This window comes from Apium graveolens, chromosome 4, assembly GCF_009905375.1.
Source record: "Apium graveolens cultivar Ventura chromosome 4, ASM990537v1, whole genome shotgun sequence".
NCBI lineage: Eukaryota > Viridiplantae > Streptophyta > Magnoliopsida > Apiales > Apiaceae > Apium > Apium graveolens.
In genome coordinates, this window is record NC_133650.1 from 104,368,067 (window position 1) to 104,440,155 (window position 72,089).

General features: G+C 33.4%; 4 protein-coding genes, 2 long non-coding RNA genes and 1 pseudogene across 10 annotated transcripts; 2 read left to right on the forward strand and 5 right to left on the reverse strand.

The window, feature by feature from the left end:
• Nucleotides 1-1,943: 1,943 nt before the first annotated feature.
• Nucleotides 1,944-4,753, reverse strand: LOC141718719 (uncharacterized). Its single transcript, XR_012573986.1, has 3 exons — nt 4,588-4,753; nt 4,296-4,365; nt 1,944-4,173 (listed from the first exon to the last, which is right to left on the reverse strand). It is a non-coding gene; the product is annotated as an uncharacterized LOC141718719 (long non-coding RNA).
• A 2,154-nt stretch (nt 4,754-6,907) lies between these two features.
• LOC141718717 (uncharacterized) lies at nt 6,908-9,891 on the reverse strand. 5 transcript variants are annotated; one of them, XM_074521102.1, is made up of 3 exons: nt 9,625-9,752; nt 7,824-9,484; nt 6,908-7,047 (listed from the first exon to the last, which is right to left on the reverse strand). In XM_074521102.1, exon 2 carries the CDS (start codon nt 9,439-9,441, stop codon nt 7,993-7,995), a length of 1,449 nt encoding a protein of 482 aa, XP_074377203.1. In that variant the 5' UTR covers nt 9,442-9,484; nt 9,625-9,752; the 3' UTR covers nt 6,908-7,047; nt 7,824-7,992. The 5 variants fall into 5 exon arrangements, with proteins under 5 accessions (XP_074377203.1, XP_074377201.1, XP_074377200.1 ...); XM_074521100.1 differs by having other exon boundaries at nt 6,908-7,024; nt 7,824-9,891; XM_074521099.1 differs by having other exon boundaries at nt 6,908-7,034; nt 7,824-9,891.
• Nucleotides 9,892-17,698: 7,807 nt separating this feature from the next.
• LOC141716844 (uncharacterized) lies at nt 17,699-26,672 on the forward strand. Its single transcript, XM_074519022.1, has 5 exons — nt 17,699-17,734; nt 17,820-17,873; nt 25,876-26,082; nt 26,274-26,339; nt 26,435-26,672. The coding sequence occupies exons 2-5, from the start codon at nt 17,855-17,857 to the stop codon at nt 26,602-26,604; spliced, it is 462 nt and encodes a 153-aa protein (XP_074375123.1). The 5' UTR covers nt 17,699-17,734; nt 17,820-17,854; the 3' UTR covers nt 26,605-26,672.
• On the reverse strand, nt 19,010-24,997 carry LOC141716808 (flotillin-like protein 4; annotated as a pseudogene).
• A 3,775-nt stretch (nt 26,673-30,447) lies between the features above and the next one.
• On the forward strand, nt 30,448-31,764 carry LOC141716845 (uncharacterized). Its single transcript, XR_012573387.1, has 5 exons — nt 30,448-30,617; nt 30,707-30,820; nt 30,914-31,051; nt 31,146-31,346; nt 31,448-31,764. It is a non-coding gene; the product is annotated as an uncharacterized LOC141716845 (long non-coding RNA).
• A 1,358-nt stretch (nt 31,765-33,122) lies between these two features.
• Nucleotides 33,123-33,917, reverse strand: LOC141718816 (protein FAR1-RELATED SEQUENCE 5-like). Its single transcript, XM_074521197.1, has 2 exons — nt 33,387-33,917; nt 33,123-33,242 (listed from the first exon to the last, which is right to left on the reverse strand). Exons 1-2 carry the CDS (start codon nt 33,915-33,917, stop codon nt 33,123-33,125), a joined length of 651 nt encoding a protein of 216 aa, XP_074377298.1.
• A 33,827-nt stretch (nt 33,918-67,744) lies between these two features.
• On the reverse strand, nt 67,745-70,461 carry LOC141718727 (proline dehydrogenase 2, mitochondrial-like). Its single transcript, XM_074521110.1, has 4 exons — nt 69,720-70,461; nt 68,438-69,083; nt 68,092-68,332; nt 67,745-67,989 (listed from the first exon to the last, which is right to left on the reverse strand). The coding sequence occupies exons 1-4, from the start codon at nt 70,323-70,325 to the stop codon at nt 67,950-67,952; spliced, it is 1,533 nt and encodes a 510-aa protein (XP_074377211.1). The 5' UTR covers nt 70,326-70,461; the 3' UTR covers nt 67,745-67,949.
• Between the last annotated feature and the right edge of the window lie 1,628 nt (nt 70,462-72,089).

Consider the following 72,089-nt stretch of genomic DNA (forward strand, 5'->3'; position numbering starts at 1 on the left):
TAAATAACATATATTTATAATTATTCAAAAATTAAAATTATGTAATATATAAATTGTAATAATTTATATATAACATTTACATTATCACTAACAAACAATTTATATATGTTTTTTATGCGACCGAGTATCAATCATGTAACATAAAAATAAATTATATATTGTAAGACTTATTATTGATGTTCATGATTTTTTTCAAGAATTTGAAGGAAAATTGTAATTATATTGTTATTTAAACTATTTTTAAGTTTCTTTCATTACAACTCTAATATTTCTTCATATAATAATTTGATAATATTGTATACTATTTTCCTAAAATTAAATATTTTTCAATTCGATAAAGGTTTATAAATATTAGTTGAACTGGTTAATTTCTTCAAATTATTGAACAATATATATATATATATATATATATTAAATAGTATAAAATGTATTGAATCAAATGCTACAATATAGTGTAGATATAGCTTTTATTTGAATAATTCAAAATATTAAAATAATTCAAAATATTAAAATAATTCAAAATATTTGTACAATATTATCTTGATCAATAAATATTGTTTATCTAAAAGAATTCTTTTCAAAATGCTAGTTTTTTAAAGTGAAAAATGAAAAATAAATCGATTTAATATATCATCGTAGTTTTAACAAATCTCGTGAGATCTCATGTCAAATTTCAAATATTTTTAAAATCGGGACAAGTCCCAAAACACTATTGCGCTATCAGTGAAGCTAGTAATTTTAATACAAATAATCAATTGACTTGATCCTATAAATACCTCAAACACATTAATTTATATTAAAATAAGATATCAAAAAATTTCACATTATTGGTAAAATATTCTCGTCAAACTTGTAATTTAAATTTACTAAACGTAAAATGTGACAGTGTTTTTCGGCTAGTCATGTAGTCAAATTTCGAGTATTTTTTGAACAATGGGCCAAATTCTGATTTCAAATTCAAAATAAACTAAAATTCATCTACTCATTATAATTCGAACTTATCTAAATATTTAATACCAATCTAGATTATTTATATATAGGCGATTTATTTTCAATATTTTCCTGACACATTACTAATTCTCCTGGCGTAGATCTACTTGTTGTTAATAAGTCGGTAAGAGTATTGTTCCGATAGATAACTCTTCTATAGAGTTCATTAATATCCGAGCTCATTAGTTTACCCCCGTCTATCTGAACGATCGGTCGTAACTCAGGAGGAAGGACAGGTAATAGACACAAAACCATCCATTCTGGGTCTATATTTGTTCGAAGAAAATGCTTCGCTAATTCCATACGTCTGACCAAAAAATCCTTTCGTCTTCCAACTTTTCGATCTTCCCACTCATTCCCTGTGGGACCGTCTTCCCCCAACTCTTTCCATTCTACCAATGAAGAATCTATAATAATCCGTAAATCTAGATCGGCTAATTGTTCTCGGATAGCACCTGCTCCAGTCGAGATCTCTCGATTTCGAAATGTATCGAAGCCTTGGGTAGTAAAAAAAAGTGGGATGCTGTATTTCCAGGATTGGATTTCATATTCGAACAAACCTCGTAATCGTAAGAAAGTGGGTTTTTTAGCTATGGGCCTAGCAAAAGAAAAATTGGGATAGGATCCTCTATAGGATATCCCCCCTTCAAAACCGGACGTGAAAGTTTTCTTTCATCCGGCTCAAGTAGGTACATCAAAAAAAGATAAGGAGTTCGAACTTTTAAATTCCAGAGCCCCCCCAAAAAGATCTAATTATATCTGGAATTCAGTTCTTTAAAATTAATTGCACAAATATTTAAGTAACTATTATTTTTTTTGCGGAATTCAAGTACTTATCTTTAAAGTTAAATAAAATATTTTTTAGCACACCTACATATTATGTGTATGATAAAAAACACATGTGACAATATGGTGTGGTGGTACGAGTTTATAGAAGAATGAAGTAACCCGAAAGCACAACTTTTATATAAATATTAAAACAGTGGTAGTTTAGTCTTTTCAACGAGACTTTTGAAGTAAACAGGTGGATTAAATATGTTGGTAAAAATGAATTCCATGGAAAGCCTAAGCATATGTCTAGCGCAACTTCAGAAATCAAGTGTGATGCTTCTCCCAAAAAGAAATCTGCTGCCACTTTCATCCAAGAACACATCATTAGCTCCAACTCTTCATCAGTATCACCCGCCTTATAATTAGCTTGAACCTGCAATATTCAATCAAGAAACCAAATGTATTTACTGATATCAATCCAAACTTGAACTCCAACATCTATTGCACCACTATCCACGAACACTGAGATCAGCACCTCAACTGCTGAGGAGCTTTAGGACAAACAACATATCCCGGTCCAACCATTCCACTTGCTACATTTCCAACTCATTTTGTAAATACTAAATAGTACGCAACCAAGTTACTGACTGGACGCGTGAAAATGCAACTGTCAATAATAAGCAACTAAGTAACCGCCTGAAAAATGCAAGTGTGATGGCCACAGGAATTTAAATCACGAAAAAAGTAGCTATGCATGGAAAATCTGGGATTAAAACATTCGTGTTTGAGTTTGATAATATATACAGGGATCGCCTTGGTACTCTTTTTGCAGATGGAGAGAGAAACTTCCCTCGAGGAAAAAGTAGTCACCACTCACCAGCCACCAAGTCCTCACCCTATATTCCACAACCCCATAAGAAGAAAAAATGTAAGCATTCAAGAGATAAAAGTACCGATCGAATCGAGTACATAAGAAAGGTTTGTTCGCACAATCCTATTGCACTTTATCTGATTATTGTAGTAATTTTTGTGAGCATTGATAACATCTGAGACCAATTCAACTTATTTCCGCATTATAAATCTAGCTGGTCCGCACTTAAAGGGTAGATTTTGCTATCCTGTTCCAATAGAAAACCTTTTAAAAAAAGACCGAATTTCTTCTGTACTATACGGAACTGCAAACAACTAAAAGCTATAAACACTAAAAAACCTGCAATCTCATGTAAAGGCGGAACTCAAGGGTCCTAAACAAGTAAAGATAACAACTTAAAAGTAGAACACGCCACAGGTTTATTAAATAAAAACATGAAGTTTGTTCACAAATTTCATTAATACTGATATCTGTAATAATTCATATAACCATTAGAAACATTCAAGGTAAACATAACATATTCAAAGCTCGCAACCCCAGCTGGTCCACCTTGAAAGAGTAGATTTTGCCACCCTTTAATCCTAAACCTAAAGTCTGGGAAAAAAATTAGAGCATAAACTGTAATATGTTTCTGTGAAACATATCTAAACACTGATTGTCCCAAGTGGGAGACCATGCCATATAAGTAAAAGGAATATTGTTGACTGGGAACACAAACATGGAATGAGCATTGGCACTAATGTGATCTACCCTTGGGATACTAATTTACCACACAGAATTTTCTGTGCTCCAGTTTGTTTACACCAGACATAATCTAAAAGTTACAACATGTGGCTCTAATAAAGTATGGTAGAAGTAACTAGGATCCTCAATATCATTGCTTGTAGACAACGCAAGTAAAAAAAAATTGAGCCAAATATTTAAACAATCTATAAAATAAACTACCCTCAACAATAAAATAAAATAAGACAACAAAATTCTCTAGAAAAACCCCAAAATGACTTCAAATAAATATATAATGGATCCAGAAAATTCTTCTGAACCCCAATATGCACATCTATTCGATAATTCTTCTGAACACAACTTAAGGATCCAGAAAATAACAGCTTATTTATAGAACATATGGAGATATATTAAAGACACAATCAAGTCCGTTCACACAATCTCTTCATACATCATTTCTGCAATAATTTATGCAACCAAAAAAAAAACCGAGGTAAGCTTAATGCATTAAGAGTTGGTGATTCCGGCTGGTCTACCCTTAAAGCTGCAGATTTTGCTACCTCTAATAGCCTTACAAAGCCTAAACCTAAAGTTTGGGAACAGAGAACAAATTGTAACATGTTTCCGTGAGTATATATTAAACCAAAATCAGCAAAAAGCATTGGGAATTCTTCAAAATTCCAGATACCATTGCGTTCTTCTGGCAACTGTTCTCAGCAACCTACAGACTACAGTTACTTCTTCTGCAAAGACCAGCCGATTAATTTGCTTTTAATGATCTACTCATATTTCCAGACCTTGTTAATTGAAGTACTCAGCTGCAACCAGAATATTTTAGAAAATAAGACTGGGCTTAAATAAAGCTAGAGTACTACTTATTAATTAGATAATGACAGAATATGCTGCTTCAAACCCAGAACAGTTAATAAGAAAGACCCACATTTTTCCTAGTCTTCCTCACCTCTGCCGAGGAATGAAATCTACTGTCCACTTTCATTCTCTTGATCAACCTGATACAAGATATAATAATAAGAAAGCTTTATATTTCTAACCCCAAGGCAGTAAAATTTATGCATAATATAACACCCAAATAAGACAAGCATCATAATGGCTTATAATACTAATCCAAAGACATAAAAAATTGTCTGAAGGAACTTTCAAATCAACTTCCAATCACCCTATTCTAGAAGAGGACATCAAATAAAGATGGTGCAATCTACATAACACCATACCTTATTATACAAACCTCGAGATTATTCAGGACTCTCTTAGTTTATCAATATTCTTCTGCAGCTTTCTTGATTTTGGAGGCAGTCGGTGATTAATCAAAAATTGTAATACACTGAACATGTGATTTAAGAAAAGGCATCTTGCCTTTTCAGTTTTACACTATGACAATTGTCTCCAAACCTACGAAACATAAACGAAGATCAATGGGACCTATTCTTTTAAGATTTCAAATTAACGGAGAATAAATACGCTGAACCTTTAAATTTGCGGGTTTCGAAAAATTCCCTAATTTTTTAAGGTGAGAGCATAACAAAAGAGTAACTTCTACAAAAGGCTTAGAAAACGCCACATCTACTGCCTGAGATCTTTCTTTATATAGGTATATACATTAGATCATAACATCTCAAACAAAATCACAATAGTTTTAACATTATATACACAGTTTATGCTTGTCAAGTTTCAAAAACATTTCTTTGAAACATTTGTGGAGTCATTTATGTGAAATCCATATGTAGTTGGCCTAGTCCCAACATTAAATATTCTGGAGCAGCTCATTCTATGTCTTCCTAGATCCACCATGTCTTGAGGCAGGTTCATCAGGTACTAGGAAACCTGTGAAATGTTCGAAATCTATACTTGCAAAAACTTCTGCCATGCAATGTGATTCACATATGTGCGGCCGCCTGGTCACCACCATTGCATTCTCATCTAAGTTGTCCTTTAGATCAAAATCTAGATGACCAGCACCTATAGTCTACTGCCTGAGACTGAGAGCTCTCCAGCATGATAGTGTCTCAGGCTGTTCTAATTTCTCACTCCACCTACAGTCCATGATGGACAGCCCAAAACACTGCTTCAGACTCGGGTTTTCGGACATGAAAGATCAGCTCCGTTTTCCTCCTAAGTATCATCTCTTGTGATTGTTCATATTTTGATGCATCTACAGTGCACAGATTTTTGGTTTCTCCAAATTATGGTTTGTCTCAGTCAATTACAGTAAAACCTCTATACAATAATATCCCTGGGACCAAGAAAAAATATTATTATAGAGAGGTTATTCTAAAGTACACATATAAATTTTAAATTTCAAAATTTATCAAAAATATATATTAATCTTAAATTTATAAATTTAAAATATATCATAGGTATTTATAATAGATTAACATAACAGATTAACATAACTTGGAACCATAAAAAATATCTCTCCCGGATGGAATTACAAATGCAGTTTCTTCGTGGTCCTCGATGTATTATTAACCACGTACAGTTGCAAATTATTTTAAGCATAGATGAATTATTATGGACACTCAAGCTAAAGGATGCACCGAATGATCAAGTCACTGTCAGAAACAGCTTTAGAAAAATATTTTAAGTTGGCTATGTAGATATATTTAATATAATTTAAGCATTTTTATTCTTATATAGAGGAAAATTATTAAGGGATGGACTTTAAAAAAAAGCAAAAAATATTACAATATAGAGTTTATTCTTAATAATTACTTGCCCAAGTTGGGACCGTAATTTTTTGTTACAACACGGAGGTTATTACTATACAGAGTATTAATGTATGGAGGTTATACTGTACTTGCATCTCCTCCATGTGACCTTCGCAAACCAAATCCCAATCACCTCAGGACATGTTGAAGAACAACATCCTGATTGGCTTAAAAGATGTTTCTGCAGCATGGTGTTTCTCATTTTAACTGTAAATAGGAACATATGTTGCTTAATGAACGGCTCACGAACTTTTTCTGCAAAAGGTAAATTATCAGAAGTAACAAACACTACCATATCGAGCTATTGCTCTTGCTACCTGCTTATATATAATGAACACATGAGAACTGAAAAATTACATGAAGCACCTCAGATGAATAACTATTTTAGGTCCGCGTTTTCTTGAAAAAAAATAGTAGCAAATCTTATAAAGTCTTAAGAGATAATTTCAGAAAAACGAGTGTTTATGATAAAAGGAAGATGAACCTGGTTGAAGGTTTAGCCTAGTGGTAGGGAAACCCTGCCCCATGACATAAGCCATGAGTTTAGTTCCTCACTCCCCTTATACAGGTATTTATAGCTTATTATAAAAAAAGAAAGAAGAAGAAAAAATAAAACTCCTTCAGTACACATTCCTAGAGTAAAAGCAGGTTTTTATATGTTAAAAATCATAAGAGAATGTCCACAAATGGTCACAAAAACATACATGTGGGACATAATACATATGATAACATCTACATATCCAACTCTTTGCAAGAAGTAAAAATTATATGCAACACACATAACTCCATAGAGACTATAGTATACAGATGTATACCAAGAACTCACCTGCAAGCGGACAATATTGTTACAGGCATGTTGTTAAGCCTCTTTGCTGCACATAGCTTCAGTAATTTTTTGCATCTTCGAGAGAGTCACAATTTCTCCCAATAGGCCAATTTATACCTGAGACCAGCTACATGAAAGTTCTAGTCACAAAAGTAAAAGAAGTTTTGTGAGTTTTAAAATGTTAAAATATGGATATAGTCTTTGCACTAACAATTCTTTAACACCCCACAGCCACCCTCCCTTCCCGATCACCAGACACCTACCCTTGTACATACAGATCATAAACCAAGTTCAAAAACTGATAGAAGGCTTAAAGAAAGTAAAGGTATGAGGAGATCGTTTGAGTGCCTACTGAACCGTAGCTTCTATGTCCATCGCATCTCCCAAAACTTAAAGGTATTACTTATTAGCATCTATACGTCAATAAGTGCAAGGCTAATTTTATTTTGCAAGTAAAAGGAACAATTATATTTGAGATTTAGCTTCATTGCATGTGCATTACATGACATCAATTACAAATATAATAAACAAATGGAAATCATTTTTTAGCAACCAGAAAACCATTGATGAACATCTTATTCTTGTAGTGATGAAAATGATTAGAAAATGTAAAAAATATGAAATGAAAGTTTCAAAATTCTTGCTTACACTTGACCAGATATAAACAGCTAAATAAGTTGTGAAGGAACTAACAACTGATGGGTATCACTCCAGGACTGACAGTGTAATGTGTCTGATAAGGAACCCAACTGAAGATCACGTTGTGTAAAGAGAAAATCAGAATACACTATGCACTTGCAAGCAATTGAATAGAAAATCAACCCATGCAGCAAAACAGAACTAAGATGGTCCCAACACACTTCCAACAAAAGCTAAGGTTTAAAACAGTATGCTTGTCAAAATTTTACTAGAATACCTGCTACTTGTTTGAGTTCCAACTTGCTTGAAGGAGAGAATCACTTATTACAGTTAATTCTCAGTAGCAAATGTTGATAGCATACAAACCCAATTCCGGTTAACACGCAAGTGTCATCAAAAGTTCAGGTTAAAATTTCTAGCAGGCTAAGATGCCTGAAATTTTATGATTACATTTTCAACTGCTTTATATCCTTAATAAGAGCCTTGGACACTAGATTTTTACTGAAGACGAGATCCCAAAATATATCCAGAATGCCTTTATCACCGGCATAAGAGGCACTTAAACTTTTGTATATCTTTAGAGTCACCATTAACCTCCTCTTGTACATCTCGTCTAAGAAACTTAAAGCAGCAACTTGGTTTCCCACTTTTAAATAAGCATATGCCATACTAGTGAATACAACAGTATCTCCAAATATTCCCTCCCCCTGCATAACAGTGAATAATCTTTGAGCACAGTCAACCTTTTCTCTCTTACAAAATCTTCGTATGAGTGCCCTGTACAATGAAATGTCAGGAGAAAGACCCTTTTGAAGAAAATCCTTTGGCAAATTCAAGACTACCTCTTCATTACCTTGGTTGCAGTAACCATCAACAAGCCATGAATATGTGCAATAACTTGGAGAAAATCCTGCACTTTGCATGGAAAACAACAGCTCTTTCGCAGAATCCATCTCAAGTTTCCTGCAGAAACCATGAATTAATGCCTTGTATGTGTATGAGTCGAGTTTTAATCCAGCTTCCAACATATTATTTTTAACTTTTAATGCCGACTTCATATCTCCAATCTTGCAGTATGCATTAATCAATGTGTTACATGTAACATTGTCTGGTTCAATGTTTTTTTCATTCATCTCATTCAGGAGTCTATTAGCATCCTTTATCCTCCCTTCTTCACACAGTTTGCGGAGAATTGAGTTGTAAGTAACAACCCCGAGATAGAGTCCTTTAGCCTCCATAGCCTCACGCAAACTTAAAGCTTCATCAAGGTCATTCGATCTACAATACCCATCGATCAGAGTAGTGTACGTAACATGATTTGGATTTACCCCTTTAATTTCCTTAAATAACCGTAAAGCCTCTCTCATTCTACCTTCTTTGCAATAACCATATATTAAGGAATTATAAGTTACTATGTCAGGACTGACCCCTCCACTTTCCATTCTATTCTGAACACACAAAGCCTCATAATGCATACCTTTCTTGCAATACAACGAAATCAAAGTATTATAAGTAAAAAGATCAGCAACAATACCCTTAAGTTCCATCTCACTCAACACCTCTTCCACCTTCTTCACATCCCCCGACTTGCTACAAGCATGAACCAACACATTATAAACATGTAAATTCGGAACCACCCCTACATTCACCATCTTCTTAAAAACTTTCCATGCCATATCAGTCAACCTATCCTTAACTAAACTATTCAAAACTGCAGTACAAGCATGCAAATGTGGTTTAAACCCCTTATCCCTCATATGCTCAAACACCCGAATCGAATCTTGAATCATCTTAGCATTCGCATAAAATATCATCAACCAGCTCAAAACATGAGAATTCACATCAGGGTCATCAAGGTCACTCATAATTGCATTCAAAACCGCAGGCGACGACATAAAATCCTTAAGTGCAATTTTTTCTAGCAAGTTCTGAGCATCCCTAAAGTACTTTATTTTAGTAAGAATGTGAATCATAGTCCAAGAACATTGTAAAGAATGCTTGTAATTAGGAATTGATTCAGCCCATTTAAAAAAAGACCAAGAAATATTAGAGTTGTACAATGAAACATCAAGAAGTACCTGATTGATGGTGCTTGAATTAACTAAAGATTGAATCTTTGAGTTTAAAAGATTGTGCCAGTGGCCTTTGACAACAATTGCACAAACAAATTTAACCAATTGGGTGTCAGCAGATGGTCTCACTACACTACCCATTTGAATAAAAGATGAAATTTTGAAGAGTGTGTGTATAGGTTATATACACAGAAACAGTGAAGCATTTGCAAGATTTAAAAGGTTTTTGTTAAGACTGATTATTGCCCAGCAAACAAGTTCATTTGGGGTTTTGTTTAGCCGGCTTGGATTTGCTGGCGTCAGCCAAATTTAGCCTATTTTTATATAAAATTAATAAAAATGATCGATTTCTAAAAAATTGGTCAATTTTAGCAGATGAGATACCAACTGTCATATTTACCTCGCATATATGAAATATTCAATTATCAGTGAATTATTTTATACAAATTGGGATACTCCTGACAGTGGAGTATTCCATCGCCTAAAATTGACCACTTTTTTCAGAAGGACTATTTTTATTAATTTTTAAAAAAAACAGGCTATTTTTGTCATTTTTTCGGACTTTTTCGGCCTTCCAGGGAAACCAAAATTATTTCTTACTTCATTTTAATGATTTTATATATTAAAACAAAATTTAAAATATAAGAAAATAGGATAGAAGTTCATTTTTTGGCTTTTATTTTTATTAAATTAATTATTCCGGATACTTCTACGGTATGAATAGATTTAAATTATTTTTCTCAAATCAGAATAGAAAGGATTAGTTTTTTGGGTAGTATATTTTTCTTAATCAGATTTGAAGGAGCCGGATTTTACCAAATAGAGAGGATTTTTTGAAAGGTTAATCCCAATACGAACTTATCTGAATAAAAAATTTTAAAATTATTTTCTTGATAGTGTTTGCCTGAATTTTTTACTTTATTTTTTTGAAAAAAAAATCAATAATAAAATATCATACGCCTATACACATGTAGTAGAAATTGAATAATCATATCTCCGTTAATCCTTATTTCTTATAGGCAACCAAACGGTCTTTTTAAGAGATATATTTATATTGTAATCTGTGATTGTTGTTTTAAATGATCGATTACAGATGTATCGCCATAAGACCCTTATTACTAAATCAATATCATGAAAATTTCACATATTTGTAAAATCAAATTCTCACAATAAAGAAGAGAGACTAAACAAAATTTAAATAAATTAAGAGTTTATTGAAAGAAAATTAAAATTTAATCAAAAATAAGTAAGAAAGAGGGATCGATACTTTGCGCCGATAAAAATTAAATAAGCCCCTTAAAAAAAATTGAGACGGCTATTTAATGAAGAGAGGGCTACTCAATTTAATTATTCATATATAAAATAATTTTCATTCGCCTGAATTTTTTATTATACTTTGTCTTGAAACTAAAAATTTTTACACCGTGAGTTAGGGCTAAGCATCGGTCGGTTCGGTCCAAAATCGAACCGGACTGAATAGACCGAAAAACCGAATTGTCACTTTTTATTGGACCGCAATTCTATTATGGATCGGACCAAACCGAACCGAAATAAATCGGTTCGGTCCGATTTTAAACTGAACGGACCGAATTTTTTAAAAAGAAATTGTATTAATAATTAAACCAAAAATTATAAAATCTAAAACATAATTAAATTAATGTGATATGTATAGTTCTAAGAATATATAAATACAATTAAAAATTAAAAATATGATTATAATTTTTAAGACTTATGTAAAATGTACATAATATAAAATTATAGTATGTATGATCTGGTCTATTCGATCTATTCGGCCCGGACCGGAATATTTTTAAAGGAACCGAACCGATAACCGAACCGAATTTTATTTTGGTCTATTCAGTGCAGACCGATTTGACCGAATTTCTGAAAAAAAATTAGGACCGAACTGAACCAAACTAGCGCGGCTCAGTTTAGTTTTTCGATTTCGGTTCGGTTTTGCTCATCCCTACCCTCAGTATCATTCAATATATATCTCAAATAGGCAAAATTTATCATTCATGTCATTTTGTGGGTTCGATTTCTTTAACCAAAAATTTTAAAATTTTAATTTTATTCATAAGTCATAACTAATAAATTTTAATCAAAATATATATATAGGGGTTGTTCAAATAAAAACTGCCTTAAAATAAAAACTAGAAACTAAGACCTAGCCCACCTCACTCTAGTACTATCCGCCCACCCCATTCTCAATTCACTGTAACCAGCCCCGACTCTTCCCCCAAAACCCCACAATTCAACTTATCTCATTACCCCACCCTATCACAGTCATCACCTCTACCACCATCATCAGCCCCCGTTACCACCGTCATCCATTTTCGTTCCTCTCCATTTACCCCATATATTCCTTCATTCATAATTTCTAAACTTTTCTTCTTCTTTTTTATGAGTTTTTTCTTTTTCTCATCTCTTTGCATATAATAATCACTGTATTAATAGTTAAAATTAGGGATTTTTATTTGATATTATGGATGTTACAGTCACGGTGATGATGGTGAGATAAGTGGTTTACCCCATATATTCCTCCATTCATATTTTCTAAACTTTTCTTCTTATTTTTTATGAGTTTTTTTCTTTTTATCATCTCTCTGCATATGATAATCACTGTATTAATAGTTAAAATTAGGGATTTCTATTTGATATTATGGATGTTACAGTCACGGTGATGATGGTGAGATAAGTGGTTTACCCCATATATTCCTCCATTCATATTTTCTAAACTTTTCTTCTTCTTTTTTATGAGATTTTTCTTTTTCTCACCTCTCTACACATGATAATCACTGTATTAATAGTTAAAGTTAGTGATTTCTATTTGATATTATGGCTGTTACAGTCATGGTGATGAAGGTGAGATAGGTGGTGGTGTTATAATGATTGTGTTTAACGATCAGTATAAATACCATATGTTATATTCCAGCGATAAATTACTAATTATACTTACAAAAATCACTAAAATTTAGTTAATTTAACTATTAATATAAAAAGAACAGAGAGAGATATTGAACTTTGTTGGGCCTGGTCCACTTATGTGGGTTATGATTTTATTAAGCCCAAATAATTAAATGAAAAAAATTTACAGAAAAAGGTCCTAGATCAGACAAAGAAATCAAAAAGGGGGAGACAAAGTGTTGCTGTGAGTATGATATTCATACTGATATACTCTTCAATCACTAAATCGTATGACGACAATCACTAAACTGTACATAATAATCACCAAATTACATATAGTAATCAATATATTGTACATAGAAATCACTATTTACATGGTCTGTTTTCTAGGGTCTAAAAGCCCTAAACCCTAGACTAAGTTAGGGTTTAGGCTTCCTAAACCCTACACCCTAAACCCTAAATAAATGGAATGTTTATCAACTAATTTCTTATTATTTAAAAGAGCTAAATATTTTTAAAACCTATTTAAGGAATGAGTGAACCCTAAAACTTAACAACTACTAAATTAAGTTCCAATTTAAATTTTAGATAGTAATTTCTAGATCTTGAATCCCTAATTATACTTACGATAATCACTAAAATTAAGAAAGTTATGAAATTATAGTAATTCCGGTTTAGTGATTCTTGTAATAACCCCAAAATTTTGAATTTTTTGTAACCCTTATGAATAGTGTTTTTTCTGATATTGCTGAATAAGAAAACTTTTCATGCCACACTATGTAGGGGTTCTGTTATTGATATTCTGAAATTTTATTAGTACTCTATATGGTTTATAAGTGTATGTAAAGATCGTCAGAATCCAATTCCGAACACTTTGATTTTTCCCGGAAATCCACTAGATACGGAAAGAATTGAGTATAAGGTAACTGGATAAAAAAGATTTAAATTAAAGGATTATAAGAGAGGATCATAAAAGGATTATAATGTATTGAGAAAGGTTAAGGAAACCCAAGTAATAAGATCCCGGGTATGATCCCTCAAACGAGAAAAGAGAACGAAAGTTAAGCGAACCGTATAACAGATCAGCGGTCATTAGGCAAACAATTAGGAAGTTAATCAAGGAGGTTAGGGATGATGAGGTCATCCAACCAATTAGAAGAGGGCAAGTAAGGGATGATGACATCACAAAGTGACATAAGCATGACATAAGGAGAAGGAGGTGTGGTTGATTTAAACCACACAAAGTTCAAGGTTAGAAAGGTAATTAACCAAAAACAAAACAAAAACAACCAAGCTAGCCAAAACAAATCAAAGCAAAACACAAAATCATTTCTTTCTTCAACGTTGCTCTCGGCTTTTCTTCATTTCAAGAAGAAGAATTTTCAAAATTCAAGTTCCAAGCTTCCTAAATTGGTAAGATAATTATCTAGTACTCCTTATACATAGTTATGGCTATTCTATAAGTTTAAGCCTCCAAATCATTCACAATCTTCTCCAAGAAATCAATGAAGAAGATAATGAATAGTGATTTTAAGATTTTTAACTTGATTTTTCTTGTTTTTCCTTTAAGATCCAAGCATCCCTAAGACATCTCAAGGCTTCTTAAGGCTTTCTAGCTACTCACATCACTTCAAGGAAGGTATAACATCTCCAAACCCTAACTTTACTTTGTATATTAGGATGATTTTGATAGTTATGGTAAAAGAGTAGCTTGATGCTTGCATAATTAGAGTTTGGGTTGGAGTTGTGGTAAATTGGATGTTGAAATCTTATTGATTGGTTAAAGGACTTAAGTATAGTTTAAATTCAAGTTTAAGAATAAGTATAAATTGTTAATGTTGAGTTGATTGGGGCTGTTATGATGTAGTGTGGATGGAGGTTGGTTGTATGAATGAATTGGGATTGATTGGTGGTTGAATTGGAATGGTATAAAATTGGGAAATCGCGTAAATATAGTCGTCGTAATGTCCGATTTACTTTAGACTGCTTTTGTTCATAACATTAGGACCCGAGAACTCCCTGCTAGGTTTTGACCATTGCCTTGTTTAGATAGTTCATGTTACGAGCTTCGTTTTGATATGTGGTTCGTTTGATTCCGATGTACGGTTTAGGAGAAACGGCCGTTTTAAGTAACGACGTTTCGCGAACGAATCATTACCCCTCGCCTTACTTTGAAACATATGTTAAAGACCTAAAAGGGCTAATTGGAGTATGAAACATTTATGTAAAGTGTGTTAGGGAGTTGGTAAGACACTCGCGAAAGAATCGCCTTAAAACTCGTAATGGTTAATTTATTAAAAATGGTGGAGCCGAGGGTACTCGAGCGACTTAAGAGAATCATTAAGCGTAAAGCGAGCGTTAGAGTCTAAATTGGTTAAAGTATAGATTTACAAGTGGCTTTGGTTTAATTCCAACTTATATGTTGTTTATAGGTTACCAGACTCGTCCCAAGTCATTAATAACCCCCAGTCGCTCAGGCAAGTTTTCTACCCGTTATACTGTTGTTGTGATGTAAATATATGTATATGCATTATCTTGTGATAAGTGCATGATTGTTATTAGCAAATTTTGCGATATAGTGGAGCATGCTGATATGGTATATATGCATGTCTGTTTCGTAATCTGGTTATCTATCTGTTGATTTCAATGCTTATAGTTGCGTAATACCTATGCTAGAGATAAGCAGTAGTTGCGTATACCCTTAGTATAGGGGACCCAAAGGTGAACATATTTCTAAACCGGGAGTCGATGTTTCCGAGTATATTATATATATATAATTATATATATATGGATATAGTTTTCAAAACTATTGATCGAATAAGGTTTATTCGATAACTTTATTTTATTTAATGAATATTATTTGAATATTCATTCGAGGACTTATGACTCTGTTTATTCTATTTAATGATTATTATTTGAATATTCATTTGAGGATGTATGACTCCGTTTATTTTAGTTAATGAATATTATTTATAATATTCATTCGAGGTATTATGACTCCGCTTATTATTTAATAATATTCTTTATTTTATTAAAGAATAATGTTTCGATAATCAAACTTATTTTCGATTATTCAAATGAAGATAGTACTTTCATATAAGTATATTTTTGGTTATTTAATATCCATTTCAAGTATGAGTTTTAAAACTTCTACTTCGAATATTTTTATAAGGATTATCTTTATGAGAATATTATTTAAATAATAATATTCAGATATTTCTAATATATCGGGACTGATTTATTTTAATAAATCAGCAGTACTCCAAACATTCTTAAAAATGTTTTCGAGTCTTCAAAATGATTTTTAAAGTTAGAGTGGACCCCAAAACTCATTTTTATATTTAAGATCTTCCTTTCAAAGGGGATTTAAATACTCGCTCAAAACCTGGGGATCCGGCTCTGTGGTGTATTTTACATTCGCAACGTGGTTGCTGTTTTGAGAAAACAATTTGATTACTTGCCCAACGTTCGGGAAGTAAGTCCCTCTAATTGAGTCGGCATAAGCGACAGGCCGGGGTACGGTCTATTAAAGTGTAAGTGGCTGGGTGGCAGTCCATCAACGCGTAAGAGGCCAGGTGGCGGTCCAGCACAAGGTCCTTATGTGGCCAGGGTGATGACCGGTGGGGGATTCATCCATCTACTAGTAGAAAAGGTTACTTATTGGTATCTTTGCCTGATCAGCAAGATATCGGGTTTATGCCAAAATTCTTTTCCTTTCCAAAATTCATTGGATGTTACAAACTCTGTTCATACTTTACATAACAGAGGTTCCAGGAAATGTTTAAGAGATATATATGTGGATATATATATCGGGACTAAATAAAGTATCTCGTAACTTTATTTCATTCAATAATATTTCAAAGATTGAATCTATTCAAGTCTTAACTTGTGATCTCATCTATGGGATGACCTTTTGAAACCTATAATACTTTGAACAGTGGTAGTTCAAGTAGCCTTATAAATGATATAAGTATAGTGAAGTAATTGGTAACTTCATCCCTTGTTTTTGCTTATATCCAGTAAGTAATTATCTTTCACCTGATAAAGGTTTCCAGCAAGTCATCCATTTAGATGCTTGCGTTATTGTTTACACTATATATTATCTTGCGAGCTGTAATGCTCACTCTTGCTTTATTTCTTCATCACACAACAACAGTTAGGAAAGATGGCCAGACTTCAGCAGACCCAGCGCAAGAGCGTGGGAAGCGCCCCGCGCCTTCCCGTTGAGATCATAGCTGCTATAGCTGCAGAGGTAGATCTATCTGTAGATCAGACCTTCTACTTTTGGGAATCAATTATGTATAATTATAACTTGTGGCAGATAATGGCAATTAATTGTAAACTTATCAAGTAATTATTTTGGGTTGTAATAACTTTTAAATTGTGGATTTAAAGACTTGTACCTATTTCAATTTCATCTCTGAGACTATAACGGGTTGTGGTGTGTGTTAGTGTGGGGTCACATCATGAGGTTATTTATTGTTAATTAAGTGAAGTGATATTGTGGAAAGAAAGACCGCGACGACCCGGATCCCTGACCCCGGATCTGGGGGTGTTACAATTCTGTTAAATATAAATAGTGATTATCGTCGGAATATAGCAAATATGGTATGCAAATTGATCGTTGGGAGATGGAGAAAAATATACTGAAGTCAGATTTTAAAAAAGGTTTGTCGATTAATGAAAAAAATAAATTAAAAAAAGGAATAAAATTATTCACGCAAGGGTATAGGGTACACAGAGGAGTCACGTGAAATTGGAGGGAGGAGAGAATGGGTGGATGAAATTTGTGTGGTGGAGATTCAAGTCAAGCTATAAAATTAGTGGTTGTCATTGGTTTCTAGTTTTTAAAATTAGGTTGGTTTCTATTTAACCATCTCCCTATATATATACAGGGTCGCGCTCCATTGAGAACCTTTTTTTGGTGAGATATGAGATCTCATCACAGCCGTCCATCTGAGCAAAAACTACAATACAAATTTGGTGGTTTTTTTGTAAATAAATCAAAAATTAGTGGCAGTTTCTAACTTTACATTTAAAACAGTGCGCCTATAGACACACTTGAACACACGCATTTATTGCCTAACAAACTGATACACAAATACACACACCATTAACGACATCTCTCACTAAATATCTCTCTCTCTCTCCCTCTCACTCTCTCCCCTCTTCTCTTTGTTAAATCATCGACGATGCACTCCGAATAAAGGTAAGAATGGACATATTTCTAAGTGATTTTCTAATTTTCCTTCAAGTTTAATAGTCTAATTCGTACTTATACTCTTTATTTTCAGAAATCGGCCCGTTTCTAAGTAATTTTTAGAAAATTATGGATGAATTTCCTGGAGGTATGTAAAAATTAACTTTAACTTAATTTTTTTATTATTAAACCTGTTTTTCAATATGCATGTTGATATTTTTTATTTTTAAGGTACTTATTTTTGTTGATTTTTTGTGATATTGTCACTCTTATTATGATTATCCCTGCTTATAGATGATTTTTTTCCAGATTTATTGGTGATTTTATTGTTTAGGATTACAAATATTATTTAAGAGTAATGCCTTGATTTTTTGTTTGACTCACACTTGTATGATGATTAGATCTTATTATAGATTATTTTTTGCTTATAATATAGGCTTACACAATGTTGTGGAGATTTAGTAATGATTTTTTTAGTATATAATTACGCAGGAGATTTTTAGATTAATGTGGTGATTTTTTGTTGTATTGACAGTCATATAATCAGGTTTGTGGTGATTTAGGATGTTTAAAAAAATTAGGATGTTTCTTATTCAATTTTTTTTTGTTTTGTGGAGCAGCTATAATAGGGCTTATTTAACAAAGAATTAGGAATAGATTTTTGCAGATAGTGTAATGGGTCCTGAGAGTTGTGAGTCTTCAAATTGGGTTCCAAAGAAGCTGTATTATGTTTAGTTTGGTATTTAAAAACACTATATGTTCTATTTTTCGCATGTATTATGATGAATTGTTGTGTAATTTCTAGTATGGATCATGTATGTACCGCAGGATTAAAGTGAATATAAAGGACATCTTCATTTTCTGATTCTTGCTCTTATGTACTTAAACTGATAATTATAGCCGCTTTAACCTTTTATAGCATTTCTAAAAATACAGATTTATATGGTTAATTTACATTTTGCATTTAACATAAACTTTGAATGTGCTCTGTATTTTACGGGTTGAGATCAGCTTCTTTTTTTTGCAATATCACCTCTGTAGCACATCATATGGTTTTGGCTGAACTGTCTGATTTGGTTTTAATATTTGTTATGGACCAAATTCATTGACTAAGTTTAAATTAATGTTGTGATTTTTTGTTGTATATGATTACGCAGAAGATTTTTAGATTAATGTGGTGATTTTTTGTTGTATTGACAGTCATATAATCAGGTTTGTGGTGATTTAGTATTGTTGTAGTTTATTCATTTGGTGATTTATTGATGATTTTGTTAGTATGAGTAGTTACGGTTTTAAGAATGATGTGGTGATTATGCAGATAATTTTAGAATAATATTGTTCATGAACCATTTTAAACAAAGGTGGCAGCATCTTATAAACGTCCCCAATTCCTTTCATACTATTCCCATCTCCGTTATTTTCTCCATTAGACCAAATGCTAATCTTAGGCTGCAATCCTCTCACTGCTTTGCTGTTAATCTTCGCGATTTCTTGGTACATTCCCCCATTAATCATCAAGTAATCTCTTAATTCACTGTAATTGCCTCATACGGCTTTCAAAAGTGTGCTTACATGTGTGCCTTATGCTTGTGATAGCGTGACTAGTCCTTGGGCTTCCTTTTGTTTTGCATATAATTCTCCATCAGCAACTTGTTGTCGGGTATAAAATGTTGCATCGGCTATGGCTTTTTGAGCTTCTGCTTGCTTCTCCTTTTGGTATAGAATTGCTTCTGCCTCCTTTTATTTCTTGTACAACTCCCAGTTTGCTTCTTGTACCTGTGTTTTAATTAAATGGCAAGTGGAAATTACAGTGATAAATATCTAATTATAGATTGAGAGTGATACTACTGAAAATCGATCACTAATTTGTTCTTTTGCAGAAAGAAAATGTAAAAAAAATGTATGATAAGGAATTGTGAATGTAATTAAAAGACAAAAAGAGTGTTGGGGAAAATAGAAAGGACTAGAAGAACAAGGTATTGTGAATTTCCTATGATAAAGTTCGGAGGTGTAAAATGTAGGAAACGACGTTAATTGTTAGATTGACAAAGTGATTATGTGCGAAGTAGTTAATTTTTGTACGATTTTAGGCTCTTAAAATTAGGGTTTTATGATAAGGGGTTAATATGTATGTCATGCAAGTTTTTAAAAGTTCAATATTGATCACCTTGGTTTCATATTCAACACTAGCCTTGCTCAAGAACTCAGCCTTGAGCTTCTCCGTCTGAGTCGATGCATTCATTATCTCCACCTCTTTCTGCAACTCTGCCTCCCGTAGTGCCATTGCCTTCTCTGCCTCCACCTCAGCCACATGCGCGTCTTTCGCCCACCCTGCCTTCCTCTTCACCAGCTCCGCATTCGCCTCAGTTACTTCAGCCTCCCTCTCATTATCAAAAACCTTCACCTCCGCCTTTACTCTTATCTCCTCCTTCCTCCCCTGCCCCTGCCTTTGTGTCGAAATAATCTTCATCTCTGCATCAATTTTCGCAGCATTTTGAAGCGTTTGTCCCTCTCTTAACTTTGATCCAACCTCTCCTTTCATTCTAGCCTCCGCCACATCAACTTTTATTTGATTTGCAGCCTCCATTTGTGTGACGACTGAGAATTTTACGACGTAATTAAGTCAATAAAGTATGCTTTATGTGATGTGATTATAATTATATGACTAAGTGCTGATTAATTATCTTTTTTGTATATTAGAATATAGGAGCGTAAATAAAAGCGTTCCAATTTAAAGAGTCAGCTTAGGAGTTAAGTTGTGTTGTCGGGCCGTCAGGTAAAACGGAACCCGTCCTAATAAGGAGTTAAAGAATATAAAATGTGAATTATGTGTGATTGAATGAAATGAATGTGTAAATAAAGTATTTCGTCCTCAGTGACGTGTCGGTCGATAATGATAATGAGAAGCGTAATCGAAACGCTGAGCGTCGGGCCGTCAGGCTGAACGTGACCTGGTACGCGTAGAAAAGGATAAAGATTAAAGAAGGACAAATTCTCTGATCAGACCTGAGTTGTTATGTGTTCGTATATGTGTGATTACTGGTCTATGTGCATGACTATGTGCTCTGTGACATTTTTATGAATTTAAAGGAATTATTTGATTTAAATAAAGGTTTATCTAACCTTTATGCATTTTTATAAAATTATCCGAGTAAGATAAAAACATGGGATTTGTTTTGTTATCTTCATAGTAGTCCTAAAGACTTTTTAAAAATGATGAATGGATTTATTTGGTGGTCATTGCATTTTAATTGATTTTTATGTGGAAAAATGTTATTATTAAGGCGAGCTTGTGTAATTCATATAAAATCAACCGTTCACTCAAAAGCTTATTATGAGTAATGGTTGGAAAGCTAATTTCGAGATCTACGTATTAAAATTGTCACTTGTAATAACTTTTGACTTTCCGAGAGAGATATATTTTATAATTGATTTTTATTACATTTGAGTAAAAAGAAAGGATCAAATAAGCATAAAATGGATTTAGTAGATTACTAAATTGCCCTTGTATTTGATAGTTTATAAACCCATCTCCCCCCCTTTTCTTTTCTTTCCCGTGCACCCCATTCTCCCCTTCTCTCTTTCTTTTTTTTTACTCCCTCTCGGCTACTCTCTCTCTCTCTCGGCTCCCTCCATCTCTCTTCTCTCTCTTGCATGCAACACCTAATCTTCACTCAAACTCAAAGATATTTCTCTCTATAGTTTCTATTTTCGGTATACTTCTCAAATTCCATTTGCATGTAAGTATTTGTGTAAGTGTTTTGGTGATGATCTCTATGGTTGTGTTCAAGGAAATTGATTTCTTGATACAAAACTATAAGAGTAAATTCAAGAGGATTATGTGGTTTAAAACTCAAGAGGAGACCCGTTGCGGACTCTCTTAAGTTCGACCACCACCGGCTATGATCTAAGAAGAGCCGGTGGAACTTTAATGATGTGTTAATATGAATTTTAAGCCTTGCATGTTTGGTTTTTGAAAGATCAAAAGAGTTTTTGGTATTTCCTTTAAAACTTGAGTATGTGATTGATAAATGGATTGCATTGATTGTTTTAAAAAGTATTTGGATGTGTGTAAATGATTTGAGGCTTAGAAAATTAAATTTGAGGGTTGCATGTTGGGGATTTTGGTTCGGCTTTGTACTAATAAAAAGGGAGAATTGGATTTGATGACTTTATCTTAGTAAAAGCTAAGCCTAATTAGTGAAAAATATGATTGCATGTTAGTTTTAAAGAAGAACAAGTAGTGCATGTCATTGTTTGATCCTTGGAGAGTGTAAATCATGATTTAGCCGAATGAAAATGAGTTTAGAAAAGATTAATTTGATGATTAAGTGAATGCATGCATGTTGATTAAATGATTTGATTAGGGTTGGAGTCATTAGGTGATGCTTGGTGTTGTGTTTCGGAAATTTTGATGAAAATAAGTCAAAAGACTAAGTTAAGGTTTAAAACAAGTTGGAAATGTGATATAAAACTTTGCATGTCAAAAATTGATCCTTGCATGCATGATTATTGGAAAACCCGAATGGGTCTTATGCTTAAAAAGAGAATTAAGTTGATTTTTGCTAAATATCTTAGTGGCTAGTGAGAACTTGATTGCATGACAATGATTGGATGGTGTTTGTGTTCGAATTTTGATAATTAAAAGAAGGTGTTGATTTTCGATTCTAATGTGATTATGATTCGGATTTTTGATTAAAAAGGATGAAGTTTAATTGCGTAAATGATTCTTGTGATTTGCATTATTTGTGTTTGATTATATGATATTGAAATTGAGTATACGTGGTTGTGTTTTACGTGTATGTCCGAATGGTATATAAGTAGAAAAGCGACTGATTTGGTTCCAATACCTTGCTAAGTGATTGCATGTGAAATCCTAGGAGATATGTGATTCATTTGTGTGATTGGTTGTTGTTATGGTTCGAATTAAGGAATAAAAGAAAAAGGGAATTAAATGGTTTGTTATTAAAGAACTATAAGTGACAGTTATGGTCGCAAAAGGTTTAGTTGTGAATAAATCATGTACTCGTAAGAGTTATATTGGTGTGATTTGAGAAATAGTTAAGGTTAAGCAAGTACGCGTCGATCGATAAGTATATAAAGATATAAAGGTTACGAAAAAGGAATGTGTTATGTGCTATGTGCTTATGTGTATAAGCTATACTCGTATATTTGAGTCAAGAGTATAATCGAGCTATCGTAATTGAGTGATCGTTCCGGGAACGAGAGTTGAGAAACTGATTAAGATTTTGGTTTTATTATAGATCCGGAGCGTGAGGGCATTCAGGCTAGGAAAGGAAAGGGTATACTAGGTGGCAGTAGTTCAACCTTCAGAAAAGAAAATTCAGGCAAGTAACTCTCATTACTTGTGAAAATGATTATAGAGAGGTTGTTGTTCATACCATGTAGAGTATGGAATTGATTAATGAACCCCTGTTAATGACTTGAGATATCCTGTTTTGATCTTGATACATTGTTATAGATAAGCTTACTGATTCAACCCATTTGGTAACATGTCCTTTCTGTTCAAGTTATTTATTAAGCCATGAATTGTATAGAACCCTATAATTATCCTTGCGAACCCTATTTAATGATACCTCGTTTCTTGATCACACTATTGATCCCTAAACAAATGTTGATCCTTCTAATTTTAGTACCTTGTTATCCTTGACACAGAATTCTTAGAGTTGTTCCTTACTTGTCTTGAATCACTCCCTAAACTTTGTTTTCCTGGAATTTGACTTAAGAATGAGTTTCGACTCGAAAGAGTCCGAATGATTTCGTATTCATGGTAATGATAAAATGAATTTAGAAAACCTATCTTTTTTTCCAAACTCAAGGTTTTCCAAACGAATTCCTGATGGATTGGATTGGGACGTAAGAGGCTAGTGGGACACTCCAGTCATGGTAAGAGGCTAGCGGGGCTAGTCCAACTTAAGGCTGAAATTATGCCGATTGGTACCTAAAAGACCGGATGGAGGTCGGTACGGGCTGATCACCCGTATTATAATGAAATGGAAAGATAAAGTGATCCAATCAAGGGTTCTAATTGGTTATTAAAAAGGGAACTGAAACTTTCTGTTCAGTATATTGATTCTTGAAAATGAAAATGGTCTATATTGTTTTGAAAATAGTTGATTATGTTAATGTGAAGCTTAAAGCTCGAGAACCCTGATTTTTAATCTGTTAATATGATTGATTCCATATAATGAAATACTGTTGCTTTCCTCTTTCTGAAAGATCTATTCTGATCCTTTAATAATTTGTGATGAATGTCGGCTTTCGTCCTACGTTGAGCCTTGTTCCTTAAAAGCCCCATATTGTTCCTTCAAAACCTTTTCTTAACCCAAAAGCTGGAAATCTGCCACCTAGATCAAAAAAAAAGTAGAATGCCCTGAATTTATTAAAGTATATTATGGATTTGATATCGTAGAACTGCTTTATAGTTACTTGCTGAATTTTATACTCATATGTTTTGTTTTAATCTAACCATGGCAGTTAAGAAAGAAGATGGCCAGGCTTAGACGCACTGCTCGTAAGAGCGTACCTGGTGGTACCTATCGTGTTGAGGGCTTCCGGTTGCCAGAGCAGGTGGTGGTATTTCTGAGTGAGCAAGCGCTTAGAAGGAAAGTTTTAAAGATACAATGGGTTATCTGTCGGTTCCCAGCCGGAATCGATTATGTTTACTTAATAATATTTTGGGGTTATAAGTTATATTTTATGATTGGTAGTTGTAATCTTGTCTCATACTTTATCCTGTTGATCCTATTAGTAGTTAATCAGGGTTTATGCTTATTTAATTATTAGATTAAAGCTATGTGAGTCCTCATTTTCTAACCCTGAGATTGAGGGCGTCACAATTTGTGTTTTTTTATCCCAAATATGAGAAATACACGTGCCCGGGAACATCCACCAGTTGTTTAACATTTGCATTGTAGATCAAAAGTCCAAACTGATTAAGCTCAAGCCGGACCTTCTCAAAGACTTCTTGTTTGAATTCCTTAGCACCTTTAAAAACCTCTTCCATAGTCATTGAAGCTGCGAGAACACGTGTTTCGCCTCAATAATACCCTGAACAAGCTCTTTGACATGGTTTGAGAGCTTATCATGGGGAGATATGAGCTTGGCATACTTCAAAAGGCTGTCATTATCGAGGCGCGGGCCAATGGTGAAGACAGTAGGGAGAATCCATGTTTTTTTTCAAATTTTTATGTCGGTGATTCCTAAGCCAGTAATGACTAGGTATTCTGATGCTCTAGCAACTCTATACATGGTGATCAGAAAAGTTGTGGAGAAATAAAAGAAAAAATGTAGGTTTGGGAAAACAAGATGAATATGAAATGGAAGTAGAAAGTAGAATAGTCCTTTTATAGAACAAAATGTAGTGTAAATCCCTGTGTGGGAGTAACTAGAAAGCAGTTGTTCGAGGCCAATTTAGATTTATTTCTAAATAGTCACCAGGTAATTAATTTTTATGAATAAATTTAGTCCATTGCTCATTACTATAATTCTATAATTTCTTGGTACAGTTTAATGTTTCCGGTTTTGAAACGCAACCTTTTTAATATATGCTGCAAATTCCAAAATATTGTTGACCTGAGATGTGACTTTACGTTTATTTATGATTTTCCATTTATGAAATTACAAGGAACCTGAAGAGACATTTGGACATATTTATCTAACCGGGCTTTAACAGTGTCAAGAAAGTGTCTAATCATCGCTCTTAATTTCTTTGCTGTATGTTTTATGTGTAAGATGTTACTTAGAAAAGATATTTATGATTTGCAGCCTTATGGCCTTCTCATATTTGATTTTTTCCATTCGCCTTTCACTGAGAATGTTATCACGAATCGTTCACGTTGCATATAAGCACCTTGAGAATGTTATCAGAGGTGGTGATTTATTGATGTTATGATTAGGATTTTGGTGATTTAGTAATGATTTTGTCAGTATGAGTAGTTATGACTTTTAGAATGAGGTGGTGATTATGCAGATGATTTTTTATTATTCTTACAATTCTGTAATGATTAGTTCTGATTATTGATAATCTTTTATTTTACATATAGGCTTAGAATTACGCAAAAATGTTTCTATGTATCTTTTTTGGATATATTGAGACTTATATGATGCTTGAATTATGATATTTGTAGGTAGTATAAGACGGAGCGCACGCCTTATACTACATAAACTACGCAGACCAGTTGCTGGCCCAATTCACATTAATTTGGAAGAAGCCGAAGTTGAAATTATTGACGCGGGAGGCAATAATGAAGAAGATAATATAGTTGTAGAACAAGAGATAGAAAATGATGTTGATAAGGTGATTAGCAATATACAAACTGATGAACCAGCAAGAGGTATTTCCTTATTTCTTCTTGTATAAAATTATTGTCTTATAAATTCATCCATAATATTAGTACTTATCTTCTATTAAAGTGGTTTGATGTTTGGCATTATAAGTGTCATAAATTTGAAGAGTTTAGTGATATTTTTTGATATTAAAAGTGGAGTGTGGTTTATTCCGTCGTGTTACTTAATTTTGTTGCAGAACCTGAAATAGAAAATGATGTTGAGCAGATGATTACCAATGTACAAACAGATGTTCCAACAAGAGGTATTTGCTTCTTTAATTTATAAAATCATCCTCTAATATTTTGTTATAATATTAGTGTTGAACTGCTGAATTGCCTTAAATATTGCTTTCTGCAGGGGAAGTTGTTGTTTATAATTCGGATGATGATTTTATAAATCCAGCACCGTGGTTGATAAAGAAAAATGATGCCTGTGAATCAAAAAAAGTCAACAAAAGACTTCAAGTTAAGGTAAAATCATATAATCTATTGGGTATTAACCAGTTAACTAATTGTCTAATTTTGTAGGGGGGAAATGATGAAAAGCGAAGAAAAAAACAAAGAGAAAATTACGGGAATGATAAAGAAAAAAAGAAGCTAAGAATCATAGATGAGGTATATAAATCACCTTAGATTTGCAGAGATTATTTAATAGTAAAAAACATTTCACCATTGAATTTATACTTCATATTTTGTTTAGGAAACCGATGAAGACGTTCCCGGATAACAAAAAATTGTAAACAACGAAGCAGAAATGAAGGGAAAGATGAGAAATCTGAAAAAGGTAATTTGTAGCATTTAAAATTTTAGGAGTGAGTTACAGGTGCGTATCTGTGATGCGCTATGTAGCCTTGCTAGCTTACCCACCTCACTGTACTTTTTTGTTCTTGGGGTCTTCATATTTTTGAGAGAGAAGTGATTATTTAAGAGACTTATGGTGAGATTTTACATGAATGAAACTGTGAAAGTGCTGTGTTTATAGGTAGGCTAGTACATGAGTGTAAGACTACTCCTTTGGTACCATGTGTACATCTGTTTTAGATATGAGACATTAAAAAAATAAAATGATACAAGAAAAATGAAGAAATGTGAATAAAGTGACGGAATTATTTAATATTTTTTATATAAAATTAGTGTAGAGAAAAATAGTTGCGAATATAAATGAGTGTAATTAATTTTATATTATAAATTTTTTATAAATTTGATAAATTTTAAAATATATAAAATCGGATGAAAATAGTATTAATATGTTTAATACTTGTAAATGTGTTCAAGGGGAATGTAAAAGGGAAACCTGAAAGAAAAATAGCAAAAGGAAAAATTGAGCAACGAACTGAGATTGCAAAGAAGGTACAATCAGTATCCATTTTGAGAACTTTTTAATTGAATACACATTAAAATCACAACTATATATTACAACATATAGATCGTAACTTTGTATGTTGTGCAGGATGATGACATTGCAAAAATTCGCAACTCCCCTAGGTTGCTGACTGACATGATATATGCACTGTCAGATGAAAAACAACAATGGGTTAGAGATGCTGGTTTTGAGAGTCTCTTAAATTTTGAGTTGGTGGAAATCCCCCAGAGGCTAGCTTATAAGGTTCTTGAAGCATTTGATGACAGAAGTTGCACATTAATACTGAAAAGGGGGGGATATAGAAATCACTGAGCAAGTTGTGCACGATGTAATTGGACTGCCATGTAGAGGAGCAGAAATTGAGTTTGGAAATGATGAAATGATTAGTGAAAGAATTGATAATTGGAGATCGCAGTTCCCAGTCACTGAAGGCCAGAGTTTGGTAAAATCTTGTGAAGTGGTTGATCGCATTAAACAAACAGGGGAGGTTGACAAAATTTTTAAGATGAACTTTCAGGTGGTGATGACAAACGTGTTGATACGATCAAACACTAATAATTTTGTGAGCCAAACGATTTTGTCTTTCAAAGATAACCTTGACAAATGCGCCAATTATAACTGGGCAGCATATTTGATAAAAAGTTTAGTGATCACAAAAAAAAGGTGGATGCGGACATCTTCATTATTCTATACCGGACCAATGATTGTTTTGCTCGTAAGTTCTGTTTATATGTAAGTAGATAGAATTTGAACTTTAACAAAAATTATTTGACCAGTTGTTCATTTTTGACAAATAATGTACGTTGATCGAGTCTGATTTCAAGGCAAAAAACTTGTCCTAAGACTTTATCCAGCTTTTAGAGGATGGACAAAAGAGAAATTGAAGGAAAGGGAAGTGATGGAAGCTGAAGACAATGCATTTGGTTCTGGAGTAATTTTGAATTTGGCAACAATAGAAGAATTGGAATAAAATGAGAGATTATTTTGGAAGGTAAGTACAGTACACACATTTGTGTATTATCCAATGTAATTTGTTCCTAACAAATTTTTTTTGCATGTTTAGAGAAAAGCTTATACAGAAAATGAGGAAGAAGAACCTGAAAATGAAAACGAAGATACAGGATTCAATAATAGACAGAACATAAATGACAAGCCAAATGAGGTATATTCATGCATTTAATTCTTTTTTTTAATTGATCATCACAATGTCACACAAAACCACCATAAACACACTTAACTACCATAAGACAGATAATTAACCATATAGGTTTATATATGGCTAACTTTTAACATCTTCGTTTAGGAAAATGGTATTTCAGAAATTGAGACGCGAGTGGCCCAAATGGGAAAAGACGATGTAGAAGATGTTAATGGACAGAACGAAGCACCTGAGGTATATTAGTTCATTTTTTTTATTTAAATACTATCATAGCATTGTCAAACTAACCACCACACACAATAGATTTCACCATATATAACAATGTAATTTATTCTTCCGGATTGGTGGAACACACTTAGTATAAAGGCAACTTCATTGATAGAGGCAAACATGAAATTATTTGAAGCCAAGAGTCAATATGAATCTGAATTGGAAAAAGCAAAACAATTGCATCCAAATGACGAGAAAATTGATGAAATCGAGATGAATATTAAAGGCTTGTTCAAAGCAAATAAATGGATGGATAGTGAGAGTTATGAAGATGATTTTCATAAAAATGACAGCATTCCAATATTTCCATGTCAAGAAGAGCAAGCTCCCTTTGATACAGTTACTGAAGTTGAAAAAGGTGAATTACCACCAGATCATGATGACTATCTGGACATTATAGATTGGTTAAAATCTCCCGAAGGGATGTTGGAGATTGAAAAAGATTATGAAGATCAATTTTATTCGTCATTCTCTCTTGGAATAAGTCAAGTCTGCAAAGAAGTGATGGAAGAACATGGAAGCGACATTGAAAACAAAAACCCAATGCCACCAAAAGAACTGGACAAAAAGACAAAAAGAGAGATCAAGGTGGGACAAGCTTTCCGGTCATCATACATACAGAGAAACATTGACATCAATTCAAGTTACTCTAGGCAAGAAATTATCGTCTACAGGTGGATGATTGATGAAAATATAGATGACACGTAAGTCTCTACAAATCAGTACCTGTATTATATTAATCACCTACTGTATTACGCTAATCACTTACACAAAATTACCTAAAGCACCATATATTAGACATTAATCACCTAAAATAACAATACTAATCACTTACACAAAATTTATTTTAATTATGTAACAATGCAGTTAATGACAATGATAAATCCGGCTGTTATAATGTTAACCGGCATCTCTTAAACGATAGTATTTAACAGTTAGTACATCGAGTCTCCTGATATTCTTCAATAAAATAATATCTTAATGGCAGCTAACTAGTATAATCAGTAGTATATTCAAATCCTAGCTCTTAAAAATGGTCGTTATTAAATTCCACTAAATAAATGGTTCATACTAGCTGCATGTCAATTTTAGGTGACAATAAGTGATTCTTACACTCAGGAGCCCATCTTAATACTTCTAATTGCTGTATTAAACAGTCTTTTTAAATGATTAAAATTCTTCTTTTCTGTCACAATTTTCCTCCTTGTCTGCTAAGTTAAAAGTATTTTATCTTAATCTCCAAGATTTCACAACTAATTTACTTAGAAGTGCACCACATAGGTGTCTCACCTAATTATCAATTCATCAGTGTCACACCAGGACATGGAATTACTTTTAGTTTATAAATGAGTACTTTTAGTAGGCGGAGATTATATTTTCTTGCTCATTATTTTCACTGAAAAAATATATGTCCTAGTTAATAATGAGATATATTATTAAGTAAAGCACTACATGTTAGACATTAATCATCTACTGGAATACACTAATCACTTACACAAAATTAACTAAAGCACCACATGTTAGACATTAATCACCTAAAAGAACAACATTAATCATTTTATTATTTACAGAGCGAAAGTTTTTGTCTCTGGGGATTACACATGTTTCGCAGAAGTGCTCAAGACACTAAAGCCAAAAGAAAAGTTGTCATGTGTTGTTATCGATATATGGTCAATTTTGATGAATGCTAGAGAAAATTATAAATCCACAGAATCACCAATGCGTCTCTATATGGATATTGGTCTTTCGGTAAGCATTTGTGTATTATTGTTATTTTCTTGAGAGCTTCTGTGATAATTATATTAATGTATTAACTTGAGAATCTCAAAAATATCCAGATTGCACCTTTGGATGAAACAAAGACTAGAGAAGCACAATATGAACTTTTTAAAAATGATATGAAGCATTATTTTGAAAGATACCCAAGCAAAAGCATAGAAAAAGCTGATTTGGTATGTCTCTGATGCATAAAAAATATATTCTTTATTTTGGAACTTTTATTTTGGAACTACAGACTTAACTGTTTAACACATAAAAATATGCAGATATTTTTCCCGGTGCTTGCATATGAACACATGTAATTGATCAGCTTCAATTTAAAGAAACCTGTATTTGAAGTAATTGACAATATTAGGCGAGGGAGAACTGCTTCAAAGCAGTATAGTCAAAAGCCTAAAATGTTGGTAAGTTGAAATCAAACTAGATTGTTATTTAAATCAACTCTTTAATTTTACTAATCTTAAAATCGAAAGTGTAACATTAATTATAAAAATGCAGCTCCGACACTTTGTGAATTACTTGATGGAAAACAAGCTTGAGTACATTGCACATTCATTGAAAAAGGTCACGCCTAAGTACATGGTAATGCCCTGACAAACACTAGGCAATTACATGGATTGTGAAATATTCTTGATCAGGCATATGAAAACGTACAAAGGGGATCCAAAAACCTGGATAACTGATTTAAAAGTTGAAAGTGTAAGCATGTTTTCTTACATAAACACATAATCACTGTGAGAAATGTCGTATTTTCTTTCTTTAAACTGAAATGTTTTTTTCTGGTTTTACTCTTTAAACAGGTTGCCCAATCAGCGCAAATGTTAAAGCTTCGTGCAAACTACTGTCACGTCATTCTAACATCTTCTCTCAACGAAAAATGACACCACATACTGGATGAAGCAAAAATTTTATACAACAAAAAGGCATCAGAGAAAGTGATGAACATAGTGCTTGCAGCAAGTGAAGGAAAAATTGCAACTATCCACGGAAGGAAAGATATGAAAGGCAAGGTTTTGTTCCAAGATGACGACACCCCAGAAGAAGACACACCTGAAATGTGAATCAATTTCATATCATTAAAACTGCTTCAATATTGATCTGGTTTAAAGATTGAGAAATTAAATTCATCATCCGAGATGTTGACATTTTCTATAAATATGAAATGAAAATCAAAATATATATTGACTTAATTTTTGTGATCATTTTTTCTGGATGAATTAAAAGGATGCCTGATGAATCTCGCTCGTACAGGAAAATCAGGCATCCAATAAGCATATCTTGAGTTGGTACTGAGATAGGATCCCCAATCACCAGGAGAAAGGTTCATTTCACTTTAGCCTCATAAGATAAAAAGCCCTCATCTTTTCATGTTGGAGGAGTTCTAATAATAGGACTTTTGGTCATATATATCTTGTCATGTATAAAATATTGGAACATGATATGCTTAAATTATAGGAAAGGTACAAAGAGAAAACTTAAAACATTCACTATAACACTTGGATACTAAAACTGAAATGCAACAAAATATAATCTCTTTTACTATACTGTGATAACATTTTATTTTGGTTCTGTTGATACCATACTGTGCAAGTTCACCACAAAGATTTTTAAACTTTTAATAATGCATGTCATTTTGGTATTGTTGATTATGATAAATTAGACATAACTCCATAAAATCACCACAAAGAACTGAAATAATCACCAATATTACAATGTACTAAAAACCTATATTAAATGTCAAAATAGAAAGATGTCATTTACATAAGTGATAAATTACAAAAATGTTCTGCAAATTCAGAAAACTAAATATAGAAAAAAAAATATACTTCACAAAAACATTCTGTTAGAAAAAATTTTAACATACCTATTTTTAATATCGATGAAGTCATTTACATAAATGAAACACTTATATTCCACAAAAACATCTTACGAAAAAATGAAAATAATTGATATCTAAAAATGTATATTAATAGGTCAATGTTGCTCCAATCAAACAACCAGGCGTTTCTTCTTTTTGGAACAAGCCGCAAATTGCTTCTTTTTTGGACAACCTCTTTTATCGTGCACATACGAAAGACATAATGAGCACTACCTTTTCCTCTTCTTGACTTTCACTATGGCTTTTACCCTTTCGCTAAGAAGCCTCTTTAGACCGGAACCTTTGTTTTTACACTGGAGAGGTGGATGAATTGTAATTTCTCCATCTGGCTGCTTACCTATCAAAGTTGCCAAAAAATCTTTTTTGGTAGAAACAGAATCATCATCACCCAGAGAAGAATGTAAATCTGTGATTGTTTTTCTAACTAGCTCGAGTTTAGTAAGATCACTCCCTGCGTTATTCACACACTTATGGAAATTAAACCATATATTTGTAACTTCCGCAGATACAATCTCCATATTCAGAACTTCATTTGAAACAACAACTTGTGACGAAGGCTTACTTTCAGCATTTTTCATCCCGCGATTAAGAACAAGTCACCTAGGTATCTTGAACACTTCAAAATGATTAAGAGCACAAAACGCGTGTCTGCATAAAATGTCGCACAAAAGGAACTTCTTACAAGAACAATTAACATGTGTCTTACTGACTTCAACCTAAAACACAAAACAAAGAGTTACAATGCAAAACTAAACAAATCATAAAAAAATCACCAAAAGAAATGGATTAATCACTGATAAGAGAAAAAAAATTGACTGGATATAGATTAATCACAAAAATTACATGAACTAAAAAATTACCTTAAAAATCATGTCTTTCATTTTGACATCTCTCATTTCATAACACTTAATGCCATTTATCTCCGGACCAATAGTTTGAATTCGCATATCATCACGAGCTGCCACAATTTCATCTTGCACTTTGTAAAAAATTTCATGCGTGTATAACTCTGCGGCATCATCTTCAAGGAAGAATTTAGTAACAGTAGTTGGTTTACCTGATGTAGATTCATGATTCAACCTTTTTGTTTCGTTAAGTTGCTTATCTATGGCACATTCAAAGTGAATATAGAACTCTGATAATGTACTGCCATTTTGATGAAAATGACTAAAAAAATAATTCTCACTTTCAGATCTAGACGTCGTCCGAATTAAACCATGCATTGGCTTATCACGAAAATATGCAGGGATCCATGACTCTCTCATATCATACATATCAGACAACCAAACATGATCTTCTAACTTGAATTCTTTCATAATTGCTTTCCAACCTTCTTCAAACTCATCAATATCTATACTCATGGACCATATAACCTTTTTAATCTTTTCCATGAAATCAGTTTCTTTGCACCCCTAGCTATAAAGTTTTTAAAAATACAAAGATCAAACAAATAAACAACTAAGAACGACATCCACATCACATTAAACAATTAAATCGCCACTCTCAAGAAAAATACAAACAAAGCAAAATAAATATACCTTAGCATGTTGGATATATTTGAGATGTCATGTCTAATATGTTTCATGTTTAGTTTTCAGATCTTAACTAACAGGAAATATCACTTCTTACTGGAATCGGGACTTACTGGAAGTCAGGACTTAAGGATATCAGGACTTAGATTATCAGAAGATAATATCAGAAGATGGATATCAGAACTTAAGTACCGGAGGACTAACAGTTAAGGAAGGAAGCTGATTTACAGGAAAGAAGATCGAGACTAATACAAGAAGAAGATATGCATGGAAAGAGTTAGAGGACTAGAAGAATTATATAAGATATCTGGTTGATATATTTTAGAAGACAGAATTATATTCTATATCAATTAAAAGTTATCTTGTAACTGTGTGTCTATATAAACACAGACATAGGTTTACTCTATAAGAGTTACGATCATCGAGAAGATCATACAATTGTAACCTAGCAGCTCTCGTGATATTTGTTCATCATTGAGAGAGAACAGTTCCATTGTAACAGAGTTTATTATATCGAATACATCTATTTTCTTTTACTTGTGCTTTAAATCAATTTGATTGTATTCTACACTGTATTCAACCCCCTTCTACAGTATTGTGTGACCTAACAAGTGGTATCAGAGCTCATCCGTTAACACACATACAGTAAAGATCCAAAATAATCATGTCTGAAGAAGCAAAAAATCCAACCAAGCCCGCCAAAACTGAAGAAACTCCAAAGACTCAAACCCATAGTCGATATAAGACTATCAGGGTTCCCATGTTGAGACCTTCTGAGTATCCCATATGGAAAGTGAAGATGGCTATGTTTCTGGAAGCTACAGATCCAGAATACCTTGACAGACTTTATGAAGGACCGCATAAGCCAACCAAGCTCTCTGTTGTAGTTGCAGATCAGTCAACAAAGACCATACCAAAGGAGAAAAGTGAATACACGGCTGAAGATATCTCATATATTGCCAAGGATGCAAAGGTAAGGCATTTGTTGCATAGTGCCATTGATAATGTCATGTCAAATAGGGTAATTCAATGTAAGACTACAAAGAAGATATGGGATGCTTTGGAAATAAGGTGTTAGGGAACTGATGCAATCAAGAAAAATAGGAGGACTATACTCACTCAAGAGTATGAGCACTTTGACTCAAAAAGTGATGAGTCATTAACGGACTTATATGACAGGTTTGTTAAACTCTTGAATGATCTGTCACTGGTGGACAAGGAATATGACATTGAAGATTCAAATCTAAAATTTCTTTTAGCTCTTCCTGAAAGTTGGGATTTGAAAGCTACTATTATAAGAGATAACTATGCTCTTGATGAAACTACTCTTGATGAAATTTATGGAATGCTCAAGACTTATGAACTTGAGATGGATCAAAGAAGCAAGTGACATGGGAGAAAGTCAAGAACAAGTGCTCTTAATGCTGAGGAGGAATCCCCCAAAGTGGCTGTCTCAAAGAAAGGAAAAGGAAAAGCTCTCATCATAAAGTCTGATTCAGAATCATCAAGTTCTGATGATGATGATTTAGAAACTGAAAGTCTACCTGACGTAGATGCTGATAAAGAGATGATGAAGCTGTGTGCTCTTATGGTGAAGGGTATTACAAAGATAGCCTACAGGAAATTCAGAAGGGGAAAGAAGTTTTCAAGGAAAGGTAGAAGTTCTGATAAGAAGGGCTTCAGAAAATCTGAAGGCAAAGGAGGAAAGTCTGACAGAGGAGATTACTCAAATGTCAAATGCTACAACTGTGGTGAGAAAGCCCACATATCTCCTGACTGCAAGAAAGTAAAGAGTGACAAAGGCAAGGCTCTTGTCACAAAGAAGAAAAGCTGGACAGACACTTCAGATTCTGAAGATGAGGAGAACTATGCCTTGATGGCAAATGTTGATAGCAGTTCTGATGCTGCTGAGTTAAAGGTACCTCAAACAACTTATGCCTTTCATACTGATGATATTACTGAGTTGAGATTATATCTTAAAACCATGTTTATTAGCTATAGAGATCAAACTTTAACATGTGAAAGATTAAATTCTGAAAATCTTGCTTTTTAAAAGAGGAATGATTATTTAGAAAAAAAGTTAGTTATGTTCCATCAAACTCAGAAGGATAGAGATGATGCTTTCTATGTTAGAGATGAAGTGCTAAAAATGAATAAATCTCTAAAAACTGAGTCAGAAAAGGAGAGAGAGATTATTAGGACTTGGACTAACTCTGGCAGAACAACTCAGAATATACTAAGTAGTGGGAACTGGAAAGAGGGCTTAGGTTATGGAGATGAGAAAAGTGAAAAAGGAACTGAACAAGTTAAGCCAATTATTGTTAAACAGACTACTAAGCCAAAGGTAAATCCTATTAAATTTGTAGCTAAAACTGTAAAGTCTGATTATGAAAAGATGAAAGATATTGAGACTGAAGTGATAGCATAGTCAACTTCTGACAAATTAGAACAGGATAAACCAACTGAAGTTAACATAGGCTTAATGACAAAGAAGCAGCTTTAACATAAGATGAAAGAGATTACCACTGTAAACAAGGTAAAGGCAGCTAGGAAAAATAGGAATGGAAAGGAAGGAGTGAATAAAGCAACAATTATATGCATGTTCCTAATGCTCCTAGAAAGAAATGCTATAGCTGTGGAAACTCTAACCATCTGGCTTCTTTTTGCAGGAAGAATAAGAATATAAACTCCTTACCTTCTAAGTCAGGAGTTAAGAGTTAGTCTGTTAGGTTTAAGCCATAAAATCCTTATTTTCATTGTGGTAGTATATGGCATTCCATTTATACTTGTAAGGAATATCATAGTTTGTACTATGATTATTATCAGATAAAACCTTCTTTGAAGAAAGTTGCTTTAATTCCTTCTAGTGTAAAGTATGATGCAAAGTCTGATGCTGTTAATACTGATAAGAAAAATGTTAGCATAAACTCTGATGTTAAATACGCTGCAAATGTTAACAAACTTAAAAAGGCCAAAGGATCCAAGCAAGTCTGGGTCCTTAAAACTAACCATTAGTGGTCTTTGTGATTGCAGGGCAACAGGAAGAACATCCTAGTTCTAGAAAGTGGATGTTCAGGACATATGACTGGAAATAAAGCCCTGCTATCAGACTTTGTGGAGAAAGCTGGCCCAGGAGTTTCTTATGGAGATGGCAACATGGGAAAAACTCTGGGATATGGCAATATCAATCTTGGGAATGTCATCATTGAAAAAGTAGTTCTAGTCTCAGGACTTAAACATAATCTGTTGAGTATAAGTCAAATCTGTGACATAGGTTATCATGTGGATTTCTTTGAAGAACACTGTGAAGTTATAAGTAATTCAACAGGCAAAGTGGTTCTGAAAGGTTACAGACATGGTAACATTAATGAAGCCAGACTTTCAACAAGTACTGATGGTTCTGCAATCTGTCTGTTAAGTGGAGCATCAATTGAAGAAAGATGGAATTGGCACAGCTGGATAAATTGATCAAAGATTCTGTTAAAATAATAAGGAGTGATAATGGCACTGAGTTCAAGGATTTAATCATGGAAGAGTTCTGCAAAGATCATGGAATCAAACAAGAATTTTCTGCACCTGGAACTCCACAGCAAAATGGAGTTGTAGAAAGAAAGAACAGGACTCTGATTCAAGCTACATGAACAATGCTTGATGAAGCAAAGCTACCAACCTATTTTTGGGCTGAAGCTGTGCAGACTACTTGTTTTACACAAAATGTTACACTTATAACATAGTATGGAAAAACACCATATGAGATGGTGAAGAAAAAGAAGCCAAATCTGAAATACTTTCATGTATTTGGTTGTAAGTGTTTTGTTCTTAAGACTCATCCTGAACAGCTGTCAAAATTTGATCTAAAAGCTGATGAAGGAATCTTTGTTGGATATCCACTTTCCACAAAAGCCTTCAGAGTCTACAATTTAAGAACAAGAGTTGTCATGGAATCTATCAATGTCTCTTTTGATGATAAGAAGATTACTGGACTTGAAGATTTCGATTATCATGATTAGCTGAGATTTGAGAGTGAAGATTTAAATTCTGATTCTGGAAATTCTAATGACTTAAATTCTGATCCTTTAAGTTCTGATGGATTAAGTCCTGATGTCGTTGAAACTGTGGTAATAACTCCAAAGGAAAATACACCTGTCCAGGGGGAGCAAGCTGAAGAACCTACAACATCTCAAGACTCTCGAGAAGCATCAGAACCTGTCACTGGCTCTTCAAGATCAAATTTATCTAGTTCTGATGAGCCAAATTCTGTAATTTTGGAAGCTCTGATTCTTCAACTCCTGAAAAATCAAATTCAAATCATGGGGGAGGATCCAGTTCTAGAGATCAACTTCCATCTGCAAGGAAGTGGACCAAAGCACATACACCTGATTTAATTATTGAAGATCCTGAAGCAGGTGTCAGAATTAGAACCACAACTTCAAATAAATGTCTTTATCATTCTTTTCTATCTCAGACTGAACCAAAGAAAGTGGAAGAAGCTCTTCAAGATGTTAATTGGGTGCAAGCAATATAAGAAGAGTTAAATGAATTTAAAAGAAATAAAGTCTGGACCCTAGTGCCAAGAACAAAGAACAGATCAGTTGTTGGTACAAAATGGGTGTTCAAAAACAAAACTGGCATAATTACAAGGAATAAAGCAAGACTGGTTGCTAAAGGCTACTCTCAACAGGAGGGTATTGATTATGATGAAACATTTGTACCAGTTGCTAGATTAGAAGCCATAAGGATCTTTTTGGCTTATGCTGCTCACAAGAAGTTTAAAGTCTTTCAAATGGATGTAAAAAGTGTTTTTCTCAATAGAGAATTGGAAGAAGAGGTATATGTTGAACAACCTCCAGGCTTTGTAGATCCTAAATTTCCCAATCATTTCTATAGGCTTGACAAAGCACTTTATGGCCTTAAGCAAGCTCCAAGAGCATGGTATGAGGCTTTAGCTCAATTCCTTCTGGAAAGTGGATTTCACAGAGGCGCAATTGACAAGACTTTATTCTACCTCAACCATGGAAAGGACTTACTTTTGGTATAGATATATGTTGATGATATCATATTTAGTTCTACTAATTCCAAACTGTGTGAGAAGTTTGCAAAGCTAATGCAGTCAAGATATCAAATGAGTATGATGGGAGAACTCAGAACAATCTGAAGAAGGCACTTTTATCTGTCAATCCAAGTATACCAGAAATTTACTGAAGAAATTTGGAATGCAAGATTGTTCAACTGCATCCACTCCCATGGCAACTGCAACCAAGTTAGATAAGGATACTGGTAAATCAGTAGATTTTACTAACTACAGAGGTATGATTGGCTCCTTACTCTATCTAACTGCAAGTAGACCTGATATCATGTATGCTACATGTCTTTGTGCAAGAATTCAGGCTGATCCAAGAGAACCTTACTTATTAGCTGTGAAAAAAAAATTCAAGTACCTTAAGGGTACAGCTGATCTAGGATTATGGTATTCTAGGGAATCAGATTTTAAGCTAATTGGTTACTCAGATGCAGATTTTGCAGGATACAAAATAGACAGGAAAAGCACTAGTGGAAGCTGTCAATTTCTTGGAGGCAGATTGGTTTCTTGGTTTAGCAAGAAATAAAAGTCAATTTCTACATTAACTGTAGAAGCAGAATATATTGCTGCAGGAAGCTGTTGTGCATAGATTCTTTGGATGAAGAATCAGTTACTAGATTATGGGTTAGAATTTTCTAAAATCCCTATTTACTGTGATAATCAAAGTGCTATTGCTATGACTGGTAATCTAGTTCAACACTCAATGACAAAGCACATCAGCATTAGGTACCATTTCATAAGGGAACATGTGGATGAAGGTACAGTGGAATTGCATTTTATTCCAACAGATCAACAACTAGCAGATATCTTCACAAAACCACTATGAGAAGCTACTTTTATAAGATTGGTAAATGAACTTGGAATGGTTTCGGGTTCTTTCTCTAAATCTGCTTAGTTTTTGTTTTCATGCATCAGACTTTATGATCAGTGTTTACAGATTATATTATCTATATATAATCTGTGCTTAATTTGAAAATTCATTAAATGCTGATTGTTATCTGATGTGGATCTTTAAACTCTGATAGTGTTTTGAATGTTCTGTGACAATTCAATCCAGTGAGGATAACTGTGCTAGATGCTGACCTAGTAGTCTTTAACATACTAGAAATCCCATGTTTGAATTAGTTGTTTATGTGGAAACTCATTAACACAAGCAGATTCTGATATTGAGCTTAGTCAAGTTTACTTTGCGTATCTTATTACTAAGTCACAAACTAGATTCTTATTTCTTATCTGTCAAATTCTGATGTCAGTAAATCTTAAGAATGAACTAAGTGCTGATAAGCCTCACTTATCAAAAGAAAAGAAAAGAAAAGAAAAGAATAAAAGTCAGGTACTCCTTTGAGATCTAGAGTAAAAATGTGGAAGGGAAGACCCAAGTGCATTGCTGGTATTAAGTAATATGCATTAGAAAAGCAAAAAAAATTATTGGTGACTTTTCACACTCTATGATTACTGGAGAAATACTCTGATAACAACATAAATTCTGATAAGCAGTCGTGACTCACTTACACTGCGAAGCCACTGTAAAAAGAAATTTCAAAAGATGCATAAAATGAGCACAACCAGTTGAGGTGGACTCATGCATAAATTTGTTCTATAGTAGACATCATGACTGATGAAAGATTTTAAGCATTTTTCTTAGTTATGCCTTATTTCTAAGATGTACTAAGTTGATCAGACTTTAATCTTTATCTGATATTTTGCAGAATGCACACACTTTCACTCCATATGAATGATGAAAATTACTGTGGTGATTAAGTTATTTTTGACAAATAGTTAAGTGTCATTGGCATAAATTCTGAGGATAAATTCTGATGGAAGTTCTGATGATTAAACTCTGAAGAAAACAAGTCAGTATTTGTATGAAGAATCACAAAAAAAAAGATATTCACTTTTTGAGTACAGAAGCCATGTTCTGATGACTGTTAAAATCTGATATAAGTTAAGTTCTGATATTAAATCCTGATGGAATCTTTGATGCTTACGTGGCATTTTTCTTTACTTGACTTATTTGTGGTAAAATCTGAAACAGTCATATTTAAATCTGAATAAATTTGGGTGAGATAAAAACAGTCATAATTATTATGGGTTAGTGGTTAACGTGTATGTCTTGAAAAACTGTATGTGCACAGTAATTGTTATTTATTTCCCGTGCCCATTAACTCTTGCTTTAGATCTTTTACTGACTGTTATTATTACACATCAGTCTAAGGAGTCGAGGGATCATTATTTTTACTTGTAATTGTTAACCAGTCCTCGCGTCCCTTGGTATTCTATTGGCTTTTTAAACCGACTATTCATTCCAGCCAAAACATCTTTCTTTTTCTCACAAACTCACTCTCTTTTTATTCTCGTCAACAAAAATGGTTCGTTTCAACTTGTTCCTGAACTATGAAATTTTCAACATCGAGTTGAGTTGTGATGATTGGCAACAGGAGTGGCATGTCACCACTATTCCTGAAGAGCTCTGGAACTCAGTTCCACAAGAGGTTCACACAGACCTCTTGTTCTTTTCGATGGAATACCATCTCCATCTTGATCGGTTGGAAGAGGAATGGAGAGAAGCTCTCCATCAACAAGAATGGATCATCCATCTTGCAGTGCTCTTTGTCTGCAGCAGAAGGAGCTAGTTGATAGGTCTTCTTAGACTAGGACTAAGGCTGTTGATGTTAAGAATCTTAGAATAGGACTATCTTGTAAATTTTGCATGTAATTGATAAATTTCATGAAATGTACTCATCTGAAATATTAATGAAATTTCCTTTAAATTGCAAGATTTGGTCTTTGTTTCTCAAATTATGTGACTGTGCATGTTTTAATTGCAATTTGTTAATCTTTACTTCATCATTTTTTTTTAACTTTATCCTGTGATGAATGTTTTGATTCAATAATGGTCAATAATAAATTTTGATGATTTAAGGAAATAATTGAAGCACGATTTCATGCATCTGAACCTGTGATAATTGAAGCTGAGGATGTTACTTCTCAGAAAGAGAAAGCAGCTCAAAGTTCTGATACTTTGAAAAGGAAATCTGTAAATTCTGATGCTGTTGAAGCAACTCCTTCATTGGCAAGGAGATTGTAGAAAATGAAGGCTAAGAGGTATTTGGCTAAGGCTATATCAGAAGATACTGAAGAAGCTGGGGAAGGGGATCATGAATCTCTGATCTCACAAGAACCAATTATCATTGAAGCCCTTCCAGCTCAAGCCAAAGACACTGCAATGACACAGTTGTTACCCCTCATGTCTCTCCTATTAAAGCTATAGATGATGCTAAAGAACAAACTGATAATTCTGAAATAGATATTCATAATTTGAATATACCTGAAGTTCTTTATCTGGAAGCTCCATCTACATCAAAGACACCAGCTCTGGAGATAAATTCTACTGATCAGAATTTAGATGATGGTATTCCTGAATCTCCAGTTGCTTCACACACTGTTGAGCTATCAGAATAGAATGAGTCTTCCTCAAGTTCTGATGAAAGTGTTTCTGTTGAGACTCTAGTACCTACTCTGGGCAAGGAAGAATTGGTGAAGAAATTTGTTGAAAAGGAAGCACCTATTCCTTGGGAGGATACTCAGAGAGGTGTTGAGTGGACCAAGAAGTGGAATGAATCAAATTTTATTCCATGTTCTAAAATTCTGACAGAGCATATTGCAAAAGCTGATGAGTTGCTCACAAATGCTAATTTCAAGACACAACTCAAGATCACAGCTCTGTCTACAAAACATCTTCAAGGTCTACATACTTCTACTCATGAAAAGGTTGATACACTCAGGGAACAAGCTGATAAGTTCAATCTACAGATCAAGCTTGACAAGAACAGGTATATCAGACCTATTTCTGAAAAAGTTGCAGCCATTGAGAAAACTCAAGAGAAGCAACAGGCCCAAATTGTTGAGGTTCTGGCTAATCAAGCTTCTCAGAAAGCTCAATTGGATGACATTCAATCTTCAGTTGAACTTCTTCTTTCTCTCTTACTTCCTAATGATGCCAAAAAGGGGGAGAAGGTAGTTCAGTCCAAATGCTCACCTACTCAAGAACTGAAGAAAAAGGATGATAAAGGTGATGACCAGGAAAACTCTGAAAAGAGCAGAGGTCAAAGAAAAGTTCAAGGAAAATCTTTTATTCATAACAAGTCAAGTTCTGATGCTGTGAATGCTCAAAGATTGAAGTCAAGTGGTGATAAGCAAAGTCTGATGTCAAGTTCTGATATTCTGATTCAGTCAGGATCTGAAGACTCTCAGAAGTTTTTGCAAACTCTGAAGTTAAGGGGGAAGCAGACTACTTCTTATTACAAAGATCTAAAAATCCAGACACTTGATGAGGAGATAGCATGAAGATTATTTCTGAAACACAATCCGGGAATGGATTTAGAAACTCTCAAGAGGAAGAAGCTAGATTTGCTGCTGAAAAGACAAATCCTAAGTCTAAAGCTTTTGATGCAAAGAAACCTCCAAAGCCTAAGGAAAAAGGCATTGTGATCAAGGAAAAGTCAAATTCTGAAACTTCAAAGTTCAAGACTAGATCACAGACTGAGAGTGATCCCAAGGACAAATGGAAAGGAAAAATTTATGAATCAACCAAGTCACTGGACTTGAAAACTTCTCAAGATCTGATGAAACCAGTGTGTAAAATGGTTCAAGTAACTGATGATAATCTTGTTGAAGATGAAATTGTTCAAATTCTGAAAAGAAGAAAGATAATTGAAGATTCTAAAATAACCTCTGACACTGCTCAAGTTGTTATTCAGAATAAAGGACAGGAAGGTACAGAAGAAACAACAAATTCTAATCAAGCTATCAAGACATCAACTACTGACAATGCTCAAGTTGATTTGGATAAAATGATAATTGTTGATAAGAAGAAGCTGTTATGGAAGAAAGCTACTCCAGTTGAACCAAAATCCAATCTCATGATTTATCAACTTGCTACATTTGGGTTGAAAGCCAAGCAACCTAGAGATAGAGCTGGATTAGGTTCTGACGAAGAGAAGATTCAAACAGGAGTAGAGGTTACTCTAAGAGATCCTTTCATATTGACAGACAAACCATATAAACAAATCAAACAAAGGCACCTTGACAAGGTGTTGTCTGTAACCACCCAAATCTGGGGTCAAGATTTGGTGTCACTAAACAATCTTTACATGAAATAAAATAATATTCAATTAACCCCTTGAATCCGGATCGTTTACAGGTTATGGTATAAAATAAGAATCTAACCTTCTACAATTCACAGCAACTACAATACGAGTGTAAGTACCTTTATGCTAATGTCCTTGTCATATTTTTCTAACATCTTTGTCCTTTCGCGGTGGAGATTTCTCTAACTTCTGCTATCTAACGAAAGCTATTCACTTCTATCCTTATCTGCTTCTGAAAGATATGAGAATTTACAAAGCAAGAGTGAGCCAAAAATGCCCAGCAAGTATATAATTTGAGTTTCAAGCATTAATATCAAAGGAAAATTTCCGGAAAAAATCTTTAAACAATTTTTAACAATTCTATTTATTTGAGGGAGTTGAGCGAATAAACGTTGGTTGTTACCAGCCTTTAATTATAAATCCAAAAGTGACAAGCGATTCCCAGATTCATCTCCTGAATCAGGGTTTTGTCCCGTTTTGGAATCATAGAACTTTCGAGAGAGAATGTCGTTAATGGCGATCAACAACAAATTAGACTGGACACTAGTTCATATCTATATCCTGCTGATCATCCAGGATACAGTGCAGATCTATATCTCCATATATAGATCCAGTCGGGTACCCAGGCTCTATGGCCCATCTCAAGGATCCGGTTATGTCCTGGTCCTTAGGATTAAGAACACTTAATCCCATACATTACTATCCAGCCCGTAGAGTATTTTGATGTCAAATTATTTTGATTTCAAAACATCCCAATTCAGGGTTCGCAAATAACCCGAAAGAATGGGTATTTGCTCAAGAGAACAATCGATAATATAGGAACAATAATGAAAAGAACTGACATAATGAGAGTAATTGCAGCGAAATATAAAACAGTTAACTATTCTGAACTTAGAATAGGAATGAAGAAATATTTGCAGTATTTTAAAAGAAAGTTTAGGAATACTTGCCTCGAGAAGCTTTTAACCACTATTATCGGTTGACTTTTGAATTGCCTTGAACGTTTGGCTTTATCGTCAAACCACTATCCTATTTTGGATACAATCCCATCCTTCATGTCCTTCGATTGGAATCTTGTTGAGTCTGATAATTAATCACCGGATCATTCCTAGTCCAATGTCAAATCTCGGGTCTTCCGACTAGGACCTACAGGGTTAAAATACCTTAGTTCAGATAATCGTCTAGCTTGACATAACACCACTATCATATTATACCTATATGATTTCATAACCCAACTCATATATATATGTATTACTGAAATACACATAGCAATTATGGTTCACATCTTCGAAACTCAGTTTGGTGTTTATTTTTCGGAAAATACGTATACTCGTCATTTTGAAAAACAGGGTAATCGATCGTCTATAAATTATCTTGTCTCAACCGCAATTAAGTTCATATAATATAATTATATATGGTTATTCGACGTCTTATAGGTTACGTTCCCGTGTTTTTAGAATTAATTTTCCGAAAATCGGGCAGCGTCTCCTTTGTTTATCGGCCTACCCGTCGAAAGAATTCGACGTTAACAATTCAACAATTACTCCAATTTCACAATCAACAATCCCAATTCCAGAATTCCAATCACCGACATAAATTTAATTATTAATTATTATTATTTGTATTTTTATGTTTTTATTCGTAGGACTCAGATTATATCATCACAGTCCACCGTCGGCTCGCGAAGCTCATCGCCGACGACGATAAAATTCGCGGGTTCCCGTTTATAACGGATCCAACACGAATTTCATCGATTCATCATATTATTTTCCTGCGCAAAAATCATTATTTTTATTATCATGAAATGAGTCAAATAATCCCTGTAATTAAATTAATTATTCGAATTAAAAATAATACTGAACAAAATCACAATCACAACACAGGGCACCTCACACGCATACGCGCTGCACACACGCCGCCACAACTGCGGCACACACACCGCCACAACTGCGGTACAAACGCGCACACACACCCAATAACGTGCGCGCACACACACACAACTTTACACATACACACACACACACACACATATATATATATACACATACGTTTATATATTGAATAAACAGGAGCAAAGCAAAGCACACAGGCAAAACCAACCGGAAACAGATGGCCGGAAACAGAGGCGGCGACCGGAAATAATCACGGCGGCTCAACCAGAAAATGGGGAAAAGAATAGAGGGGTAGGAGAGATTGATGTTGAGGGAGAGAGGGAGAGAGGATTAAAGAGAGAGATAGAGAGAGATAGCGAGAGATTGAGAGAGAAATTAGGGTCGAGGGAGAGAGATGAGGAACCGGGTCGAAAGGGGGGGGGTAAAACAGGGTGCACGCGTGTGTGTTTATATATATATATATATATATATTTCTTTTTCTTTTGTTGTTTTCTTTCTGTTCTGCAACTGCCACGTACCGATTAATTTGCATTTTAACGAATAATTTGTGGGTGACAATAATCTGAAAAATACTAAATTAATTTTAGACACTCTCGTAATAATTAAAAAAAAACAAAATAAAACTTTCGTAATTTTTAAATTGTTTCTCACTCGCACACTATACCCGTATTTTACGATTTAACGAACAAACGTGCGGTTAAATACAAGCCAAAAAATTACCGAAATAATTTTAAAATTCTAAAAATATTCAATAGTTAATAAAATAATTTTTTTATGATTTTTGATGTATTCTGGAATTAAATACTGATTTACAATTAAAGGAGATCAGAAAATCATTTAAAGTTAAATAACTAATAAAATATTAATTTCTGAATTTTATAAACCTCTAAAAATAATAAATTGTTAGGTCACACACACTGTAGAAGGGGATTGAATACAGTGTTTACTACAATCAAATTGAATTAAGAACACAAGTAACTGAACACAGATTTTATTCAACACAATAAACTTTGTTACAATATGGAATTGTCCTCTCTCAGTGATGAACAAATTATCACGAGAGCTACTGGGGTTACAATGAATAATAAACTCAATTATGATAACACATATAGTGTAAACCCTATGGCTGTGTTTATATACTACATAGTTACAAGATAATCTTCTAATTGATATTGAATATAATTTTGCTTCCTAAAATATATCAATCAGTTATCTTTTCTTCCAAGTATTCTATTCTTCATAGAATTCCTTCTTCATGCATATCTCTTCTTGCGTTTGTCTTGATCTTCTTTCCTTTCAATCAGCCGCCTTCCTTATCTGAAAGTCTCCTTAAGTCCTGATATTATCTCCTGATAAATATCTCCTGATAACTTAAATTCTGATAACTTAAGTTCTGATATCTTAAGTCCTGACTTCAGTATAAGTACTGATTTCCAGTTAAGTACTGATTTGTCCTGTTAAGTAAGATCTGAAAACTAAACACAAATCATATTAGACATGACATCTCAAATATATCTAACAATCTCCCCCAACTAGTAAATTAGCATAATATACAAGTTTAACAGATATTTGATGATGTTAAAAACATTAAGTACAAATGCATGATAATTTGACTAGATAACTACAACTTACAGTCCTTGTAGCTTTACCATCCTTAAAGTCTGATATCTGCTTCAGTCTGTATAGACTTCAGAATTTAAGCAGTTGTAGATCTTCAAATTGGCTTCAATTTCTGATCTCTATGATGTCAGGAGTTGTTCTGAGATAATTCTTCAAAAGATATCTCTCAGCATATTCAAGTTCATTAATCATCCTCCTTTTAGCATTTTTCAATTCAGCTGTATCTTTACCAGTTTGAAAAATAGCTGCTCTGAGATCATTTATCTTAGCTTTTCTTATGTACTGGTCTAGTCTGATCAGATATGCCTTGTCAGACTCTAGATTGAATTTCACAGCCTTATAACCCAGAAAAGTAGTTATGATCTTAGCAGTGTTAGGCTTCATTTCAACAATATCACCTTTGTGATCTTTGTACTTGGGAAAGTATGGGCTATCAGACTTTACAGAGTAAAGCCTCTTCTGTCTTTGAATATTTGATTTTAAATAATTAGCAGCACCATTTGTAGATCTATTTTTCACTTGAAGTAAAAATAGAACATGTTCCAGTTCTTCAAAATACTTCAATGGAATAACATTCTTCCTGATCTGGAATACCCTACCATCTGTCATAAAATATAACATGATGTGTTCTTTCAAAACAGAATGGTAAACCATTTGTACAGATTCAAGTTGATTCAATCTTTCAGGAGTTGCTCCTACTCCTGGTTCACTTAAGGAAGTTGGATCATTGGTAGTGTTGTGTATCTTTTTTCATCAGAACTACCCAATCCAGATTTATCTCTTGCTTCCTTTCATGTAACAACTCTTGCTTCAAAACCACTTGTTGTAGTCTTCAAAAGTTGAGTCTGTTTAGCTTTGATGAATCCTGGTAGGAGTATCTTTGAAGGTTTAACATGAGCAATATCAGAGGTTTCCTTTTCCTTAACTTCTGATATCAAGTCAACTTGAGCTATGTCAGAGGTTGCTTGCTTCACTGTTATATCAAAACTTACTACATCTTGACTCTGAACAACATGAGCCATGTCAGAGGTTGTTTGAGAAATCTTCTTTTTCATCAGAGTAAGACTAGCATCTTCTTCATCAATTATTTCTTCATCCATGACTGACATATAAACCCTTACAAGTTCATCAACTTTTTCTTTGCCCTTGGACCTTGGATCTACTTCCACTTGTGATTTAGCTTTGGTTGCCTCAAAATTTGTTCTTTCCTTTATCACAATACCCTTAAGCTTTGGAAGTTTCTTTTCAACAACAGAAGCTTTAGATTTTGTCTTGACACTTTCTGCTTTGAATCTAGCTTCTTCTTCCTTTAGACTCTCAAAGTCCATTCCTGGATTTTCTTTAAGAAATAATTTCTTTGAAATTTCTTCATCAAGTTCCAGATGTTCACCAGAACTTATCCTTTTACTAGTATCAGAACTTATTCTTCTCCCAATATCAGAACTTATTCCTTGACTTGTAATTCTAGCTTTACTTGATGAAAATCCTTTTCCTTGACCTTGACCTCTACCCTTATCAAAGTTTCCCTGGTCATCATTTCCATCATCCTTTCCCTTCAGTGTCTGAATAGATTTGCATTTGGACTTGATCACTTTCTCTCCCTTTTTGGCATCAGCGGGTAAAAGAAGAGAGACAAGCAATCCACTGAGGATTGGATCTCATTGAGTTGAGTTTGCTGAGAAGCTTGATTCTTTAGAATTTCATCAATATGAGTTTGTTGCTTCTCCTGAGTTTTCTCAATGTAGGCAATTCTGTCAAAGGCAGGCTTGAAAAATCTGTTCTTTTCAAGTTTCACATTCATATCTTGCTGGATCAAGGTTCTTGAATTTTATTCACCTTGGCATGAGTTGTTGAGTGTTGACCTTGAAGGTTCCTAGTACTCAATGCAGTAACTCTCAGCTGTGCCTTGAAATCATCATTTATCAACATTTCATCAGCTTTTGCCAGATGCTCAGCAAGAATCTTTTCAGTAGGAACAAAACTAACTGTGTTCCATTCCTTAGTCCACTCCTTTCCTCTAGGAGTTTCACTCCAAGGTACTGGTGCTTCCTCTTTAACAAACTTCTTGATTAGATCAGCTTTATTAACTGTTTGTTGATGTGCATGTCCTGATGGACCAGCTGCATCAGCATCTAAATTGGCAGTAGCTTCACCAGTAATATCATCATTGGCAGCATCAGAACTTGTAGATCCTGTAATATCAGCATCCTCTGATAAAATAACAGTATGTGAGACTATAGAGGCTTCAACATCATCCTCTAAATTCTGATCTGCAGCTAAGTTATGATCAACATCCACATTTTGATGCTCACCTAAAATCTGATCTTCAGCATCTAGATCCAGAATTGGTGTTGATGGAATATTGGCATTGAAATCAGCATCCAAAATTGGTGTTGTTGGTGGAGTGAGTTGAGTTGGTGGAGCTTCCAAGTATAGAATCTCAGGCACATTCAAGTTGTGAATGTCAATTTCATCACTTGTACCTGGATCTGTAGTGTGTACTTGTTCAATTATAGGTGACACAGGAGGTGTAGGCACTCTGTCTTGAGCATTTTCTGGTTGTGTAGAAGGAAGTGATTCAATAACAATTGGTTTTGTTGGGATCAGAGATTCCTGACCCCCTTTCTTAGCTGCTTCCTCGACTTCTGAATCTGACTCAACTGTGTCCCTGTGAGCTCTTTGCTTTTTCATTTTTTTCAAGGGTGGAGACACTGTAGGAGCTTTATCATCAGGATTTAGCTTTTTTAAGCCTTTTGAGAGGCCTAGAACTCCCAGTTACAGTATCTTTCTGAGAAAAGACCTTCTCAGCTTCGACAACAACAGGTTCTGATATGGGAACCAGTTCCTCAGTATCTGATTCATCTCTCAGAATAATTCTCCTTTTCTTCTGTTGAGACTGAGGCACAGTCTTTATCCTCTTTGGTTTGGAAGATGAAGGCTTTACTGTAGGTACTGAAGGTTGAGGTTGAGTTGACTGTGTTGGTTTGAAAAATGTCCTGATGGAGGGTTGAGATGGTTGAGGTTGAGAAGTTTGAGATGTTGGTGTAGTTGTGGTAGGTACTGATGGAGTTTGGGTTGGTTGTGATGAGTTGGTGGGTTGGACATCGGGATAGACAGATGTGTATGTATGTGGATCAGCATTTACCAAGACTTATTTTACAGACTGAGGTATCTGTAAGGGTCTAACCACTTGTTTCTTATTGTCAGCATTTAACAAATCATTAAAAGCCCTTTTTACAAGCTTAAAGGGTGGAATTAAATTACTGGTAGGTTGGGGTTCATCAGCACAACGGAAAGTATATATAAGCTGACATAATCTAGCAAAGTATACTACATTCATATCCTCTGTTATCCTATCCCCTATGAAACCTAGCACAGCACTTGCAAAATCAAAATGAGTTTGATGAATAAGGGCATACCCGATTTGCTGACTCATGATAGGAATAGCATCAAAATTGGAGCACTTATTGGCGAATGCTTTAGTGATACAATCAAAGAAAAAAGCTCCATTCCTTTCTGATATTTGGTCTTTTCAATTGACCCAGCTTTCCCAAACTTTTCTCATAGCCCAAACTGGCCATGAACTGCTGTAAAACAGGGTCCTCCACTGTTGAGAATGTGCAACCTTCAGGTAAGTGGAGAGCTTTACGAACTGCTCCAGGAGTAACCACATGCTCGACATATCCTGATGTGAAAACGATGCTTGGAGTACCGGTAGCTCCACCATCATCAAAAAACCCAGTTCTCCAAAGTGTCAGCACTTGTTGACTTGAAATAGTTTGAGGTTGGGTCAAAGCATACCCAATCTCACTATGAGCTAATAAATCCTGCACAAAGTGCAAATCTGATGGAGCTTCAGCCTTGTTTAAGATTGCAGCATAGTTATTTGGTACAAACTTGGCTTCATCAATAAATAAATCTTTGGGTGCCATCGGAAATAAATGAGAAATTAGAGTGCATGTAAGGTGTTTGAGAAAATGTCTATAAAGAAAACCGAAAGAAAATGTGAGAGAGAATAAGAAAAGAGAGAGAGTAGAATAAAAATGAAAATCTTTTATCTCTTTTACTTAGACACCCCACGTGACAGCCGTTAATAAGAAGTGGAACATACCTTTACACATGTCAGGCATGAAGGGTTTTTAGCACATAAACGCAGCGAAAACGTTAATTTAATCTTAAAAAAAACGAAACCCTCCGCAGGATCCATGCGAAAAAATAATATTTAATTCGTAGTTCAGTATGTTTACCTTAAGAAGCTTTACGTTAATGGAAAGATGGAGGTCTTTAATAGCGATCCAAGAACGATGAACGGAGATCCTTAGCAGCTGCTCCTCAAGTGTGAAGCACTCCACCGGTATCCACCAAGAAAACGATGTAATGAAGGAGGAGGAGATGGAGAGAATTAGGGTTTTGTAAATCTTTTTGGTTGAGGCAAAAATAGGGTTTATAATAGTTTATTTATAGGCAAAATTTTCAGCTGAAAATTTTCCCATAAAATATTATTATTATTAACCCTTTATTATTCTCACTAATAATTAAAACACCTTTTAATTATTAATCCTTTTTCTAAACTCTTTAGAAATAATTCTCTCACTTGATTTAATTTTTAAAAATTAAATTCTTAATTAATAATATTAAGAATCTTTTCTTAATTAATTTATAATCAATTAAATCTCATTTAATCAATTATTAAATTGGCCAATTAATTACTTATTTCATAAATAAATAATTATCAGCCATTATTAATTAATTTCTCCACCATTAAATTATTCTCTTTTATGGTGTGACCCTGTAGGTTCAATATTAAGCCGGTAGTAGAAATAAATAATAATAAAACTATTTTATCATTATTTATATAAATTCTCTAATTCATTAAATATGATTAATTAATTAATCATATTTATTCTACATCATGAGGGATACTTCTCAGCATATCGCGACTATCCGGATAATACGAATTTACTGCTTAGAATACCAAGAACCTATTCAGTGAGTAGTTACCGTACAATCAATTCCTTCTACCCTGCAATGTCACGATTAAATACAAGGCATGGAACTTGTGTCAAGCCTATCTTATTTAATCACTTGCTTTCCCATTCACTATGCTTAGTTCTATTTAATGTAAATTAGAAACTCCTTTCTAATTTCATTCACTCTGGCCAGAGATTCCTGAACTAACATAAGTGGATCAGCATTGAACATTCTCTTCCTACACTGGAAGGGGTAGATCCTTTATTGATCATACACTATCTTCGTGTACAAATTCCTATACCCAGTAGAGCCCTTATAATTGTCCCTTGAGACTAAGAACTAAACCAAAGCATAGTTCAGTGTACACAAGATGACTATGATGACCTCGAGTCTAAGGATACTTGTACAACTATCACTATGTGAACAACTGCTGACACGTGAGTGAATTCCATCAGTTGTTCAGCTGTGTGAGTCATGTTCAGTAAACTTATTCTATAATAAGCACCTACATACTAGCTATAGTGTCACCACACAAATGTCTATGAGAACAGACATCCTTCATAATGAAGCAAGCATAGTATGTACCGATCTTTGCGGATTATTAATTACCAGTTAGTAATCCTACGACCAGGAACTATTTAAGTTTAGAGTTATCATCTTTTAGGTCTCATTATTATGATCTCATCACAATCTATAAAAAGCTTTACTCTAAACTATGGTATATCTTATTTAAACATTAAAATAGATAGAGCCCGCAATAAAAACAAAACAAGCCTTTTATTAATAACAATAAAATCAAAACAGATTACATAAAAGTTATTCCTAAATCCTCATACATGATTGGACTTAGGACATATCTCTTTCAAGGCATGCAGCAGTTAAGGCGAAAGTTAATGGGCACGGTAAATAAGTAATAATTACATTGCGTGTTCATTTTTAAAAAAAACTGTTCCTACTAAACAAATGATTATGACTGCTTTATTTCACATAACCAATATTCTGTAAAAATATGACCGTTCATGGTAATGACCAAAAATAAACCAAGTAAATAAATACTGCCACGTCAGCATCAGAACTTGATTATTATCAGGATTTAAAAGTCATCAGAATATGGCTCCTTTACTCGAAAAGTGAATGTTTATTCCTGTAATTCTTCACACAAATACTGATATGGGTACATCAGAACTTAATCATTAGAACTTCCATCAGAACTTGTCCTCGGAATTTATGCAACTGACACTTAAACTGTTCATCTAAAACAACATTTATCACCACAGTAATTTTCATCATTCATATGGAGTGTATGTGTGTGCAATAAGCTAAATATCAGACAAAGAGTAAAGTCTGATTCACTTCAGTACATCTTAGAAATAAGGCATAACTAAGAACTTTACTTAAAATCTGTCATTATTCTGAAGTCTACTATAGAATGAGTTCATGCATGAGTCCACCTCAACTGTTTTGTGCTCATTTTATGCATCTTTTGAAATTCCATTTTACAGTGGCTTCTCAGTGTAAGTGAGTCACGACTGCTTATCAGAATTTATGTTGTTATCAGAGTATTTCTCCAGTAATCAGAGAATGTGAAAAGTCACCATGAAAATTTTATTATGCTTTTCTAATGCATATTACTTAATACCAGCAATGCACTTGGGTCTTCCCTTCCAAATTTTTACTCTAGATCTCAAAGGAGTACATGATTTTTATTTCTTTTCTTTTTCTTTTTCTTTTGATAAGTGAGGCTTATCAGCACCTAGTACATCCACCAGATTTACTAACATCAGAACTTAACAGATAAGAAGCACTATTCTAGTTTTTGACTTAGTAATAAGATACACAAAATAAACTTCAACTAAGCTCAGTATCAGAATTTGCTAGTGTTAAAATATTTCCACATAAACAATTACTTCATACATGGGATCTTTAGTATATTAAAGACTACATCAGCATCTAGCACAGTTATCCTCATTGGATTGAATAGTCACAGAAACATTCATATCACTATCAGAGTTTAGAAATTCACATCAGACAACAATCAGCACTTCAAATTAAGCACAGAATACACAAAGATAGTAATATCTGTAAATACTGATCATAAAGTCTGATGTATCAGAACATAAACTAAGCAGATTTAGAGAAAGAACCTGAAACCATTCCAAGTTCATTTACCAATCTTGTAAAAGTAGCTTCACACAGTGGTTTTATGAAGATATCTGCTAGTTGTTGATCTATTGGAACAAAATGCAATTCCACTGTATTTTCATCCACATGTTCCCTTATGAAGTGGTACATGATGCTGATGTGCTTTGTCATTGAGTGTTGAATTGGATTACCTGTCATAGCAATAGCACTTTGATTATCACAGTAAATAGGGATTTTAGAATATGTTAACCCATAATCCAGTAACTGATTCTTCATCCAAAGAATCTGTGCACAACAGCTTCCTGCAGCAATGTATTCTGCTTTTGCAGTTGATGTGGAAATTGACTTTTGTTTCTTGCTAAACCAAGAAACCAATCTGCCTCCAAGAAATTGGCAGCTTCCATTTGTGCTTTTCCTGTCAATTTTGCATCATGCAAAATCTGCATCTGAGTAACCTATTAGCTTAAAGTCTGATTCTCTAGGATACCACAATCCCAGATCAGCTGTACCCTTAAAGTACTTGAAAATTCTTTTCACGGCTGTTAAGTGAGGTTCTCTTGGATCTGCTTGAAATCTTGCACAAAGACAGGTGGCATACATGATATCAGGTCTACTTGCAGTTAGATAGAGTAATGAGCCAATCATACCTCTGTTAATGAGTGTTGCATTCTGATTAAAACAAGTAGTTTGCACAGCTTCAGCCCAAAAGTAGGTTGGCAACTTTGCTTCATCAAGCATAGTTCGTGCAGTTTCAATAAGAGTTTTATTCTTTCTTTCAACAACTCCATTTTGCTGTGGAGTTCCAGGAGCAGAGAATTCCTGCTTTATTCCATGGTCTTTGCAGAACTCTTCCATTATCAAATTCTTGAACTCAGTGCCATTATCACTTCTTATGATTTTCACATAGTCTTTGACCAATTTATCCAGTTGTTTGACATGATCAATCAAGATAGATGCAGTTTCACTTTTTGTGTGCAAGAAATACACCCATGTGTATCTGGTAAACTCATCTACTATGACCATAGCATATTTCTTCTTTGCAATAGACATGACATTCACTGGACCAAATAGATCAACATGTAGTAGGTGATAAGGCTCAAGAATTGATGATTCAGTCTTGCTCTCGAATGAAGATTTTCTTTGTTTTTCCTTATGACATGAATCACAAAGGCCATCAGGAGCAAATACTGATTTTGGCAGTCCTCTCACAAGATCTTTCTTGACTAGTTCATTTATATTGTTGAAATTTAAATGAGAGAGTTTCTTGTGCCAATTCCAGCTTTCTTCAATTGATGCTCTACTTAACAGACAGATTGCAGAACCATCAGAACTTGTTGAAAGCTTGGCTTCATAAATGTTACCATGCCTGAATCCTTTCAGAACAACTTTGGCTGTAAATTTGCTTATAACTTCACAGTGTTCTTCAAAGAAATCCACATGATAACCTCTGTCACAGATTTGACTAACACTCAGCAAATTGTGTTTAAGTCCTGAGACAAGAGCTACTTTTTCAATGATGACATTCCCAAGATTGATATTGCCATATCCCATAGTTTTTTCAATGTTGCCATCTCCATAAGAAACACCTGGGTCAGCTTTCTCCACAAAGTCTGATAGCAGGACTTTATTTCCAGTCATATGTCCTGAACATCCACTGTCCAGAACTAGGATGTTTTTCCTGTTGCCCTGCAATCACAAAGACCACTAATGATTAGTTTTAAGGACCCAGACTTGCTTGGATCCTTTGGCCTTATTAAGTTTATTAACATTTGCAGCGGATTTCGCATCAGAGTTTATGTTAACAGTTTTCTTATCAGAATTTACAATATCAGACTTTGCATCAGAACTTACACTAGAAGGAATAATACTAACTTTCTTTAAAGAAGGTTTTATTTGATAATAATCATAGTATAAACTATGATATTCCTTACAAGTATAAATGGAATGCCACAAACTACCACAATGAAAACAAGGATTTTGTGGCCTATATCTAACAGACCGACTCTTAACTCCTGACATTGAAGGTAAGGAGTGTATGTTCTTATTCTTCCTGCAAAAAGAAGCCAGATGGTTAGAATTTCCACAGTTATAACATTTCTTTCTAGGATCATTAGGAACAGGCTTATAATCATTGCTTTTATTCACACCTTCCTTTCCATTCCTATTTTTCCTAGGTGGATTTACCTTGTTTACATTCTTAACATCTTTCAGCTTATGCTTAAGCTGCTTCTTAGTCATTAAGCCTATGTTAACTTCAGTTGGCTTATCCTGTTTTGGTTTGTCAGAAGTTAATTTCTCTTTAACTTCTAATTTATCAATATCAGACTTTATAGCTACAAACTTAACAGGATTTACCTTTAGCTTTTGCTTAACAACTATAGGCTCAATTTCCATAGTTCCTTTATCATTCTTATCATCTCCATAACCTAAACCCTCTTTCCAGTTTACACTACTTAACAAATTCTGAGTTGTTCTGCCAGAGTTAGTCCAAGTCCTGATAATCCCTCTTTCCTTTTCTAACTCAGTTTTTAGAGATTCATTCATTTTAAGTACTTCATCCCTAACATAAAAAGCATCAAATCTGTCTTTCTGAGTTTGATGAAACATGACCAACTCTTTTTCTAAATAATCATTCCTTTTTTTATAAGCAAGATTTTCAGAAGTTAATCTTTCACATGTTAAAGTTTGATCTCTATAACTAATGAACATGGTTTTAAGATATCTTCTCAACTCAGTAATATCATCAGTATGAAAGGCATAAGTAGTTTGAGGTACCTTTAACTCAGCAGCATCGGAACTGCTATCAGCATTTGCCATTAAGGCATAGTTCACCTCACTTTCAGAATCTGAAGTGTCTGTCCAGCTTTTCTTCTTTGTGACAAGTGCCTTGCCTTTGTCACTCTTCACTTTCTTGCAATCAGGAGATATATGGCCTTTCTCACCACAGTTGTAGCATTTGACATTTGAGTAATCTCCTCTGTCAGACTTTTCTCCTTTGCCTTCAGATTTTCTGAAACCCTTCTTATCAGAACCTGCACCTTTCCTGGAAAATTTCTTTCCCTTTCTTAATTTCCTGTATGCAATCCTTGTGATTCCTTTCACCATAAGAGCACACAGCTTCATCATCTCTTCATCAGGATCCATCTCAGGTAAGCTTTCAATTTCTGATTCATCATCACTATCAGAACTTGATGACTCAGTATCAGACTTTGTGATGAGAGCTTTTCCCTTGCTTTTTCTTGAGGCAGCTACTTTGGGGACATCCTCCTCAGCCTTAAGAGCAATCGTCCTTGACTTTCTTCCATTCCTCTTGCTTCTTTGTTCCATCTCAAGTTCATGAGTCTTGAGCATCCCATAAATTTCATCAAGAGTTGTTTCATCAAGAACATAGTTGTCTCTTATAGTGGTGGCCTTCAAATCCCAACTTTCAGGAAGAGCTAACAGGAATTTAAGATTTGAATCTTCAAGTTCATATTCCTTGTCCACTAGTGACAGATCATTCAAGAGTTTGACAAATCTGTCATATAATGTAGTTAATGACTCATCAGGTTTTGAGTCAAAGTGCTCATACTCTTGAGTGAGTATAGTCCTCCTGTTCTTCTTAATTGAATCAGTTCCCTGACATCTTGTTTCCATGGCATCCCAAATCTCCTTTGCAGTCTTGCAGTTGATTACCCGGTTTGACATGACATTATCAATGGCACTATGCAGCAAATGTCGTACCTTTGCATCCTTAGCAATAGATGAGATATCTTCAGCTGTATATTCACTTTTCTCCTTTGGTACTGTCTGTGCTGGCTGATCTGCAACTACAATAGAGAGCTTGGTTGGCTTATGTGGTCCTTCATTGATTCTGTCAAGGTATTCTGGATCTGTAGCTTCCAGAAATATAGACATCCCCACCTTCCATATGGGATATTCAGATGGTTTCAGTATGGGAACCCTAATAGTCTCATATCGATTATGGATTTGAGTCTTTGGAGGTTCTTCAGTTTTGGTGGGCTTGGTTGGAGTTTGTGTTTCTTCAGACATGATTGATTTTGGATCATAAACTGTTTGTGTGTTAACAGATTGCTCTGATACCACTTGTTAGGTCACACACGCTATAGAAGGGGGTTGAATACAGTGTTTACTACAATCAAATCGAATTAAGAACACAAGTAACTGAACACAGATTTTATTCAACACAATAAACTCTGTTACAATATGGAACTGTCCTCTCTCAGTGATGAACAAATTATCACGAGAGCTGCTAGGGTTACAATGAATAATAAACTCGATTATGATAACACATATAGTGTAAACCTTATGTCTGTGTTTATATACTACACAGTTAAAAGATAATCTTCTAATTGATATTGAATATAATTCTGCTTCCTAAAATACATCAATTAGTTATCTTTTCTTCCAAGTATTCTATTCTTCATAGAATTCCTTCTTCATGCATATCTCTTCTTGCGTTTGTCTTGATCTTCTTTCCTTTCAATCAGCCGCCTTATCTGAAAATCTCCTTAAGTCCTGATATTATCTCCTGATATATATCTCCTGATAACTTAAGTTCTGATATCTTAAGTCCTGACTTCAGTATAAGTACTGATTTCCAGTTAAGTACTTATTTGTCATGTTAAGTAAGATCTGAAAACTAAACACAAATCATATTAGACATGACATCACAAATATATCTAACATAAATAAAATTATAAAACAACAAAAATAATTTTAGAAACAATTTTTGCATTTATAAGAATAAATATTCAATAAAATTACTTTAAAAATGAATTACGTTCATACAACTTGATATTTAATTACAAAATTAATCTCCGCATCCAACAAATCACAAACAATAAGTAATACAACAATACATAGCTGAAAGAACCATCACATATTTTATTTATCTAATAATTTCATACTTACATTTACATATCGGATCCAAAAATAGGTTACTTAGCCGCTAAGTAACTACAAAGACGATACGATTTTAATACCAAATTTGGATAATTATCAAAACAGAACTTCCTATAAAATACTTGATACAACAATAAGGTAATAATATCTCGCCTTTTGAGAATACGGATTTTTATCGGACTATAAAACGATTTGCGTATCGTAAATTTCACACCGGGACTCGTACAGGTCAAACCGTACCCAGGATCGAAAAAGTCAAAACACGAAAAATGTTCAGAATTATCAGATGCGGTTAGGAAGGAGTTTTCGGAAGAGTTTCGGGTTGTAAAAATGCAAAAATAGTTGAAGTGGAACGATTTCTGATTCTAAAAAAGTAATTTTATAATTATGTAAAAATAATCATTATTAATTCTATAAATTCTTATAAATTCACATAACAATCCAAAAATTCCCAGAAAAATACCAAAATTACCTATATTTTATTCTGGATAATTAAAGATTAAAATATCTAAATTTTATCAGAAATAAACATCCAAATATTATTACCCATCATCAAATAATTCACCAAAATTCACATAAAATCAAATAATAAAAATTTATTGATAAAAATAACTACGTAATATTTCTCGAACGTTACATTTTCTGCTCAAGTTGTGATAGATGCTCATGATAAGGAGAATCTAAAAGAGAAATTGATCTTATTTCTCAATGATGGAAGGACTTATAGATTAGCTAATACTGATGTATTAAAGAAGTCTATCAAAGAACTTCAACATATTCACTATCTTCTGGAAGTAAAATCCGATGTTATAAGAAGATGGTCAGAATACATTATGAAGGCTATAAGAGATCTATTCAGAATCTCTAGTACAAAGACTTCTCATTACAGTCCAATGATTACTGAAGGTGATGGAAGAGAAATTCCTACGCTGAAGAATTCTGCTAAGGTGGAAGTTATTCTTAAAGGAAGATGATTATGTTATAATGAAAACTCTTCACATCCTAAGGTTATCAGACTTGGTGATGGACTTGAAAGAACATCCATTCAAGTTCTCAGAACAGTCATTTATCAAATTGGTGATAGTAAGGAAGAAGAACTGATGCAGGTCAAATCACAGTTAGCTGAAGTTCTGAAGAAAGCTGAAGATAATCTGATAAATGATTTTGTTAAGAATCATTATGGATTCAAATTGATTCAGTGATGTTGGTAAAGCTGAATGTTTTGTAAGTTGTAATTAATAGTCTTATTAAACTCTTATTGCATTTGAACTTAAATGTTTTTGATATCATCAAATCTATTAACTTGTATATTCTTGCATAATTTACAAGTTGGGGGAGATTGTTGGATATATTTGAGATGTCATGTCTAATATGTTTCATGTTTAGTTTTCAGATCTTAACTAACGGGAAATATCAGTTTTTACTGGAATCAGGACTTACTGGAAGTCAGGACTTAAGGATATCAGGACTTAGATTATCAGAAGATAATATCAGAAGATGGATATCAGAACTTAAGTACTGGAGGACAAATAGTTAAGGAAGGAAGCTGATTTACAGGAAAGAAGATCGAGACTAATACAAGAAGAAGATATGCATGGAAAGAGTTAGAGGACTAGAAGAATTATATAAGATATCTGGTTGATATATTTTAGGAGACAAAATTATATTCTATATCAATTAGAAGTTATCTTGTAACTGTGTGTCTATATAAACACAGACATAGGTTTACTCTATAAGAGTTACGATCATCGAGAAGATCATACAATTGTAACCTAGCAGCTCTCGTAATATTTGTTCATCACTGAGAGAGAACAGTTCCATTGTAACAGAGTTTATTATATCGAATACATCTATTTTCTGTTACTTGTGCTTTAAATCGATTTGATTGTATTCAACACTGTATTCAACCCCCTTTCTACAGTGTTGTGTGACCTAACATAGCAGGGAACTTTTCAGTTATATGTCACATACACAAGCGGTGCCTGGTAGCAGGAAGATCATCGGTTGCTTTAAAAACAGCTGGTATGGCCTGCTTCATAGCCGAACATTGATCAGTGACTAAACAAATTGGATTACGACCCATAGCCTTTAAAAATGTTTTAAACACCCAAGTGAAATGTGTTACATCTTCTTTTGAAAGAAGAGTAGATGCAAACGTAACACACTTATTGTGTTTATCAACACCTGTAAATGGAGCAAAAACCATGTTGTACCTAGCAATAACAGTAATAAAATGACAGTAAATAGAAAAACAATAATTAATCACTACTAAACTTGCAGCCTTAATCATAATTTAAACATGGTTCTTACTTGTTTGTATTGAGTGTTAGATCAAATGAAACTGCATCACCATAAAGCTCATAATTCCTTATTTACGTCGAATCAGCCCAAAACAGTTTGGTAATATGGCCAACAGAATCGACTTCATAGTCATAAAAAAAAGAAGGATATGTTTCTTTTTTCACCTTAAATTTCTCAATTAACATTTGACCATCATAAGGACCAACATAAGATTTTAAATCTCGATCAAAATTACTGAAATCCTTTAACGTAGCTCCAACATTTTCATAACCCCCAACCAACTCTTTTATGAATCTAAAGGATTTACTTTTTACCAATGTTCACTTTACTAGCATCAAACACAAAGTTCATTGAGAATTTAGACATTTGATGATTACTTTTCAAGATATGGCTACAATCTTTGGGAACAAATGGATGATTATGTACTTCAACAAAATTGGAGACATAATACCTCTTTCCAGGCACAAATTTTAGCACCATTTTAGCATCACAACCGCATCTGAAAGACTTAGTCCTCCTCTTCTTAACTGATTTGCAATTATTTTCATTAAAACCAGATTTGTTGCAAAGCAAATACTTACTTATTACTGTACCATCATCATCAGTTTTCTCAGCACTACGACGAACTTCAAATCCATATAAGTTTGCATACATCTTATAAAATTCAATACCAGATACCAAACTTTCAAACACTTTGTGCACAAACGGTTTCGCATCATCTTCAACAGAAAAAGGAACATAATACTTATGTCCACCAGGACTAACAGAAAAACCAGAATCAACTTCTCCATTTTCATTACCTTCAATACTATGACTAATGTCAGAAGTATTATCAACAAAACTGACCGCTGCAATAAATAATGTACAAACATATTAAAATCACTAATAATCTACATAATAATCAAGACTAATAATCTAAACTTAAAGGTAAGACATATAAAATCACCGATATAAGGATAAAATCAATGAACAATTATAAAATTTAAATCTTGTTAAAAAATCATTGAATTTTAAAAAGAAAATAACATAATCACTTATCATATACAATAGAACAGAATCCTAAGTCTAAAACACAAAAAAGCACCGATGTAAATGAAAAATCACTAAATTATAACAATTTAAAAACAAATATCAGAAAATCAATGTATCAACATGAAAAATAACATAATCACAACTAATAATCACCAAAAACTATAAAAAAGCAGAAAATCACTAAGATTTCTAGAAATCGGTAATGAGAAGATAGATACAACTACGAAAGGTAGTTGCATCAAAACATCAATATGAAGTGAAAACAGAAACTTCGATTTACCTTGATTTGAGCTAATCTTCAATAAATCCTCAGAAATCATGATTAAAGCATAAAATCGACGAATCGAAACTGAAACTGAAGACGATGACCTCAATGATATCGGTGTTAAGAATTTTTTATGAATATCAGTTTAATCGAAAGTTTAATGGAGCTCAGTGATCGATGATGAAGTTAAAGAGAGAAAGAGAGAGAAGAAGAAGGAGATGAGAGAGAAAAAAACGGTTAGGCACAGTTAATGAGCGTAATCTTTGTCTTATAATAGTTAATGTATAATAATATATATTTAATAATTGGATGACTGAGATTTAAGGATTGCACTAAATTTGAATGGCCGAGATCTGATCTCATATCTCATATTAAAAAGGGTTCTCATTTGAGTAAAAGCCTATATATATATATATAGGGAGATTATTAAATAGAAACCAAATTTAAACTAGAAACTAATATCAACCGTTAGTATTTTTAACTTAAATAAATCTGGACAACATATTATATTTCTATCCTGTAGTCTATATTTCACTCATTAGTCTCTCCAGTAACATTATCCACCCATACTTAGATATTACATACATATACATACATCTGGTATATTGACCTGAACTTTCATCTCCGTTAATCACCGCATCCATCTCTGTCGACTATCATTAATAATCACTCTCATCTCCATCATTATCTTTAAAGCAACCTAATCTACCTCCAATTTCATCAGACCCCCTATTTCTCATCACCACATCGCTTGCTAAATTTCTGACAATATTTACACACCACCACCACCGACGACTACAAATTTATAGTAGATACCAACGATTATAACGAGTAGTTTATCATTATTTTTATAAATACAATTATGAATACTGATTAAAAGACATAAATCACTAAAATTACAGTAATGTAAATTAGTGATTTATTCAATATATATTAGTGATATTTTTAATACGAATTAGTGATTTTATGTAGTACTCCCTCTGTCCATCCCATTTGTTTACACTTTCCTTTTTGTGATGTTACTTCCAATTGTTTAAATTTCAAAATTTTCCAAAAATAGTAAAGTTTTTATAATTTTTAAAATAACTACATCCACTACTTTTCTCCATTATACCCACTTTATACATATAATATTAATCGGTACCACTACTTTACTCACTTTTTTAACTTTCCTCCACTAATTTATCATTTTTCTTAAATTCCGTACCCAACCCAAATGTAAATACTTGGGAGGGACGTAGGGAGTATATAATAATAACTTTTGTTACAAAATTGGTAATTCATATATTTATGTAATTGTAGTGGCCGGTGTAGTTGGAGATCTTAACTCGATGCTATAACAGCGACAATGAGTTATTTTCGATGATTGGAAGTGATTGTAATGTTGAGACACTATTAGTTTGATGTTGATGGTTATTGAAGTTACATCCGAGCTGGAGATGGTGGAGATTTACGGAGACGAGGATGAATAGAGGTGATGTTGATAAAAAACAATAAGATTGTTATATGTGTTGATGATGAACAATGTCAATAATATATTCGAGAGGCAGCATAAAAACTGATTTTTTTTTATGTAATTGGACCGAACCTCTTGCTTTTTTTTGGGTTGGACCGTAGAGTTCTAGTTTTTATTTTAACTTAATTTTTATTTGAGTAACCCTTGTATATATATACTCTTTTTAAAAGTTTACTCTTTAAAGCTTCTATGAGGTTTATAATAAGTAAACGAAAGTACTTTTCTTCGACACTAGTAAAACGTATAATACTGACTTTGGGTAGACTAGGCTTGTCAGTTGTGGCGGATGAAATGAATTTAATTGTTTTGCTACCACAGGCACAAAGCCCACGAGGCCATGACATACTTGGGGCTGCACTTTCATTTCAGTTTGCGGTCACCCGTCATGTTTTGATCTAATGGGCCTCAATAATATTTAGGTCCATAAAAACTGTATGCTCGAGGTCTCACACCCCTTGTAAATTTGTAATATGCCCAGTGTTTGATGACTCAAAAGATACTTCTCCATTTTGAAAAAACAACGTGGCGGCTAAATGCAGTAAAAAAAATTTTGCCCAATAATCAGTAATTATTATTATATCCCTCACCTCTAATCCTACCGGCATTAAATAGCAACTTATCTTGCAAGCATTAAATAGCCCGACACATGTTTTGCTTTTTTTTTAAATTTTACTACAAATCTTGTAATCTTTTATTAACTAAAATTAATCAAATTGTACTGATTTGTTAACTGAAATTGTCTTATTGACTAATATTTTTGATATAATAATAATTTAATATAATACAATTATTTGAAAAAATATGGAAATAGTATTATTGAATTAAAAAATATTTATACTTAATTCAAATAATAATAATTATTATAAAATAAAAAGTGAACATATAAAAGTCACAAAATTTAGTAAACTATGTTTGTAATCGGAATAAAATAATAGAAAAAATTGCTTATAGAAAGTAAAAATATATACTTAAAAAAAGGAGGAAAGAGATAAAAAAGATTGAACTAAGGAGATAAAAACAAAACATTTTTTATATGAGTTTTGATTTTTCACGTATTTTAATATTTTTTGATTGAATAATTAAAAATATTATTTGTATTTTTTTGTAAATAAAATAGACAATATGCATATATTTTAATTTATAAAATATTCCTTAAAAATTATATTTTTAACTAATCACTCAAAGTATATTAAAAATATTAATATATATACAAAGTGAAAATGTTTTATAAAACATAAAACACACCAGGAAGTGTATGTGAAATTGAGAATTTATAAGTTATTCATGACCATGTATATATTTAATATATTACTATTTTTGTCAAAAAGATAAAGAAGTAATTACTGATTACTGGAGGGAAATTTTTTTTACTGCATTTAGATTTGTGTCGTTTTCTGTGAAGGCAAATATTTACATTGGGGTGCTGAATGCTGATAATTATCAAACGAACGTGCATGAATTGTTTCAATGTGATTCATGTACACATAACAGCTCATTTGATACAACTTCAACTGATGCATGCACGGATTGTGATGTTGCTATTTCTTGCGTAGAGTGCTCTATTTTTTCTTGTTTGGAAGTTATGTAAATATCAGCAAAAAATTCAAATTCAATCCGTATACATTTGCTTCCAATTCTAAATTATTTGTTCAAGATATAGTAACTGAGATTGTGGAGTGAAGTCTGTGGACCATTATTACTATTAAAAGCTGGTAGGCATGTTTTCCGGTTTTGAGCTTGTAGGAAATACCCAAATTTCATGTGACTTCTTTTACTTGTTCTGCTCTTGTAGTTGCCCGGAGAATTGCAGTTCCACATAATTCAGTAAAACTTGGATCGACTCGATAAACTTAACGAGCATATTTTCTTGTTTGAACTCGAGCTCGATTACTTAACGAGTCGAGTCGAGTCGAGTAGAGTCAATTCGAGCCTAACAATCAACTCGGTTCGTTTACCACCCTACTTACAATGTCATTATCACGCTGTCAGTTTTATTCAAGCCTATTAGATTCTTGTCATCCGGCCTTCCTACAAATTGTAGGAATAGACACGTTTATGTATACAAAAAACAATGGTGTACTTTGCCCGGTGATTTCGCCTTCTTAACCCCTTAACGAGATGTTAAGGCCTTGAGGGTGTACGGCACGTAATTTATTAAATAAAGATATGGAGATAACCGACAAGAATGCATTGTACACATCACATGGTTAGGGGAAGTTGCGAATTTCTCATGTAATGCGTTCAAGTGGCTTTTTATCAATCAAATTTTCTAATTCTGCAATCGAAATGAATGATTCTTGCAAAAATGTATTAATTCCATTTGCAGTAGCTGCGAGTGTTTCAGTGGTGACTCCGGGTTGCTATTGCTTAATTTTGGAAATCATTTAATTTTCCGAGAGTGATTCCTTAGCTTTTTTGACAATCGATATTGGCATCTTCTCGGAATGGTTGTTCTATTTCTGAAACCTGAAGCTTGAAGCTTCTACTCTTTTCAGACATCTTGCATTACATGTATCTTGCTTGAAGTTTTTCTCCGGAGATCATGATGTATGTATCATCAGTAGACAAGAAGCAGAGGATAGCCTTGCTGCAGATTTGTTTAATTTGACTCATGAACTAGTGCAATTTTTTTTAAAAATGACACGGATCATACTGAATATGATTGCATATATAGAATATTATCTCTATGCACGGATACAGTTGCACATGACATTAGTCCTACCCTGCCTCCCAAATTTATATTCCGTTTAAACCAGAAAAAGAAGATCGTTAGTTAGGTCCGTTCATTTTTAGGGTGTAGAAATGCTGTACGCTAATGCGAATGAAATAATTTACGGAAACTCGAAATTCGTTAACATATAATCACATTATTACTTGCATTAGGTTACACCTTTTTCGCTTCTTACACCACAAGGACCATATGCAACTGTACATAAACAAAGTAACATGTAGCTAAGATCTAACAGCCCTCAGAGTTGATTGCGCTTTCTCCCTTGTACGCAAGCAACGCTCCTTTCTTAGAGAACTGCAGCTGCGAGTCTTCTTTTAAGCTCCATTCTGCAATGCAGAATAAACAAATCATTGAAATGGGAAAATAATGAACGTCTAAATTCATGAATGGTCAAGTAGTTATTTTTAAAGCTGTTTCTCCCTGTATACCTCATCAGTTGTCTGTCAATGGCCGATGAAGATAACATTCCTTTGTTCTCTTCAGCTCTTCTTAGGAGGTAAGGCATAATCTGGTCCACGGGTCCGAAAGGCAAATACTTGCTCACCTCAAAGCCTGCATTTCTTAAACCATAACTCAGAGCTTCTGCCATTCCATATAGCTGCGCAAATTGGACCTTTTGGTTTCCGTTTGCAATCCCTAACTCTTGCGCTTTCAGTGCAGCTAATCTCCCTACAATAGATCACCAATAACATGTCAAACAATGGTCATACATAAATAATATACATTTGCACAAAAGAGTATAATTAGATTAAAATGAATAAATATAAAAGTTACCTGATTCGAAATTGTGAGTTGCCAGAACAAGAGCCCCCGGGCCATTTGCAATTTCGTGGAGCATAAAAGAAGCACAGTCATTATAGCAAGCATGAGTCTGCTTGATTCCATTATGAATAGGAGATTCATGTCCTAAAGCAGCAGCTACCTGTGCTTCACTAGACATATACGCTCCTCTAACTAACTTCACACCTAAAGGCAAGCCCATTTCGTCTGCAGCAGCCTTCAACAATACTAATCTCTCTTTGGCATCTTTTAAATAAGCTTGAATTGTTCCGAAAATAAGTGGCTTGTCACCTTTATTGTACAAGATTGCCGCAGAGTGTGTGAAGTAATCAATGGCAGGTTGAATTTGTGTGTCCTCCGCATCAATTACTAACGGAACATTTGATGCAAGACATTTTTCGATTATGTTTGTTAGCCTTTGCTGGGCTAGTCGAAAGTCTTGTTCTTCTTGTGGAGTCAAAGGCTCTGGTTTTGTAAGAGTGTGGTACAAAGGGCTTGATTCAGAGAAAATTGGAAGAGTGTTTTGTTTCCAAGGAAGATCATTTGATTTTGTCTTGTATTCCCATCTGAGCAAATCACTAATTCTTCTTAGTATACTCACTGGACAAATTGCTGTGATCTTCACCACAACAGAACTAACCTGTAAAATATAATTAAACAGAAAGCTACACATTAGATTCTTTGAATACTAATTTTTTAATCATTAGATTAAAAGAAGCATGTAGAAGAATATTGTGTAAATCAACATCAATGACTTGATTTTAACTTTTAGCTTGATAACAACAAGTTCCAAAGTGAGAAATGAATTGTCAAACATGTATCTTCTAGATTAATCATTTGAGCTTACTGCTTACATATCATCTGGTCAAACTATTACGTATTCGATATTATCCTTGGTTTGGTCAATAACTCAATCCATGATTATGATCTACGAAACAAAGTCATAACTTCCTGGAAACTATTCTGAAAGTTCCCATCTCTACACAAACCAAGCTGAATAAATCCTCTGTTAAAAGATCATAGTGTATCCCAACATCAAATCTAGAAATGTTAAAAGACACAACCGAAAAATTATAAAATTTGTGCATATCGTACTCCTACGATAAATTTTTAAAAAATGCTAATGTATCCCGACTTCAAATCTAGGAATTTTAAAATACACAACCGAAGAATTATAAGATTTATGCATATCCTACTTTTACGGTAATTAAAATAAAAATATTAAATTTGTGTAAGAAGAGAGAAATTTTACAAAATCCAAGCAAGGAAAGCTTACAGAAGTAGCAGGAAGTGACTTGGTGGAATCAACTGTGTTGATGAAGGCCTCGGAGTTTCGATCACAGGACTGATTATCATCCACATGTTCCAAACCATAATCCAACATGCCTCTAAATCCATCATCCCACAACATCTTAACAGTCTCGCCAGCCTCATTAACGTTACGCCCCGCAACAAAATGATCATAAAATGTACACTTAGTAAACCCCATTACAACATCCTTAAACACCCCCACGTTCATTAACTTAGAATTTATAACCCACGTGCCTAGATCAACCACGGTCTCCACCGCAGCCATTTTAAGCGTTAAGGTTGATTTTAACAATTTTGCCGTTGAAATTGACGCGAAAAGGTCCTTACTATCTTCAAAAGAAAGAAGTGAACCAGAACGAGAACCGAAACCAGAACATGAAGCCGAACCGAAGCCACCAAAGGTGGCAGTGGTTGGTGTTGGTGTTTCGGAGAAAGTATCAGGGGAGATGATGGTGGAGGGAGGGGTGGTGGTGGAGGAAAGAGTGGTGAGAGGCTTAAGTAACCTGTAGTTTTGAAGAAGAAGCTTTGAGGTTGTTGAAATGGAAGATGCACCACGGATGGCCATAAACATATATGTGCTGCTTAAGATTATGAATCAATGGATTTTTCGCTACTAAATTTTGTGCTGCTCTTTTGGACAACTTAGCTAAGTTATATATATAGGCGCACAGGTTACTTGGATACAGCTTGTTATTTACTGGAATTTGTTCTTTTGTTTTTCTTTCAATTCTATTTATTTATAACGGAGGGAATCTACATTCTCTTGTAACTTCTTTTTTCTTTGGGATTTTAACGGTCAGTGTATTGAGTTACGTTTGGTATTCAATTAAATTTTTTAAAAATAAGTTTAAACTAAACAGTATTTAATATGAAACTAAACGATTAAACGATTTTATTCAAATTTAGCAGTAATTTCTGTTCTTGATGGTTTTTTTATTTGCAAATTTTGTTAAATTTTACTTTTATTTTTTAAAAAAAAAATCAGAATTTCTTTATTGTTCCCAACTCCCAGTTACGGTCACATGAAATCTTAGAATTTTTAAAATTTATAATTATAAAGTTAATAAGAATCGATTATCCTCTTGAATCTTCCAAATATTAAATTCGAATACATCCAAGTTAGATTGCCTACGAAGTCTGTGTAGGACTAGGATAGTCAGGAATTGGTACATATCCGGTCATTTAGGAGAAATGTATATATATTAATACTAGCATAACTCGGGCTAAATAGTAGGTTTAAATATTATTGAATACTTTTCAAAAATAATAATTTATGTATACATAATTGTTAGTTTGTTTTTAATTGATCAATGCTTTATTTTATTCCTATTTTATTTTTTTTAAAAAAGAGCCTGTAATAATTTTTTTTTATTTTATTAGTTTGTGAATTCCTAAAGCATAAAATTAAGTACAAATAATGATATTTTTTATGTTATGGTCATTTGTTAACATATTTTTGTATTTTTTTAAAATTTATTTTGATTTAAATATGAATATCATTTTAACGAGTTAGGTGTAATTTTATTAAAATAATTAATATTCTAAACTACTCCTAAAGTTAACATATGTCAACATATGTTAATTAGTTAATTTTTTTAATAAAATAATATGAATGTTATAGACGTATAAGAAAATCAGTTACTATATAATTCCGTTATATTAATCAAATCTAATTAAATTTAACTTTTTTTTAAATTTAATTTTAGCTCGGATTGAACATTATTTTTTTTAACACAGATGAGTAGTATATATTATTTTGGTTTACTTGATATCATTATATTGACCAATAAATTATTTTTCAATATTTATTTTATTTTAACTCGATTCAATATTATCATTTTTTAACTGCATAATTAATATTTATTATTTTGTTTAAATCTCATAAAATTTTTGATATTTCATTTTTAATATAACTAACTATAATTAATATTATTAGTTATAAATAGTTATATTCTTCCAATTCACTAAAGTAACAGTCCGGGGAAGTATACTGATTAAAGTAAATAGAAATTTAGGTCGAGTTCAAGTAAATAAGTGTAAAAGATGTTACTTTTAAACCTCCAAAGTAAATAGATGTTGAATATGTATTTTAAATTAAATTTATTTATAATAACTAAGTATATTTTAGTTAAATTATTTTTTAAAAATAATTAAGTCTATCAAATAGTTTTAAAATAAATGAATGTATCACCCGTCGTAGATTAAATGGACAAAACTCTTAACTTTTTAATATTAAAAATTGAAAAATTTAAACCTCCTAAATAAATAGATATTGAATATGTATTTTAAATTAAATTTATTTATAATAACTAATTATATTTTAGTTAAAATATAT

Bases quoted from the DNA above. Each gene is read 5' to 3' on its own strand.
- LOC141718717 (XM_074521100.1), bottom strand. From the start codon at position 9,759: ATGGGTAGTGTAGTGAGACCATCTGCTGACACCCAATTGGTTAAATTT.
- LOC141716844 (XM_074519022.1), top strand. The intron at 26,083-26,273 runs GTATTTCCTTAT...ATTTTGTTGCAG, and splicing joins AACTGATGAACCAGCAAGAG to AACCTGAAATAGAAAATGAT. The intron at 26,340-26,434 runs GTATTTGCTTCT...TGCTTTCTGCAG, and splicing joins AACAGATGTTCCAACAAGAG to GGGAAGTTGTTGTTTATAAT.
- LOC141718816 (XM_074521197.1), bottom strand. From the start codon at position 33,917: ATGGAAAAGATTAAAAAGGTTATATGGTCCATGAGTATAGATATTGAT. The intron at 33,243-33,386 runs GTAATTTTTTAG...TTTGTGTTTTAG, and splicing joins TGAAAGACATGATTTTTAAG to GTTGAAGTCAGTAAGACACA.
- LOC141718727 (XM_074521110.1), bottom strand. From the start codon at position 70,325: ATGTTTATGGCCATCCGTGGTGCATCTTCCATTTCAACAACCTCAAAG. The intron at 68,333-68,437 runs GTAACTTTTATA...GATCTATTGTAG, and splicing joins AACTCACAATTTCGAATCAG to GGAGATTAGCTGCACTGAAA. The intron at 67,990-68,091 runs GTATACAGGGAG...TCTGCATTGCAG, and splicing joins ATTGACAGACAACTGATGAG to AATGGAGCTTAAAAGAAGAC.